At 43.1% G+C, this 69,190-nt stretch overlaps 1 long non-coding RNA gene across 1 annotated transcript; it reads right to left on the reverse strand.

Annotated features, from left to right (window-relative positions):
• Positions 1-31,238: 31,238 nt before the first annotated feature.
• On the reverse strand, positions 31,239-59,689 carry LOC143649578 (uncharacterized). The gene is made up of 3 exons (XR_013159121.1): positions 59,590-59,689; positions 37,467-37,581; positions 31,239-31,417 (listed from the first exon to the last, which is right to left on the reverse strand). It is a non-coding gene; the product is annotated as an uncharacterized LOC143649578 (long non-coding RNA).
• Positions 59,690-69,190: the final 9,501 nt, after the last annotated feature.

A 69,190-nucleotide genomic window follows, 5' to 3' on the forward strand; every position in this document is an offset into this window, starting at 1 on the left:
GCTCCTGGGGTCTGCTGCTCCCGGGGGTCTGCTGTTCCCGGGGGTCTGCTGCTCCCAGGGTCTGCTGCTCCCGGGGTCTGCTGCTCCTGGGGATCCACTGCTTCCAGGGGTCTGCTGCTCCTGGCGTCCGCTGCTCCCGGGGTCTGCTGCTCCCGGGGGTCCGCTGCTCCCGGGGGTCTGCTGCTCCTGGGGTCCGCTGCTCCCGGGGGTCTGCTGCTCCTGGGGGCCGCTGCTCCTGGGGTCCGCTGCTCCTGGGGTCTGCTGCTCCCGGGGGTCTGCTGCTCCCGGGGGTCTGCTGCTCCTGGGGTCTGCTGCTCCTGGGGTCCACTGCTCCCGGGGGTCTGCTGCTCCTGGGGGCCACTGCTCCTGGGGGTCTGCTGCTCCCGGGGGTCTGCTGCTCCCGGGGGTCTGCTGCTCCCGGGGGTCTGCTGCTCCTGGGGGCCGCTGCTCCTGGGGTCTGCTGTTCCCGGGGGTCTGCTGCTCCTGGGGTCTGCTGCTCCTGGGGGCCGCTGCTCCCGGGAACCCGCACACCCGCGGGCCTGTCCCCAGCTGGGTCTAGGACTGTGCTCTGACTTCCGTGCAGCTCGCAGGCTGCAATCCGCAGGTTAGATGCGCTACAGCAGGCCCTGGGGGCAGCAAGGTGCCCAAGGGGGCCATCTCCAAAGGCTGCCGACACGTAGAACTTCCTGGGAATTTGCATGCAAATATAATAAAGAAGCAAAAAATATAAGGCATCTTTAAACAGAAACAGGCAAAACCAAACCAAACAAGGTTCCTTTTGTCAGCTGAGGGATTGTTACCAAGGTGCGGGGGCCTAACCTCCATTTCTCCTGGGGGTGGCGTTCGGTATTCGCTGTGACCTTACAGCAGTAACTGCTGCAAGCGCAGGGGCTCCCTCCCACCTCCTGATGTGAGAGTAAGACGGAGGCTAAACACAGCAAGGCGGACCACCTAGAGGTTTTGAAGGTCAGCCAGAAATGTCCCATGACACGAGGCTGGCAGCACCCCTGGGTTGCCTGCAGCCCTAGCTGTGTGGGTGCTGGGGGGACGCAGGGACAGGGTGCACCCAGGCACAATGGCCGCAGAAGGAGGCTGGACATCCAGGCAGTCTGGACCCGCGGGTGAGTGGCCTGCAGTGAAGACCTGGAAAGCACCCACCCTTCAGAGGCTGGGAGACACCACGTGCACACCCAGAGGGGCTGAGGGGGCTGAGATGGGCTGCCGAGAGCCTGTGGGAAACCCTCCCCTCGGTTCCCACCTCAATCAGACACACCGGGAAGTGTCACAGCAGGAATCTCGTGGCCTCCACAGCTCAGGACCACATTCTCTGGTGCTTGATTAAAGGGAATTCTCTCTTGAGAGTTAAACCACACTGTATAAAACCCAAACTTGTGTGATTACCAGCTGCACACCCATTCGCTTTCTTTCAAAATGCTGGGGGCCACTTATGCTCACGCTCAGGCCACCCAGGATGGCAGAAGCTTCTGCACCTTCGCGGGGAATATTAGTTCCTGTGTGTGGGGTGAGAGTGTTTCAGCAAATTATGGGAACAGTTACAAGGAAAGTTTGTTTCTCTGCTGTTTTCCATAATTGCCCTTTCTCAGCCCATTATGAATGAAAGGGAAAAACAAACACATGCATTTTGGTTGGAGCTTTTTTTTTCTCTCCTTCTTCCTTAATATTTCTCCTTTTGTTTATAGTCAATAAAAGCAGACTACAGACTTTGGGTGGAAAGATGGGACTTTAAAGCCAGATCCAGCACACCTGGTACAGTGAGTGAGCAGGAGAGAGAAGGGGGCAACACGGGAGAGGAGCGCTCATTCAGAAATGAACCCAGAAATGGAAATTTGTGGAAAACCGTATGTATACTTAAGGTAGAAGAAAACACATGTCTAATTCTTCTTTGCTTAAAATCATATTGCAAGTATTTTCTGGTGAGCTAAGCAAAATTATTTACATCAAATATCGTTCAACTTGTTTTTAAAAAGTTAAACAAAACAGATACTGGGTCTGTGGCTCACTTTGTGTTCTTTCATTTTTCTCAGATGACCCCTTTTTCCTTAGGTTAGTGGGATTTTGGCCAGTCCGAAGCAGTGGGCAGGGCACATCCAGCATGACCTTGTGTGACAGACATTGGGGGTTAGGTCACCCAAAAGATGCCTGATTTCCAAAACTCTAAGAGAGATGAAGGCTTCTATCACTCCATTAAGACTAGGAGGTCAAAGAAGATATTATTATTATTATTATTATTATTATTATTATCATTTTGCTGAGGAAGTAAAATATTAACTAGGACTTGAAATTTTATCTTGTCATTTAACACAAGATTGGTTGGTTGTGCTGGGCACCAGAAGGATGCTGGCAGTCCCTGTGCTCCAGAACTCTCAGTCCCAGACCAGTACTACGCCATGGAATACATACCACGCGTTGGACAGGATGCTTAGGGGAGGGAGCAGCTCAACATCGCTAATGGGCCCATGGAAACTTGCAGAAGAATTACCGAAGGCTTCATCGGGAACCTCATGTATGGGTTGGGTCTTGAGGAAGTTCATGTATGGGTTGGGTCTTCGGGAAACTCGTGTATGGGTTGGGTCTTCAGGAACCTCGTGCATGGGTTGGGTCTTCAGGAAGCTCATGTATGGGCTGGGTCTTCAGGAAGCTCGTGTATGGGTTGGGTCTTCGGGAACCTCGTGCATGTGTTGCGTCTTTGGAAGCTCATGTATGGGTTGGGTCTTCAGGAAGCTCATGCATGGGTTGGGTCTTCAGGAAGCTCATGCATGGGTTGGGTCTTCAGGAAGCTCATGCATGGGTTGGGTCTTCGGGAAGCTCATGTATGGGTTGGGTCTTCGGGAACCTCGTGCATGGGTTGGGTCTTTGGGAAGCTCATGTATGGGTTGGGTCTTCAGGAAGCTCATGTATGGGTTGGGTCTTGGAGGATGAGTGAGAATTAGAAGAGGTGGGAGGAAGGTACTTAAGAGACAAGTGAGGTGTACAGCTGTGGTAGGGAACACAGGGGTTCGGGTGCTTTAGGGTGAGATGGAGGACTTAAACAGTTTGGATTTTACCTTCTAAGAAATGAAGAGCCCCCAGAGGGCTTCAGCTGGGATGTGGTGGTGCTGGGTGACCCCTCACAGGTGCATTTTGGAAGAAGAACTCTAGTGTGAAATGTGGAAAATGCTTCAAAATGGCAGTGACTGAGATAAGAGAGTGGTTATAACATTCTCATAAAAATCCAGGAGAGCGAATGGGGCAGGAGGCCAAGGGGAGAGGGAAGTATTGCAGGAATGGAATCAATAGGACATGGTAAGAGACAAGTGCTTATTGAGTCACACAGGCTTGAATGCCACTGTGTATTATTGTTTATCAATTTATAAATGTGTGGATAACTAATTCCCTGTAAGTTTGGGCTCTACTCACCCTTGCCTCCCATCACCAATAAAATGGGATACACATTTCTTCCAAGTGTGTTGTAAAGAATGTAAGTGAATTTTGCTTTGGGTTAGAAGTGGAGGGAGGTAGTAATTCCTATTATCCTATATTTTCAGAAAGGATAAAATAGTTTTTTACCCAAAGCACAAGCTGACCACTTCCTCAGTACCCAATTATTTATAGTTTAGACTTGTATACTACTGAGAGTCATAATTATGAACAGAGCTTTTCATTTATGGCCATGTCTGATGACCACAAAGCTACTCTTCATCTCTTTGGGCAGCCCTGTGCTGGCCCTGCACTCACCTGTCACACCTACTGAGAGCTGGGCACCTGTAGACTCCTGGGCCACGTGCAAGGGAGCCCTGCAAGGCCTGTTACAACACATCTTTCTTTCCACTTCCTCATCAGAAGCTCAAGAATTTGCATTTCAATAAACTCCTGAAAGATGTTGAGGCATCTTAAAATTTGAGAGTCTCTGCCTAAAATAAAATTTTTCTGAATTCAGATCTTTAACACATTGCCCAGGCCGTCCTTTAATGAAGGCGATTTTAAGGAAACGGTGCCTTGACACTATCCCATTGGAACAAAATGGAAAGTTACCGTTAAGATTGAGCTGGAGATGCAGAAGTAAAAAGGGAAGTTGGAAACAAACGATGAGATGACTAGAAACTTATTAAAAAATGAAACCTCTCCTGGAGTAGTTGTACGAGTATAATATGTAGTAGAAGATAGTTATATAGCTATTCAAACTTAGATCAACTTTGAAATAAAATACTGTAGAATATTTTGAAATAACCTCTGGAATTGGTCAGATCTAAACAGAAAATTCCACATTCATTTCAATAAAGAAAGATATATCAAATTAAATCCCTATTCCTCCAAAAAAGTGAAAGGTCAGTCATCCCACAAAGATGCAAGACCCATCATCCGCTGCCACTTTCCACTAGAACAATCAAAAGAGAACAGAATGTGGCAGATGGAGGCAAGGACATATCTGGGTCTTTCTGTTACAACATTTTTCTTCAGAAAACACACAGACCTGAGAGAAAGGAGTATAGCAGCTGTTCTTGAGAAGTGGAAATCCCCAATGCCTTCATGTTTCCTGAGAAGTTTTCCTGTCTGCAGGGTACAGGGCACACCCACAAATGGTGGCCTCTTGGCATTTGCCTTCTGGGTGTGACAGTGTTTGCTGGTGTGAGAGGGAAGTCATTGCACCATGTCCTCACACTGGACCGCCAGTGTGAGGATCAGTGTGCTTGTCCCACTTAATTTCCCAAAAGTGATGTTGTCTCACCACTTCCCCTTGGCAAATGACCTTCACCTGAAACTTGCAATGCTCTTCCAAGCCAGGCTCCATGGCTCACCAGCTCCCAGGTCACGGCAGGTTGCACCGCAGAGCTTTGCCTATAAATATAGGCCTCAGGACAACAAAGCAAAGCGTCTCACCTGGGCTGGTCAAGGCTTCACCCAACCTGAGAAAACAACTGAATTCTCAACTCTGCTTTTGCTGTGGAGGCCTGGAATTCATCTATTATTTCTGAAGACGTTAGAGGGCTTATTTTAGTTTTCCAGGCTGTTTACAACAGAAACCATGAAATGGGTGGGCCTTATAACAATGGAAGTTTACTGGCTTATACACTTGGGATTTTGAGGCTGTAGGATGTCCAGATGAAGGCATTGTCAAGGCGATGCTGTTTCCTTCCTGAGGATGGGCTGCCGCTGACCCTGGGCTCCTCTCCACACAGCCAGGCACATGGCGGCATCTGCTGGTCTCTCCTTCTCTTCAAAGTTTCCTGGTTTTCAGCTTCCAGCTTCTATGGCTTCCTCTCTCTTTGTCTGAATTTAATTCTCTTAATAAGGATTCCAAGAAGAGGATTCAGACCCTGCCTGAATGAGGTGGGCCCTACCTTAATGAGTAGCCTTATGAAAAATCCTGCTTACTGTGTGTCCACACAGGAATGGACGAGCTTTAAGAACAGGCTCCTCTGGGGTGCATAGAGCTTCAAAGCACCACGATACTTGGTGAATATTGTGAAAGAACTATACTTTCTTAAGCAAGCTTTTCAAGATGAGAAGTAGGAGAAATGTCATGGTTTCTATTTTATAGATTAAAAGAAGAGACAGAAAAGTCAACATTCGCCCAAAGTCATATCACCAATCACTGTCAGAACTGGAAAGCAAATTAGCATCCTTAGTTGGGCCCACTGCTGACATTGCCAACTAATATTTTAATAATCTTCAGCAAAATATATGAGCACTTAAAAGAGAAATCGGCTTTTTACAACTTAAAATAAATGTTAAACAATGAGAAACACTTGTTCTGATTTTAATCTTAACACTAAGGGGAAAACAATTCCTTAATAATGAAATTTGTGTGTGGACTTGAGTCTTGAGGGTGTCGGCTAATAAATCCTCACTCAGCTTCGTTAATCCCACTTGCACCTAGGGAGGGGGGTGGGAGGTGGTGGCAAAATACAGATCCCAGCAGAAAGATATTGCACATGTGGAAGAAATAAAACTCAACGAGCTCCAACACACATTTCTAATCACTTGTTAAGAACCCCTTGACCCTATGCCACACTGCACATGGCACACAGAGTTGTTATCGGAACCCACCTGGAATGTTCTTAGATAGCACACACTGCAGTCAATCAGCCAAACAAAATGCACACCTCCTTATGCACACTACAAATAAAACGATGAATCTTATATACAGTAAACAACCTGTAACTTCAGTACCCAAAAAGTACTAAATCGTTAATGTGATGACTTGGAAAATGAGGCCATGGAAATGACGTTCTGTGGGCACAGGATAAGCAAAGGTGCCTACGTTTTTATTTCCCCTCTCCCTCTGAGTCTGCTCTGTCATGTTTCTATCCCCCGAGTATTTGCTGTTTTTATTTATGCTGACAGCTCTGCTTCCACGGCAGGGCGTTAGATTACACAGGAAAAGGACCTCCTGGAGCCCTGGGTCTCACTGTAGGACTAGAGTGCAGCTCATCCCGCTGATCGATGCCAGTTGCTGGAGAACTGTTAGGGTCTTTGGTTTCTTGGTAGAAAGTGCCCAGGCCAGGTAGGTACCTTTTAGAGATTCCGCTTGTGACCAACACAGAAGTTATTGACAGCTCTAGTCTTCCCAGAGCATGAGTCAATTTCACAGACTGCCAGTATCCCCAGCCCCCAGTTTTGGGAAATTTCTAGCCACTTTCTTCTCCATGAAGGCTCTGGCTCCTTCCTGAATCTCTACCTGGTCTTTCCACCCTATCCCACGGCAAAAACAAATCCAAAGGTCTGCCTTCTTCTTGGTTTGCATCCAAATAATAAGCATGTACATCAAAAGTTAGGGGCATTATGTACATTTTTTTTTAATTGGAGAGGTTTCAGGAAGTAGTCATGTCAAGAACTTTATGCAAATCCCTGCCTTCTCTTCATTCCCTCCTATTTTCTCTCTGTCCTCTCCCTCTCTCCTTTCACTCCCCATGCCCCCCTCCCCAGCAATACATTCTCTCCCTTTTCTCATGCAATAAGTTCCACATTTTCTCAGAGTCCCTTATAACCTCACCTTCTAGCCCAAGCATTTATCAAAGTATTTGTCCATTTAAATACAATTCTCATTCAAAGAGAAATCCTGGAATTCTGGTACCATCTGCTAACAGATGAAAATTTCTGCATCTCATTTCACACAGGAAAGAAAGGACCCCATATATAGCAAAATAATTCAGCTAGTATGTTCTTTAGGGTAAAATATAGATACTTTTCTATATACAGGAAGTTTTTATTAGGAGGAATGGAAAAATTGTGTAGAATGGAGCCAAGGGTTTGAATATTAGAGTGGGTGAAAAGGGGGCGGAAAGGAAAGCTAAAACTTCAAATAGGTAAGAGAGCCTAGTGAAGAACTGTTCAAAAATTTCCAGTTCATAAACATTCCCGATGAACTGTTTATTCCAATAAAATCATATTTGTTAACCACAAATATTTTCCAGTTCAATTTATATTCCGTGGAAGACCAAAAGCAAAATTAACATGGCTAAATGAAGATGAGTAAGTTTTGGAAACAAAGAGGAAATTAAATTTCATTTTTCCATTTCTTCATTGGGTGACTAGGAATGACACAATCAAAAGTCAAAGAAAAATGGTTGTTTTCTTTGAAGACTCAAGGGCATAGCAATTGAAGGGAGATTTCAATTTTTGACAAATCACAAACACCAAAATTAACCCCTTCAAAACTGAACAAACTTCCAACGTACTTCTCAAAAACCTTCAGAAACTTCACAGCGGTTTAGATGTGTGAGAGCGAGCGACACTGTGTTAGGTGGAACAAGATCTTGTTGTTGGAAGTTGTGATAATTTGGCAAAGTGTGAACTGTGCTGGTTTTGTATTGTGTAACTTGCTTAAGCTGGAACTAAATCTCTTTTCTTGTTCCCTGTAAGAGTTGGCACTGGGGAGGTGGAAGTGGGGCCGCAGGCGTTGTTTCCCTCTGTAGTAGGGTTTAGATGCACTGGGGCAGGTGCAAATGGGCCAGGGGTTCCAGCTGCTCCCTGCGCCTGCCTGTAGCTCCTTTTCCTCTCTTCCTGCCTCCGTCTGAAGCAGAGACCATAGCCTGCCGTGGACTTCTCCGCCTGCTCCCATCTAGACCCTTTCTTGTAGCTAGATGTGGTTGGTTCCCTAGATTTCCTGCAAACTCTGGCTTTTCCTCCTGCGCAGCTACGTGGGGAGGGCTGATGAGTGACTTTTTGTGATTTTCTCCCTCCAGAGCAGGGGGCTTAGTTCCCGCCTCCTACCATCGGGTAAGGGCTTCTTGTCCAAGTTATCAGACCGCATGCTCTGGGAAGCTGACATAGCACGTTTCGTTTACAGCTGGCGCCCCAGTGCCCGGTGTCAAGAAGACATTCAGTAAGTAGTTGTTGAATTGCACATGCCTGGCTCATTGTGAGCACATAATGAATGAGACCTCTTTTAATCTGGTACCCAAATCCCAAACACGAAGGCGAGGCTCTAGAAAGAGGGCACAGAAGCAACAGGCTTTTGCTATCTGGCTTAAACCATTCACCAGGAAAATCTCTAACACCGTGCCCACCCCTGCAAAGCCTGAAATTGCCACTTCAGCCATCAGGACATATCCTGGCTTGTACCTCACTGCTCCCTACTACCCTCACTATTTTTCTCTCTGCTTCTTCTGAACTTTATATTCTGTGGTTAGCAATCTTTTCTTTTCTCTCCTTCTGTAAAATATTATGGACTTCTTTAAAAATGTTAATTATTTTATACATCTCTAAGTTTTTGATTCTTGTTTGAGAGAAGGACTGTTTTGTTGTTACTGTTTAATTTTTGACTAAGAGTATATTTTCCATGTTCCTTTTTGTTTTCTTTTTTAAAATCACACAGTTTGGTAGAATTTTCACCTGTCATGTGGGAGACCCAGGTTAGAACCGGCCTGTGCACATCCCAAAAAACAAACAAACAAAAAACGAAACAAACAAAAATTCATCAAATGGTGCTGCCATAACGGGATACTCACATGGAAAAAGGACAAAATGTGAGCCCCACCATACAGCATACAAAAAACAAAATCAGGGCAGGCAATGTTGGCTCAGTGGCAGAGTTCTCACCTGCCATGCCAGGGACCCAGGTTCAATTCCCCGTGCCTGCCCGTGCAAAAAAACTAAACAAACAAAATCACACAACTTAACCATCTATGGGTTAGTAGATCCCTTCATGGGATGGATGTGTAGTTACTGGGAAGTTATGAATTTAAAAGAATCATTAAAGACATGTTCTGAATGTTTTTCTCATGTGTATGATTTTCTGGGTATTGATTTTCAAATATCTTCAAAACTTTTTATATACTAACAAGTCCCCCATCAAAGCTGTGCCATTTTAGCAGATTATCAAGTTATTAATAAAACATGATATGTATTATGCTGTTTAACCCTTATCTCATCATACAAATTCATAATTGTACCATGTTATGTTATATTCTTCCATACTGATCATAATCTATAGCCTATTTTCTTTTGTACTTCAGTATAATTCGTTCTAGCATTTTTCAGTTTCCTCGTTTTCGGTTATTGTCATCTTGCATCATTTCTCTATTCACCTCCATCATTATAGGATTTCACGTCAACATCAGCCTACGTGCTCTCTTCCTTAACGTCCTGCAAGCATATCTTCCATGTAGCTCGTTCATTTTTGCACTTCTTAAATTAAAAAATATAATCCATAAACACTTAGAAAAATAGAAAATTCTTCAATTAAGTATGTAACTTTCAGCAACGCCTATGTTTGCTTTCATTTATTTTAAATGTCACTACTTTGGCATATGTGCTGATTCCAAAAAAGCCCAAAAGTTCTATGTCGTGTAATGCACGAGAGCACCTGTTTCAATCGCGTCCACGCCAACCCTCAGTCCCCAAAGATCGCAGCTTTCATCTCTCTCTCTCTTTTAACTGCTTCTACTACTATTTACCTCCACGTTTTTATAACATGCCTCTAACACTAGCCCTTAAGTGTTCAGTCCATTTCTTATCCATCGCCTTTCCTACTGTGGAAGGTAGGACCTGCCCACCTTATAACCTAGCACACACGACCTCCCCCAGACTCCGAGTCTTGTAAAATCATGCTTTTAACTCTGTCACTCTTCTGTGTGTATTTTGACCATGTCCCGTTGACAGCTGGACTGGTAGCCCCTTAGCCCGCTCGTCCTGTCTTAGGGACTGCGCCACGCTCCTCTGGCCGGGCGTTGTCTTGGCTTCTTGCCAACTTGGTTTTTATCCATTTATCCCTGATCCTCTGACACAAGTCTGCGTCCCTGTTCAGGCTGTGACACGATCCACTCCTCCTTTCTCCTCTCCCAGAGAGAGCGGCTGCGCTAAGGCCTGTGAAGCCCTGGCAGTGGCTCCTTCCTGGGCACCTTCCCGCCTAGGAAATGTGAGAATTATGCTCACTACTGCGCTGGGGGGAGGTGAGCACCGTCCAGGTGCTTCATTAGGATGCATTCATGGTCATTATATTCACTTTTCCTTCTGAGTTTCAAAGTGAAAATTAGGGCATTTCTGTGGGGGCCTAGAAGTGCCAGGGCCCCAGGTCCTGAACCCCTTGAGCCTGGCAGGTGGGCTCTGCCGGAGGCGCGCCCTCCCCGTGGCTTCCTCTCCCCACTCCCTGGCGCAGTTGACAGCTTCTCCATGCATTCCCGGGACTCCTTCACCTCCACCCTGACGCTTCCACTTGGTTCTCTCATGTATCAAACCCTATTTTTGGGATCCCATGTTGGCTTCTATCTGGAGTTATACCCCATTTTGATGGACTGCCACTTTCAGAAGGCTCCAGATACAGGGTAACTATTTGGGGGCCTTGCATGTCAGATGAATGCTTCACACTGCTGTCCTGCTGACTGCTTGGCTGTATACAGGATCAGAGTTCGGAAGTGATGTGCCTTATGAATTTTACTCAACTACGTAACACATATTCACTATAAATAATTCAAAACACATAAATAGAAATAGAAATAAGAAGGGTAACCGGAAAGCTGCCTTAAATGGACCACCACTATTCGGGGGGCCTATTGGGAAATGGGGGCGCAGACTTCACGTGTCCCCTCGTCTCCAGCACAGCCTCACCACGTGCAGAGCACCCCTGGATCAGCGTCTCCCCTGAGTGGACGTCTATTGCGGGCAGGGCGGGCACATGGGCTCGAAACACCGGTGTCCACGCGTCCAGTCAACTCTTCTCCCTTTCACCGCGCCAGCACAGGGCCCTGCTTTCTCAGTTCAGAGCTTCGGGTGGCTCTGCAGGACGTGTAGGCGCCGAGGCTTCAGCCACTGCCCTGGGCCTTTGGTGGCTGTGAAGCCACCACTCATCCGTCTGCACTCTTAGTTCTACTGCTCTACCCCTCGCCAAGTCCCCGTGTCCTTGTGGTTTGACCTTCACTGTCATTTTAGTGCAATGATAGGAGAGAGCAGAGGCCAATGTCCATGCTCATTTTTTGGTGATTAATGGGAAATATCTCATAAAATTCTTATAGGCATTTTTATGCACCATTTAAGTTTAATCTATTATTTTGGAATCCTTAGAGGAAATGAATTCCTGAGCATGTACACTGAAGATAAGAGGGCATGAGCACCAGGCTCTATGATTATTTGAGCCTTAATTTTATGTTATTAGTATATTTATTTAAGTACAAATTTAATCTTCCTTCCTCCTTTTCCCTCACATGTTATAAATATGTATGTCATAAGTAAGTTTGACAAACTATAATTTCTTTTGTACATTGACATTAAATCTATATGAAAACAAATTCTTTACTAGGAATGAATAAAACCTACCTTGCCTGAAACGTAAAAATATTTTTTCAAAACACCACAACATCTCATTCTTCTTTTTTGTTTTGTTTTATTTATTTATCTATTATTGATTTTAGAGAACTTGTAGTTTACAGAAAAATCATGCAGGAAATGCAAAGTTCCCTTATACGCCCCCCCCCCACCAGCAAGCACACTGTTTCCGCTCTTATCAACACTTTGCATTAGTGTGGTACCTCTGTTACAGTTGAAAAAGATTATTATAATTATGCCACTAATTACAGCCATAGTTTACATTAGGATTCACTGTATTGTACCTTCCCATTTTGTTTCTTTTCTATTTTTTTAATTTTCCTCCAGGTACTTGCCTGGAAGGTGGAATGCTCAGTGCCCGGGGAAGAGGGAGAGAAGCAGCCCAGCAGCCTCAGGGGCTCAGGGGAGCCCTTCTCCCTGCAGCCCCCAGCTCTCTCCAGCCCTGGTCAGCCCTCCTTCCACGTGGAGAGCAGTGGAGGGAGGTGATGGAACAAACTTTTGAGGAGGACTAGACCTGGTGCCCAGCTCTGGGAGGAGGCAGGGCCCAGGGTTCCGTGTGGCAGGAGATCCCAGCCCCTGGCTCTCCCCCTGCAGCCCAGAGCCGCTGCCAGCCCCTTGGGCTCAGGGCTGCGCAGGTGCAGGCTGCAAGGGGGTTGGGGGCTGGTCAGTGAGAGCACAGGGCAGTGACCCTGAAAGCATGCCCAAGCCCCCGCTGCGAGCCTGGGAGTGGTGGCCTTATTTGGAAATAAGGTCTTGGCAGCTGCTACTGAGCAGAGGCTCTTGAGCTGACTTAAGCCTGCGTCAGGGGCCCTGCTCAATGGCCCTGTCCTCAGGAGAGGCAGCGCGGGTGTGGGGGCGGGAGCACAGACTGCAGCGCTGCAGGCCAAGAGCGGGCCAAGCCTCCCTGGGGCTTCTGGAGGGACTGCGGCCCCTCAAGTTCCAGGCCCCAGCCCCGAGAGAAAAGCCCCTGCTTTAGGCCACCCCGCTCATGGCGTTTGCTGCGGCAGCCGCGGGACACGGAGACACCCTCGTCCCTGGCCAAGCAGCCGGGCGGAGTTGGGCCCGGGCTGGAGCCCAACGCCTCGCGGGCGCCTCGCCACGTTTCTCCCAAAGCTCCGCGCGCATCGGTCCTCGCTCACCTCGCTCTCTCGGGTGGTCGGGGGTCTCTCCCCACCTCCCGCGCTCTCCCCCTCCCTCTGCCCCCTCGCTCTCTGCGCCTCCCCCCCCCCCGCGTCTCTCCCCCGTCTCTCACCGCTGTCACTTCCCCGTCTCTCCCCCGTCCTCCCCCCATCTCCCCACCCCCATGTCTCCCTCCCCCCCATCTTCCTTCCACTCCCCTCCCATTGATCGGAGGCACCGCCATGGCACGGAGTGTTTCTCCCTGGCGAGGTCATAGGCTGTGCCAATGGGCTAGGGCCCCTGGGGGAAGCCACGCCCTCTGGCTTCCTTCCCATCTGCAAAGTCCAGAGACTGAAGGTCCAGTCAGGAGGGACTGGAGAAAAGTCAGGGTGTGTGCGCACACGTGTACCGTGTGTGAGTGTGTGTGTGCGTGCACGTGTGTGTGAGGCAGGGTTGTGGTCTCTGAGCATCTGAGTCCGCCTGGGTCCGCCATGCCGTGGGATGTTCACGCACGTGCTCACGCCTGCTACTTATTTGACTTTGTGAATTCTACAGAATTTCTAGAACTGGAGAGTCGTCTTGTTTCCTGAAGTGAGCTGAGCGTGTAAGCAGGTTTCTCCTGATTTCTGGGCACGCACACAGAGTGTGCCCCACTGAAGCAGCCCGTGTCCCATGGGGACCCTGGCTGCTGGCGTCTGTCCCACTGGCCTCCTGGAGGAGGGACACCGAAGGCCCCCAGGCATCGCCCGGGGCCCAGGAGGCCCAGCCCTGCTCACCAGGAGGAAGAGCCAGCATGTCCTACGCAGGCTGTCCACGAGAAGCAGGGCTTGGAGTCAAAGCGATTTTAAGTCGCCCCTATGGGTCAGAAGACATAGCTGCTTCCCCCCCCCATCCCCCCGGGCCTTTGCAGGAAATGATCTGCCTGTATGCATGGGAAAGGAAGGAGCAAAGGGCCAGGCCGGCAGCTCCTGGTGCAAAGGGCGGAGTCTCTGTGTTCTCTCCAGGCGCGTCACTGTCCCCACCCCCAGCCTGTGCCCGTCTCCAGGACTTGAGGCTGGAAGAAAGACAAGACACTAGAGCCCCTGGCAGCGTGAGCATGAGACCGCTCCCCACCCGCAGGCGAGGCCTGGGAGAGACAGGGCAGAGACGGGCCGTGACATCTGGGGACGAAGGGACGGTCAGTGTCATCACCGCTGGCAGGCTGGGGCCGCTCCCACCTTGTCACGCCTCAGTCTCCTGTCCACCTCGAGGGGAGACCCAGACCCCACGCTGGAAAGTTCGGGGTGCCCTGGACACCTGTCCACCCCGGCCTGGGCTGGGTGGGGGTGCTGGGAGAGAAGCTCTGTCTACAGGACAGGGGTGCCAGGGACATGGCGCAGCTGGAAAGCCTGCACTCTCTTTTGTTCGGCCCTGACTGAAGGTACACTCTGCCCTCACGGGCGAGGGGCGCATCTTAAAGCAGGAGATCCCCCAATCCCGACTCACAGCTGAGTTTGTATCACAGGCCTATAAGTGGGCCAGGGTGGCTGTTTATTAATTATAATTCATATTTATTTCACTAAGATTTATCTTTATCTTGAGAAGGTTCATGGAATGATGTTCATTTAAGAGTTTAATGAATTATTTAAACAAATTTAGACAGTCCATTGAAAAGGAAGGCAGTGTAGGCTGCCGATATCAGAATTAAACAGATTACTTCATGTGGGCGTTAGAGCATCTCTAAGCTTTCTATTTAATTATGCAAACACACAGAAAATGTACTTTTCATCTTCTGAGAATAGATTTTACATTCACCTGCAATAAAATAAAATAAAACATTTTTCTTCAGAAACTAAATCTAAACAAGGTAAATATTTTGTTTCCTTAAGCAAAGGACATGAATGAGCTAGTCATTATAATCAATTCTAGTTTATAAAAACAGATTCAGAGGGTGGGCCACAGTGGCTCAGAAGGGAAGAGTGCTTGCCTGCCATGCCCGAGGACCTAGGTTTGATTCCCTGTTCCTGCCCATGTTAAAAAAAAAAAACAGATTCAGAAAGGCTGCTCCACCTGATTGCTCGAGAGAGAGGACTCTAAGACAAAAGGCGCAGCCTAAACTCAGAATCACCATGGTGGGTCCCTGAAGGAGTTGGTGGGTGACAGGGGAGTCACGTACTAAGTCATGGCTTCTCTTGACAATGATGATTATTCTCAGTAACAAACTCCAAAAACATTTGTTTTATTTAGTATTTTCAGGATCGGGAGGATCTTAAAACATACCTTTCTTGATGGCAGATTTTATTGGGCAAAAAATAACTATCTACAGAATAGTCTGTCCTCATAGTTTCCACAGTTGACTATTTATGACTTTTCTGAGCAACGTTTATAAAAGAAGCAGTCACAGTGAAACTTTAAGCCTATTGTGCAAACCAAGGCCTAGATTTGTAAAACAGGAAATGAACAAAAAGATGGAAAACTACTTATTAAAAAAGTGTCCATTTTTTTCTATTTTGGTTTTAATTTATTTTCATAGAAATAACTGAATTGGTTGAAGCAATTAGTGAATTTTTTGTCATCTGGACATTGAACAAACTTGGTAGACCAAATAAACATATAACTTTATGTTCAACAAATATTTTGAATGAAATATAGAGCTGATTAAAGGCATGTGTCATTGTGAAATTAAGAATATTCTGGCTTTAAAAAAAAATCTTCAGAATCCACATCTTTGCATGTGATTTTATAGCCTCCATGTCTTTCAGATGCCAGTTCTGGGATGTATTTGGAATGAAGCAATCAAGCAAACACAGAAGACAATGATAAAACCTGATGTGGCTTCCTACCCCAAAGTAGGAAGCAGTTATGATTAGTTTTTATGTTGAGTTACACTATCATTTCAGAAAGATTTAATTTAAAAAATCTTGAGTTGGTTAAAACTAATACATTTCTAAAACTTGGACCCCAACCACTGTTTAAGCGCTCTCTGCAGTAAATCTGGGAGCATGGTACAGAGTAATCTTGCTCTTTGTACAAGCATTCTCAGATGGCTTCATCGAGGCACAATGGGAGGCTGAGAGGAAATAACCCTGCCGGGTTGAAGAGAAAAGTGTCTCATGTATGCTGATTCTGCTGGTTAGGAAAGTGACGAGCTTTAGAGTTGTCTGATAACGTGGTTAAAGTCAATACTCACTGCTACCAAGAGACAACTTGGCTCCAAAGTGCCCCACTCGCCTTGAGTTTTGGGCAGTGCCCAGATGTAGCTGTATCTGCTTCCTGATGCCCACTTTCTACTCGCTTGTGGACGCGTCTTACATCGACCCTGTCTCTTGTGTCACATACGTTTCCCCTGCCCATGTGCTTCCCACAGCTATTTCGAGTTTATTTTGTATGTGCCATGCTGCAGGGCTGAGATATTCTCCTCTCATCGCATGGGTAAGGCAGCAACAGTGAAGACACCGAGAGAAGTGCTGGTGGCACCTTGTCTGTCTGACCAGAGGAAGACACAACTTCTCCGTGTGAATAAAGACATGGGGATTTCATCCTCATCACTCCTTTCTTTCTTCTCTCTTGGCTCTGTTTTTGTGGCCATTCAAGTCCCAGGGCTCGCTCCAACAACAGTGGTGGAATTCCCTCTGTCCCTAGGAGAGAACGTTTGCTTCTGGCAGAAGACGGCTAGGAAGACAGGACCCGGTTGTCCGAAGAGGGTGGGGGATTCCCACGTATTTCCTCCCCCCTTGTCTCTGTTGAATGGCCCTGGCAGTGGCACAGGCACCTACAGCTTCCAGGAAGGCCCGCCAGGGGCTGCTGTGAGCCAGGGGGGAGGTGGGTCTCAGAGGACAGCGTGAGAAGGGTTGTCCCATTCTGCCTGTGAGCTGACACGTCACAGGCTCATGCCAGAAGAGACCAAATGCACCGGGACGTCAAGTCCTGAACCGTGACGAACCCCTGTTCAACTCACCCTCAGAGTCCAGTGCGTGGGGTATTTCCAAGAGCAAAGTCACACGTTAGTGATATTGGAACCACTTTCCATAACAGATGAGGCAGCCTCAACTTAACTGGGTTGATTGACTGTCAAAACAACCAAAATAAAAATTAACATTTTCCAGAGGATTTTAACAAGATCCAGAGTTTCATAATATAATATTAAAAATGTCCAGGATATAATTCCAAATTATTTGATATAAAAAGAAGCAGGGAACTGCAACCAACTCAAAGCAAAAGGCATCAGTCACAAGATGGCCCAGAAGCTGGAACGATGACACAAGACTAAGGTGACTGTTGGAACCAGGCTCCTTGAGGTCAAGGAAAAATCTCTTGAAATGAGTAGAAAAAGAAGCTCTCAATAGAGAATGAGAAATCATGAAAAAAAAAGGAAATTTTAGAACTGAAAAATATTCTGAAATGAGAAAATTCATTCGATGGGCTCAGTAGTAGAATGTTGATGAGAGGGAAAACTCAGTGAATTTGAAAATAAATCAATAGTAATTTTCTAATTTGAATAAAAGAAAGGAAATAGAGAACATGAACAGAACTTTATCAGCCTATGGGACAATATCAAGAGGTCTAATATTTTGCTAGAAGAGGTAGAGAAGGAGATTAATGCAGGGGGAAAAATAATTTGAAGGAATAATATTTAAAAATTTTCCCCAAATGCTATAGGACATAATTTTATAGATTCAGGGTGGGCCACGGTGGCTCAGCAGGCAAGAACGCTTGCCTGCCATGCCAGAGGACCCGGGTTCGATTACCGGTGCCTGCCCATGTAAAAAAATTTTAAAAAATAATAATAATTTTATAGATTCAAAAAGTTCAGTAAACCACTAACAGGATAAACACAATGAAAACCATGTCCAGCAATTAATACATGAAATGTAAAAAACTAAACATAAAGAAAAAAACTGAAAAGTGAGAAAAAGAAAGTTTTTCCTTAGACACAAATGAACAACAGTTTCATTTAAAAAAATGCATCTGCTACTCTTTCTTTTTGCATAAGACATTTAAATCAACAAATAAAGTAGAGGAAAGGTCATTTTGGCTCTGAAAAGGATGTGCAAAACATGAAGGAAAATAAAAATTAGTGGATAAATTATCTAAATATTTGCAACCTCAAACAAATATTTGGTTTGATTTTGAGGCAACTAAATGACTGGTTTGTTTCTTTTTTTACCCTCTCTGGATCATCATCTGAGGTGATGACCAACAAATAAAAACATTTTAAGGTGGGTGATTAAGAAATTGGTTATTATACTTCTGAAGCCAGGGAGCCTAGGAAGCTTACTTAAAATTGACCATAACTCCAACACTGCTTAATTCTTTTGCTTACTTGATAATAACCATATTATTTCTCAGTTGAGAGTCCCAATTATCATCCTGGGATGAAATTACAACTTATTAAAAAAATAATGAATCTGGAAAAATTGTGCAAAATACTTTGATTTTCAGAGCTCTACTCAACCCCATCTGCTTTTATTATAAAGGTGTTTGAGACGCAGCAGGATTTGTTCAGGTACGATTAACTTTCAAGTGATTTAGAAGTTGACTCCATACGTATTTAAAATCTGAACAAACTTCCATGTCTGTAGAATAGAGCTAGATATTAGTTTTGTAAACTGAAGTTTCCCTGTCTTGAGGGAGAGCATTGTATTAGCACATATTCTTTTTATCTTTCGTAAGCTTCAGTTTCTGAATTCCTAAAATTTACCACAAAAGGTGAAAGGATTATAAAATGAAATGTGTACAGAAAATCAAAGACAAATTAGACGAGAGCTTTTAAATGTTGACATATGAGTAAAGTGGAGTTTTATCTTCATTTATAGTGAAGACCACCTAAAGGCATGGTTTGACTTCTAACTTTTCTAAATTCAAAATAAATGAAGCAAGTTATAAGAAAGCGTTACTATCATCTGATGGGAAAAAACAAGTTAATTTATGATCAGCCAAATACAGGTTGAAAGGGAAAGAAAACACATGTCCCAATTACATCTATCTGAAAAATGATTGATTGATAGTGAGGGCATTTGATTATTTTATGACTATATTTACTACTTTTTAAATAGTATTTTAATACTATAAACAGTATATGGGAACGTTTGAGAATATTTGTACCTTTGTTATAATTTTCATTAAAGACCTTCTCCTTAGGAGGGTCTGAGTAAGGACTTAGTGACTGCCACTATTATGACAAAGAAAAGCAAAGAATTTAGTATTTCTTATATTTGAGGAGGCAAGAATTATGAGTAAACTTGGCCTTAGCTGTGGCTTCATTTCACTCTACCCTGGGGGAGAGAATGACATATACTTGGGTCAATACTTTGCATCATGCTACTAGAAATAAGCACAGTAAGTCCTATTTTGAAAATGTTTATGCATCTGTTACATTATTTTGGAAACTGTGAAACTGATGCCCATTGGTTATTAAAGAAAGCACACTGTACTTATTTCTCTCTTTTCCCACAGTCCAGATTCAATACATGCAGTTACCCACCTCCGAGTGCCACTCACGCAAAGTGGGAGGACAGGAAGCCAGGGGCGAGGGACACCCTTTATTCATAAGACGTTTTTTATACTGCATAAACACATTTTAAATATCCTGGCCAAGCTTTCCATTGTCTTATATTTTAAAACTTCTGAGATGTCATCTGGGGCTTGTAACCGTCACCCATACTGAATAAAGCCAAGCTGGATATCTTTATTTGTTAATATTTTAAGCTTCAAAACATTATAAAGATTTATGGGAAAATAAAAAGACTGTTTTTTATATACTTTGATTATGGTTTGGTAACAGTTTACTGTGAATGAAATCAGAAGATGTTTTATCTATCTATCTATATAAATCAATATATTTTGAAGTGCCCACTTTCAATTCTCCACTGTCAGCAGTTTTAAGGTAATGAAACGAGGCTCTCAATAGAGAAAACTGTGAGTAAAAATCACGGGGAATATGCTGAAGGCAAAATTGGAGGCATTCAATGCTTACTCTTGAGTTTCACCTCAAGAGTAGGTAGGGACAACAGTCTTGAAAATCAAGATTTTACTTTGCAAGAGCTTTTTATTTTAGAAGTAGAGTAGCTAATCCAGGAATAGAGCGGATCATGGTTTAGGTGACAAATGACAGGCTGCGAAGGGCACAGATGAAAAGCCAGGCAGCTGTGTCCCTGCCTGGAGCTTGCCCACACCGAGATGGAGAGAAAGGATGTGGACCGGGGGAGTCTCTCCGAAGTGGCCCAGCCTCTGCCCTGTGTCCATGCCCCACCCCACAACCCCCCCCACACTCCACAATCGAGCCCTCGTTTTGGGAGTCGATGACAGATGCTGTGCCGATTGCAGGGGGACCGGCCGTTGAGGGGCCCCTTTTCCTCCCCAAGCAAAGCCCCAGCAGGAAGCCTGGGTGCGGCAGCGACAGAAGAGAGGAGGCCTCCAGGCAGCCCCACTGCAGTGACCAGAGCGCCACCACCTTCCTGGGCCCCGAGAAAGGCACAGGAAGTACTGAGAGCCCGAGAGCCCGGCGCCCAGGCTGCCTGGCCGGCAGGAGGACCCTGTGACTGCACGGGCCGCAGGCGTCGTGGCAGCTGTGGCCGCAGGGCAAAGCGGTGGCCAAAGCCTGGGCAGGAGCTCACCTCTGCAAACACAGCCAACACCAAGGAGGGCAGGCAGACCAGACCTTCCTTCTCCGTAGATTTCTCAGAGGCTTACGGGATATGCAAGCCCCTTTAGAACTCAAACTGGGAACGAGTAGGAATTCAGTCCACTCAGAGCCAAGCAGGGCGGTAAGTGTGGCCAGGGACGGCTGGATCAGACAGGAAGTCACCTACTCAGGTCTCTGAGTGCTCTCCAGCCTTTGGCTGCACTTGCCTTGCAGCCGGCTCCCATCTCCTCCCTTTCCCTCTTGGCCTGCACACTTGGAGGCAACCACCAGGCTAAACGTGCGCAACTCGCTTTCCTCTTTCCTTTAAGTCCATCCTTCCGTCGTGTGTCAGTTTTGCATCTGCATGCTTCCTGTTCATTCATTATTCATGTACTCATTAACTTAATCATTCATTACATATTCATCATTCATTCATTCACTATGGACTTAATAGCTGCTGGGTAGTGGGGCAAAAACAAGATGCAAAACCAGGTAGAGCTCCTGACCTCATACTGCTCTTAATCTAGTTAGGAAGCTGGAAATTAATCAAATAATCACCTTATTGTGCTGGGAAGGACCGATCACCCTTGATTACTCACCTTTAATTCTGAGTCAGCCCAACGGCTTTTCAAAATACAGCGGTGGTTTATCTATTTCTCCTGTCAGAGTCACATAGGGCAGGCAGTGGAAGGAAAGCGTGATGGGAAACGTCCAATTGGACTCCTTTCCGAGCCTTTCTCCTGTTTGAGGAGATTGTTGTAGACACTGCTGGTTCCTCTGCTCTCCCCGTCTTTTTTGCTAAGAAACCTGACGTTGCTGGGAGGCCATGTCTTCCTCAGCTGGGGCTGAGCACGGGACCCAGCGTGGTGGGCCTGGTGCCTTCGAGAAGGCTCCGATGGCAGGTCCTTGCCATGTTTTGTGCATTCTCCAGCTCCCTGTGAGTCATGGAACTGCGCCCAGACCTCACCTGGCTGTCTTGTGACTATAAGACAACAGGTGTGCGCTGCTAGGCTGGTTGTCGGAAAATTTCCGTGAGAAAATGAGTGGCTTAACGCATTGGAAATTCAGTGAGATGGTGTCCCGACCTGGGCCTTTTCTCCGCCTGTGGTCAAGACGTCCGCCTCCTGCCAGCCCCGTTACCTGTGCCCTGCGGCCGCTGAGCTCCTTGAGAGAGGCAGCCCCTGGGTGAGAAGATGCTGGAAAAGTCTCGCCTGGGTCCTAGCCACCGTGGCTTGAGAATCACACAGAGGCTTGCTGAGGAGTGTTCCCGGGCCCCACCCGGGGAGACGGTGAGGGAAACCTGGTCCCGATGGGGCAGCGGCTTTTCTGTAACAACTCGTATACTACAGAAGAAGTGCATCTTGTTTTTGCCCCACTACCCAGCAGCTATTAAGTCCATAGTGAATGAATGAATGATGAATATATAATGAATGATTAAGTTAATGAATACATGAATAATGAATGAACAGGAAATATTTCAGATGCAAAACTGACACACGACGGAAAGATGGACTTAAAGGAAAGAGGAAAGCGAGTGCGCACGTTTAGCCTGGTGGTTACCTCAACACTACACTAGCAGAAACGGAGTAGCCAGTTTGTCACCTGCCACACATACTCGACCACCAAATAAAGTGCACACGCCAAGGCTCGGGATGCAAGATTCCCCATGACAGGTAGAAGCTTCCCATGAGACCTGACCAGACCCCTGGGTGCACAGCCGCGTTTCAGCCACAGACAGAAATGCCTTCCTGACGTTCCTTTTTACTGCCTGTGTTATCGCATCTGCCCCAAATCGCCATCTGCTCTATAAATAGTGCCTCAGTCACCCATGTAAAAGATTCTGCTTCAATACCATTATTTGTGGACTCAAAACAGATATTTTATATATATATATATAATTCATAGTATCTATTTTTAAACAAAATTTAAATTTTAACTGTTTGAGATAAAATAAGTATAAAGATTGTTACAGAAGATTAATAGGTAGCTCTAAAACATCTACAAACAAGCAATTGAGTATCTAAATTAGGTTTTCCCCTAGATCATAGGCATAAAATTCATTAATTCATTAATTCATTAATGTCTGAGTTGGAAACGTTAATTTAATGAAGATATCTGATTCAATATTCCTTGTCTTAGAATTTACACTATTGTAGAATTGCATCAGAGTGTGAAACCGATCTTAGTAACTTAATAACTCACAAATATTCAATGGAAAAATTAGTACCATGTACTATCATTTAAAAACTCTATTTGGAACTTGATTTTTCATGTTTATGACACTATAGGCATCTATTTTTCTAGATACTTGTCACTTCATGTGGCTTTATAACCACCACTTCAGACATTATTCTAAATAAGAGAACTCACTTCTGCCATTAATAATTTCATTTTTTATATACCCCAGGCAGCAACTGGAGGGGGTTGTGTGGCTGAGTCCCGGGCAGTTCCCACCCCCACCCCCAGGCGATACTGGGGCGGGCCTACCCGCAGCGCAGCTGCTACTGAGTTCAGCTGCCCGTAGAAAACGAGGGGGCCGCTGCCAGCACACAGCATGCCTGCCGCCAGCAGGACGCCATCGTGGTATTGCTGCAAAGGAGAAAAACAATTTCCACATTGAGTCACATCCCTCATTTCTCACCAAGACATCATCACCAGCAGTAGTGAATGCCAGATGGTTCAGAGACCCATGAGACAGCGCCCATGTAAAGAAAGTCTTCCCACTCATTCCCTTGGCAAATACTGACTGAGCACCAACTGAAGGCAATTTCGAGCTGTGAATAGTGTAGAGTACAATTCACAGTCCAGCCACAGGAATTCCATATGTATATATATATATATATGCACATATATAAAACCTGCACACCATGGGAACTCCATATGTGTGTATATATATATATATATATATACATGCACTTATATAAAACCTGCACACCACAAGAAAGGTTTAGGTCCCAGTGGGCAGGAGTAAGTCCCCGCCCTCAGGGAGCTCACCTTCTAGCTGTACAGTCACAAAATACACAATTTCCCATATACCTAACGTGACTCTGAACCATGAGTGTTGTGCTAAGGAAGCGGTGTCGGGGATCAGAGCGTGAAGGGCTGAGCTCCTTTGGGGCCACAAGGAGTGCGGTGACCGGAGTACCCACAAACCACCCCAGCCACTGCGGCTGCAGGGAGCACAGGAGGTAAAGGCTGAGGTCGGGGGCAGTGCCCCAGGAGGGATGAGAGCGCAGGCCCCAAGTGGTAAAAGAGGAGCATCGCTTTCAGACTTCAAATAAGGGAAGTAAGAGAAGAGTGGCCTAGGATGGTGGCAGTGGTAGTGTGAGAATTAGGGGATATTTACACATTTTGGAGGTTGAGCCTGTAGAAACTACTAACGAACCAGTTATGAGGAAGAGAGGTGGTTAATGGATGAAGCTTCATCTTCCGACTTGTGTAGCCCAGAGGTACCAGAGGCTGATGTGAGGAGGAGTGAGGATGAGGCAGGGTTAGGGTTGGAAATCAGGTCTTCTGTGGAAATGTTAGATTTGGAGCACTTATTGGACATCCAAATGGACAGAGGGAAGAGACAGGAGCTGGATACATCTGGATCTCCTCAGCCTTGTGGTGGTACTGCAGGCATATGGCTTGGGCAGGTCACATAGGGGTAAGTGTAAATCGAGAAGAGCAGAGAACCAAGAATTGTCCCAATTTCAAAATTTACCACAAAGCTACAATAACCAAAATAGTGTAATACTGGCCTAAGGATAGACATATAAATCACTGGAATAGAACTAAGAATCCAAAAACAAACCCAAACATCTCCGGTCAGTTGGTTTTGGCAAAGGTCTCAACCATTACATGGAGAAAAGAATTGTCTATAATAAAAGGTGCTGGGACAACCGGCTATCCACATAAAAAGAATGGAGTTGGTCCTGACCTCACTGCATATACAAAACTCAACTCGAAATTTATGAAGACATAAAAGAAATAAAACTATAATGCTGTTAAGAAAAAAATAATACATGATAGCTTCTTAGATTTGATATCAAAAGGACGAGCAACAAAAGATAAATAGATAAGCTGGACTCATCAAAATTAAAATCTTTGGGGATTCCAAGAACACTATCAGCAAAGTGAAAATACAATTCCCCAACTGGGAAAAAATATTTCCAATTCAACTATCTGATAAGGGTCTAGTATTTAGGATATATAATGAACTCTGCCCACTCAACAATAAGAAGATAAGTAACCCAATGAAAAAATAGACAAAAGCTTTGAATAGATAGTTTTCCATATACAGATAGACAAGTGGCTAACAAGCACATGAAGAGATGCTCATTAGTCATTAGAAATTCAAATAAAAACTACAGTGAGATACTATTCCATACTCATAAGAAGGCCATAACAATAAAAAAAATGAAGATGAAAATAAGTGTTGAAGGGGTGAGGAGAAATGGGAACCCTTACACATCACTGATGGGGATGTAAAATGGTATAGCATTTTTTGAAAATAATTACTAGGTTTCCAAAAAGTTAAAAATAGGGTTACCATATGACCCAACAATTCTCTTCATTATATATTCAAGAGAACCGAAAACATTTTTTTCACCCAAAAAGTTGTAACCAAATATTCATAGCAGCAATTATTCATAATAGTCAAAAGTAGGAAACAACCCACTTATTCATCAACTAATGTATGGATAAACAAAATATTATAAAAATTATAATAGAGTATAATTCAGCCTTAAAAAAATAAATGACGCACTGATATATGCCACAGCATGTAAGAACCTTGAAGATATAACGGTGAGTGTATAAAGCCAGACACCAACACCACATGAAACACTCGGAAGAGACCAGGCGTCGGAGGAGAAAGAGGAGTCACGCCTGCCGTGGGCAGAAGGAAAGCCAGTGATGCAAGCTTGGGTCTGGGGGCAGGGAGGGCACGGAAATGCAGCTGCAGGGCAAACCGGTGAGAGATTATCTTATTATTCCAAAGACGTAAAAGATGATTCACTGTTAGGGTGTAAACGCATTGTGGAGTTATTAACGTATGTATCGGGTAAATATGTGGAAACAAAAAAATCAAGGAAAGAACATAGCCACACACACTAACATCTTTATGTGATGCACGAAGTTGGATGCTCTCACCTGGCAGTGAAAAGTTAAGGATGCACCCTGCAAACCATAAAGCAACCACCGAAATATCAGAGAATGAGCATTAATGTTTCAAAAAGTCCTTAGTTTTCCAGAAGAAGGAGTAAAAAGATAAACAAGGGACAAGTAGGAAACAAATAGCAAGTATTTATAAGGATGCGGCAAAATTGGTAGGCTCATTGCTGCTGTTGGAAATGTAAGTCGATATAATTTTCTGGATGTTTATATGTATTAGGAAGCTTTAAAATTTCATTATGTTTTTGGTCCAAAAATCAAAGTGTTGTCCTAAGTTTTATGGTTGCTTTCTGTAACAGCAGCAAATTGGGGATTGGTTAAATAAATTATAGTACATTTATATTATAGAATACTGTGCATTTTATATTCTTAGTATTTTAAAAATACATGAGTACCATATTAGTTTAGATAGTAGAAAATTAAACTATGCAGTCTCTAAGCATCCATCCCTCTCTCTCTTGCTGAGTTAGTCTGTCCATCTATCCATCCGTCTGTCTGTCCGTCTGCCTATCCATCCACTCCCCCCTCATCTACCTCTATACACCAAACTGAGCATTTACCCCTGCTACGTTCTCATGTTCGGGAACAGCGCACTTAATTTCTAAAACTTGCCTGTTTTTCCATGAAGCCTTTTGCCGTGGGCAGCAGAGAGCAAGGACAACAACTACATCTAGTCCAGTTGCGGTTCCTTCCGCCCCGTCATCATTCCAAGTTCAACGTCTTGTCGGGGCTGGTCCAAAATACCAGACCCCTGTCCCCTTCCCTGTTTCAGCTTCCCTCGGGCTCACTGACCCCCCCCCCCCCCCCCCCCCCGCACCCGCAGCCAGTGCTCCAGCCCCGCCCCTGGCCCCGCCCCGGACCTCCCACCTAGCCCCGCCCCTGGCCCCCGCTCCGGACCCCCAACCCTAGCCCCGTCCCAGCACCAACCCTGGCCCCACGCCGGACTTGCCCTGGGCCCCCCTTCCGCCCCTGGCCCCACCCCGGCCCCCACCCCGGCTCCCGCCCTGGCTTTGAGGGCGAAACTGAGGGTCGCATGCCGTCGAGCTTCCTTGGGCGTCGCGGTCCTGTGGGACGTTCGGGACTGAGCCCAGTCCAGCCAAACGGAATCCCGGCCCCTTCCTCTGCCCGCACCTGTAGCCTGGGCGCACGTGGCACGAGGCTCTCCAGCTGGGAAGAGGAGGGGGCTGCACGCAGCCCCCGTCAAAGTTCTTACACCGGGCAATAGCTCTCTGATTTAACTGGAAAGACTATCTACATATATGGCATGTTCAGGAAAAATAGAAGAGAATATAACAAAAAGCGCAAAGTGTGATCATTTTCGTGAAACACAGAGTAAGACAGAATGCTCAAGTGTCACTTTTGAGAAGTTTTTGGTTTCTTCGATGTCAGCAGGCCTGGATCCATGCTCTCTGCATCTTGGTAAAGTGTTTCAAAGGATAGTTCATGGTTTAGTGTGACCCATTAGCTGAGAAAGCATTTTCCGAGACTGAGGTGGTTATTCCTGATCATCAAAACACAAAATAACTGTAGCAACAAGAAACACACTTTAGGGGAATAATTAGTAGTGAAAGAAAAAAATCTGTCTCTGTTTCTTACCACCGCCATCCTTGAGTTTGTCGGGTCTATGAGGAGTTAAATTTAAATCAATTTGAGGCCTAGGCAGCCTGGCTTGAGAACAACCCCTGTCATCCAGAAAAAAGTGAAATGAGGTTTCTGTGACCCTATTTACATTTCCATAGAATACTTAAAGGTTAAAGCTGGGAGGAAAAGCTGTGGCTTGAATTCTTCCAAGCCTGGGCAGGAGCTCTGAACGTGTAATGAAGCCCCGGAGACACGTATTGGGAAATGCATTTTGCTGGTGAGATGTGTCCTGGAGCAGTTCTCGGGAAATGGTGGGGGAAAGCTGGACGTTCCTTCTCTGGTGCCCGCAGCAGGGAGCTGCCCGGAGTGGCACCGCTCTGCCCACAGAGAAATGGCACAGCCAGTGGGAGCTGAAACGCAGAACTTCTCCTTCCAGAGTTCCTGTGGTTTGTACTATTAGTCATCAGCGTTGGGTTCCATTTTCCAAAAGATATTGAAAATCATATGCTAAAACAATCTTGAACTTGATTAGACAGTCAAAACATCCAAGCACTCAGTGCAAAAGAAGACGAGCCTGCCCTGAATATGTTTACACATTTGGCCAGCTCTTAGAAACATTTGAATGTTGGAAAGCAATTAATACCTAACAGTCATGGGTGAATTCGAAAACTAAGGTCAGTGTTGAACTAAAGAGATGTAGCAGCACTCTCTGTGTTTATATTACTCTGTGTTGATTGCTTTCTTTGGGATATGTTTTTACAAGTTCATCTGTTTTAATATCGACCAAGATAGTTCTCATATTCATTTGGTTTCTGAAAGCGTTTGATTTTTTTTGTTTATACTTTAAAAATTATTTAATACTGTTGGATATTTAGTTTGAATAAACTATCCAAAATGAAGGAGTACTTGATCAAACAAAATGCTTTAATATACAACATTCTTGCACATTTTTTCCTCATCCTTTCTGAGAGCTGGACTCACTGTTTCCAATATTAAAGGACAAGTAATTTTTTCTTTTGGATTTGAATCCACTTTAAGACCGTGTGGTTTCTAGGATTAAAATCAAACCCTGATCCTTTGTTACCCCTGTTATCGGGGAGAGGGAGGGGAATTTAAGGAAGAAAAGACTTGAAAAGACTTCTTACGTGTCAAGTAGCCCCAATAAAGCAATTTTGATGATCCAAATGTAAACGCATCTACAACACATGGATTACATTTTCTGTACAGAATGTAGGGTCTTGCTCTTAGGGGAGAAGCTTGGCCAACATCTAAGCATGAAAATTTTTGATGGGATATTTTGAAATATTAAATTAATTGTGATTGGGCCTCGGCTCACTCGCTGAAATATTAACACTCTCTGAAAGTATTTATCTAATGTAGTTGAAAGTTAAACTTACTTTAACAGTGGAAAATAAACACCTATAAGAAAAAGTTTGAGAGAATTTAGAACCTAATATGCAAGAAAATAAAGAATGACAAATTTCAGTTAAATTTGAAAACTGTCTATTCTTTTGTAGCGAAGATCTGTTTGCAGTTGAACTCTTGCTTAGTCATGTGCAATGCCTGATAAGAGGAGGCAGTGATTTATGCTATTTTAAGAAACTCTGAATTACTGAAATAAAAACAAAATTCTTAAATTGTGTAGTTCATCTATTCATTGATTTGTTGTTCAAGAATGCCTACCTTGAGCAATGCTTTGGTGACTTTTGAGAAAAAGTAGCTTTCTGGCAAAAGTCAGTGAGGCAAAATATTACCTGCAAGTTCTGTGACAGAGGGGTTAAATACACTGACCACTTTTTATAATTATAATTAATATTCATTATGTGATAAAAGCTCAGAAACTATGTGGGGGGGGGGGGCAGGGAGGTGCTGCTTTCCCATTATGCTCTTGACATTTTTAATGTAAAATAAGAAAAGAGCACTCCACAATCAAAAATGAACATATTCTGTCCTAAACGACCCCCTGAAATGGATGAAATCTTTAAAATATGTGTCAAAAATTGCACTTTAATTTTAAAGCTACTTACCTCTAGCTTCATAAATTTATTTGCGCTTTCATCCTATTCTAAAAAGGATTTTATTCAAAAAATTTCATGTATTGGATAATCATTTTCATTCTTTGTGAGATTTTGCACAGAGCTAGTTGACTCTTTGCTTTCCTTGGAAATCATTTAAGAGTCCAACTGTAAGGGAACGCTTATGTAAATTCTGATGTATATATTTCATAAAATATTATATTCGTTTAAAATGTATTATAGTCTATGTAACAGTAGGAAAAGTTCAGCAAAATGTACAATAAATGTATATTCAAATTATGTAAATTATGTTCTGAAAAATGAAATGTTAAAATGTTAGTTATAGCTGTTTTTATACAGAAGAAATCTGTGTGAATTTTTCTTATTACTTTTCTGTATTTTCAAAATTGTAAATATTTTTTGTTGATTTGATGATATTAATTCACATTGTAAAGTGAAGTATAATGGCCCAGTGTGTATCAGTGAGCACTTTGTTGTGCAAAATCCCTTCACGCATTTCTTGCACTGGATCTCTGGGCCTTTGCACGCTCCTCTCTGGGCTGGGAATACAGATGTCGGGAAACAGAATTGTCCAGATTTTCTTCATATGCACTTTTCTAGATAAGCATTTTCACTGCCATAAACATTCTAAAAAATATTAAAAACCCTGAAAAGCAGTAAAAGCAGTAAAGGTGAATGATACATGAATTATAGCCACATTGGTAGATGGTTATAAGAACTGTGGAAATAAGTTAGGCAGCGATAAATTTAATTTCGTTGGCATAAAAAGTTCTGCATTTTCCGACAGTTGGGAGACTACTAAAAGGCCATCAGGTCAGTGAATGCCTGCGTGGGGCTTCTGAACGGCTGAGTGTGCAAGCATACATCTAACCGTGTAAACACCAGCAGACATTTGCTGCTTTCGGTGGCATGTGAAAAGAGCTTGGAAGACACTCTCGAAAATATATTGTGAAAAAGGTACCTTAACTATTTTAGGGTATGGGCTAAATACTTTTTTTTAAGGCAGAATATTTAAATAGGTGTTTAAATATAATGTTTTTAAAAGCAATGAACTAAATAAACCTGGTCACATGACATTTTCATTCACCAGGTTAAAATTCCTTATATTCTATCATGTTCATTTAATGCCGAACAGACAGTGGAAATTAAGTTAATGAAATTAGCAATCACATATAAAAAAGCATTTATTAAAAGCTACATTTTATAAAAAGACAAATAAAAAACATTATACAAGTAAAGGCCTGTAAGAAAAAACACTAATATATCCTAAATGATCGTCTTTAAATACTGAGATTATTAATTACTTTTGCTCCTTCTATATTCCTATATTTCCAATTTTTCTCTATATAAGATCTATTACTTTTAACAAAATAGATTTAAGCTTTTGGAAATGTGTCCTCCAGACGCTCCCAGCGTGAGTGCATCGAGCCCGCTTGCTTACTCAGTTGCACTTCTCTGCACGCGTGTGTGCTCAATCCCCTGTGGTTTATGGACTATGCAGGAGATGCCGCAGGAGAGGACCGTGGAGGGTGGAAAGAAATGGGTCTCCAGCTTCTTACCCAAATTAATAAAATACAAAATAGAACATCATTTAGGAATTCTTTTTAGAGGAATTTGAAAATGGCAATAAAAATAACTTATTTGCAGCACAATTAACCCTTCTATATCTTTACACCAGGAAGTTGAGAAAGCAAAAGAGAGCCTGGCGGGCCGGGGAGCGGAGGGCAGCGGCTGCGGGCTCTCGGGCAGCGGCGCCGGGAGCGAGGGATGCGCTCCTGCCGGATTCCGGATGATGCTTCTGCAGCGTCCACCCCGGCGCTTCTGGCCAGCGAGTCGCTGAGGCAGGTCCAGCCCCCAGCGGCGCCGGCTCAACCGCTCTGGGCCACACTCTGGCGTTTAAGCTCCTGAGGTGATTCTCATGTGAGCCCAAGTCACAGCCGCGGTTTCGGAGAAGACTGAGGGTCTTGAAATGACCTCTGTTGACACTGGGGGGCGTCGGTGCTGCCAACGTCTGCTGGCTCCGTCGCTGGGAGCAGCAGACACACCCGCTTCATCACAGCAAGTCTGTTACGTGTTCTTTTTTTTATGAGACATTATCTGATGGTTAGTTGTCCTCATGCATGGGGCTCAAAGTGTTCTTTCTTTTGTCTTGCCGTCCCTGAGGAAGGCAAACGTGGGAAAGGGACCATCAGACATGTCCCACCAAGCTTTTAGTTCCACGGAGTCAGTGAAAACGCATCTGCTGGCTCCCGCTCACCCTCCACCGTCATCACGGTTACAGAGAATCACTTCGGGTTTTCTACCACCATAAACTCCTGAATACGCTAGATCATCTGGAAAGTTCCAGGTATCTGGCCAACATCATCTGAATGAATTTTCCTGCCTAAAGTGTTGTTCCTTAAAGATAGTGGAACCTGGGGTGACTGGCTGGGTGTCTGTCCTTTTGCAGATCTAGAACCGACCTCTCCTAGAAAATAGCCACTCGTCTAGAGCTTGCTACTTGAAGCCTGGGGGGACAGTACCATCAGTGTCACCTGGGGGCTCATCAGGGGCAGACCTGGGACCCAGCTCTGGAGACTTCACCCCAGTCTGGGTGGAGTGCGCATTTGCCAACCATGGCCTGAGAAGCACCGGCCGAGCAGCTGCTCTTCACAGGGCTGCCCGCAAATGAGGTGAAGCCGAGGCCCCACCTGAGCACGGGACGTGCAGCGCATCCCACTGCGCATTTCACGCTGGAAGATGGTTGGCTCCCATGCCCACAGGAAGAAAGCAAAACTGTTATTCAACATTCATGTTTGAGAAATATCGTCTACAGAATTTTCTTCTAATTTGGTTCTTGAAATTTCATTTCTCTAAGTTGAAAATCATAATGTCTGACCATTTATTTTTAAATGTGGGCCTATTGATAAAGTAAACATGATAATTAAATATACCATGAAGCCTAAGTATAGTTCTTAAGGAGTTAATTGGATTAGTTGTGTAAATATAAATTTTACCCTGAAGACATGATTTATATGAATATATACCTATAGTTTAAGGCATTAATATTTAATCTCAGGGATCATAAAACTAGCTTGTGCAACATTTTCACAACAAGTTTGGGAGCAGATGAACATTAAAATTATGTGTCCCAGACAAGCATTCCAAATTTTCTATGTTCATCCAAATCTTCTCTGAATTGCTTAGGCCTATGAATGTGGAAAATTTGAAATCTGGGAAATGTTTTATAAGATTTCTAGTAGTTTCTGTTTCTAGTTAAGATATGAACAGCAGGAGACCAGACTCATGAAAGTCTCATGTTTCCAGTTTCACTCGTTGATGGAGTCCAGAAGTGCAGAAACAAATAGGAATATAAGCTAATCAAATGCATTTAGAATTTTAAAAGGCAGCTTCATCCAGACCAATAGATTTTGCTTTGTTAAGGGAAACACAAGACTCATAGGGATGATCATGTTTCCAGTATGGTGTATGATTTTACTCAAAGACTCCATGTCATGTCTGTACTACATATATCATAGGGATTTTTGTCAACTATTGGCAGGGTTTCTGCCTCAGAATGGCCACTGGGACTACATACATTTTCTAGGGAATCCCCATAATCAGTGACATGCTTCGGTTGACTCCACACCCAACGGGAATGATTTGCTGTGGGACCAGAGCTGTCCAGTGGCCCAGGGACACGCGTTGGAGTGCTCAGGTCTGCGGGTGCACAGGCCAGGAAACCAAGCAGGGCCTTTCTCAGAAAGCTTAGCCGTGAGACTCCTGCAGAAGGGCAGCAGGCACAGAGGAGGTGGGGCACACAGAGGCAGTGAGCGGGAACCACCTGGGGATTGCCAGGAGTCATCAGCAACAAGCTTGGGATAGTCTGAGGGCAATACCAGAGGCAACAGAAACAAAGAGACATGGTGTTCCTATGGCTAAGCGTGGGGTGGGGCAGCAGTTTTCTGGAAGCACGTACGGAGCCATGCATTTGAGGGCAGGTTGACTTCTAAGACACAGGGTCACAGAAAAGGAGAGTCAGATGCCAAAGGGAAAACCAGAACATTTGCCGAGGCTAAGCTTGTGCCCGTGTGCAGGCACACAGCTGGCCTCCATGGGACTGGAGGAGGACCTCAGGCCCTGCCCTCCTCGCCACCTCTCAGATGATGTGGGGATCACATTTGAAAGAGCAGGCGTCCAAGGAGGGAAGGCGGTCATCAGTGGACAGGGCTGCGTCGTCGCCTCTATGAGGGGCAGGAAGGGAGCAGCTGCTCCTGAGATGGGTTCTGGGAGGGCCTCTTCCGAGGAGGCCTGGAATGGTTAGGAGACTTGACTTACGGGAACAGAGGGTCTGGACCTGAGACGAAACAGGAGTTATTCCTCCCTCTTTCCTTTCCATCTTTATTTTCTTCCAAATTATAAAAGCAATAAAGCTCAAATGAATTAGAAGGATGTGTGATGACAAAGGAAACCTCCCCACTTCACGGCCCTCCCTTCTAAGCCAGAGTCTGAGTACCCCGAAATGCATCATTGTCAATTCTCTGTGACTCCTTCCATGTAGTCCTAGCTGCAATTTTATACCTGAATAGATAACTCTGTGTGCACACATACAAGTCCATGTGCATATACCAGTGGTACTCAACTGCGACTATTAATTAGCATCATCAAAAAGTTTCCAGGAACAGTGCTGTGACTGAACCCAGCCCAGCCAAGTTGAATTGGTTGAGCCTCCAGCAGCAGACCTGGCCATCCGTATTTCTTCAGCAGTTCCCCAGGTAAAGAGATGTTCTGGAATGGTGGAGAACTCTTTTCTCACCCTCTTCTGACCGTAATATTTCTCTTTCTTGGAGTACATATACATTTATTTCATTCCTTTCAAAATTATAGGTATAGCATGATTTATTTTACTAGCTTCTGAGGAATACAGAAATTCAATTGCAGATCTTACTACTAAAACTAATACTGGATACCCTTGTACAAATATTTTTGCAACCTTGTGATTATAGGATAGACTTTGCCCAATGAAATTGTTGTTTGCTGTTTGGAATGTTTTTTTTTTTCTTTTTTTACATGGGCAGGCACTGGGAATCGAACCCAGGTCCTCTGGCATGGGAGGCAAGCGTTCTTGCCGCTGAGCCACTGTGGCCCACCCCAACCATTGTGGCCCGCCCTGGAATGTTAAGACATTGTTATTTCAAACATTTCAGAATTTATATTCCATAAAAATTGAGTACTCCTGTGTGTCCTGGCCACCTTGGGCTTTGCAGAATGTACTAAGATTTTTACTGATCTGGTAACAAAAATTGTATATCCTTGTTTGGATGTGCATTACTCCACTTTTATTTGTTTGTTTTTATTTCTTCTTCCCGTACGTGTCTATTAATGTCCTTCATCCAATTTGGGATGGCTCTGGTCATCATTTCTTCAGCATCTTTGCCCTCCCCCCACCCCCCCCATGCACTGTCAGGGCACTCAGCTGTGCCCCACTTCTCCCTGAGGGGCTGCTTATCTTTCTTGGTCTGCTTTCTCTCTGTTCTTTGGGTTGCATCATCTCCATTGATCCATCCTCAAGTTTGCTAGTTGGCATCTCCTGTGAGGGCCCTCCAGTGGTTTTTCACTGTGGTTATAGTATTTTCAATCCAGAATTTCCATTTAGGTCTTTTCTCATAATTTCTATCCCCATATTCCCCTACGATGTGACATGTTCTAATTATGCCTGCCTTTACCTCTGTACACATGGTGACTTTAGTTCCTTGAATATATTTTCAATGGCTGCTTCCACTTCTTTGTCTGAGTATTTTGACGAGCCACTTCTGTTTTCTTGCTATTTATCTGTGTATGGATTGTCCCTCCTTGTTTCTTTGCACGCCAAGTAGACAGCCTCTCCCTCACACCTGTGGGCTGGCTGCACTTGCCTGGATCCAGCCTCTGCAGGGGGGAGTGGCTGCGGGGTGGTCCCCAGGGGCCCTTGGGCCCTTGGCTGGGGGCTGGGGACAGCATGAGCTCCATCTGCCGGGATGCCCAGCTGGCTCTCATCGCGGGGGCCGGGGGACAGGTCACCGCCCCAGGCCACAGGCTCCTGCTGCTGCAGCTGGGTCTGGTCCATGCCCCAGAATAGACATTTCTTCATTCGCTGCAGGCCCCGAGGGCCATTTCCAGAGACTTTTAAACCAATCTTCACCAGTTATCGTTGCTCTGCTCCGGGGTAGGTCTGCGGTGCTCTTCACGCCGCCATCTGGAAGCAGACACTTCATTCATTCCCACTGCTTCATTCATTCTCACTGCTTCATTCATTCTCACTGCTTCATTCATTCCCATGCTGCTTCATTCATTCCCACTGCTTCATTCATTCCCATTGCTTCATTCATTTTTACACTTATTCAACACACACTTATTATGCCCCTCATATATACCTTTTACAGAGCCTGGCACAGCTCTTGCCTTTTAAACATCCCTTGAATTTGTTTCTATCTTCATTTTTGCTGCCTCTACTCCAGGTCAGGCACTTAATCCTTCTCTCTTGAATCCTTACAACAACTTCCTAAGGATTCTCTCTGATTATAGCTTTGTCCTCTAATCCATCCTTCTCATTGCTAGCAGGTTTTTTTTTTAAAGGAAAATATAAGTCTGATGTAATCAATATTCTGTAGTATTTCCAACTCCTTTCAGGATAAAATCTAAGGTGTGTAAAGTCTTGACCTATTTCTTGCACACCATTTGCATTCCTTGCACTGTCAAAGCCCCCTCCAGGGAAGTGTACGCGTGCCCTGCTTCAACACATTTCTACTTGGTTTTTCTAACTGTGACCACCTTCTCATTTCTCAATTAAAAATTTTTTTCTCTGATACTTAAGAAGCAGCTCAGGCAATGTTTTCTTTTTTTTTAATAGTTCAAGTGCATACTTTATCATAGTACTAAATCTCATTGGCTTCTATTTGCTTTTTTAAAAAATATATCTTCTCTACTAGATCATGAGCTTCCTATAGGCAGGGCTCCTGCCTCTGAGCTCTGTGTCCTTGGAGACTTTCAGGGTAGTTGACACCCAGGAGGAGGTGACTGAATATGTTCAATGACTTTAAAAATAATTGTGATAATTTATAAAAATATCACATAAAAATAAGTATGATGGAGCCTTTGTGTTGATGATGCTCGGTGAAGCAGAAGATGCAGGTACAGATACGATGGCATGATCGGCACTCCACTGGTTGCAGGAATGAATCATCTGGAAACGCAGGAAGGGAACTGGGGGCAGAGGACACATGATTAAGGCGATCTAGGTGGGCCTGGAGGCACAGGTGCTGTCAGCAGAGGGACTGGCAGGTGGGGAAGGCTCCACACTGCAGCCCAGCAAGGAGGAAAGAAAAGAGGCGTGCCCGGTCGCGGCGCATCCGGAAACATGGCCTGTTTCGTCAGGCAGCAGTGGTGAGGGATGTGCCAGAAAAGCACTTTTGGGTGATATTCTGAAGAATGTTTAACGTCATTTTAAGGAAGTAAGGGCTTGATTGTTTATTTTTGAAGTATTAGCATTTGTATAATGGAGTGTGGTGAAATTGCACCTCTGTTAGAATGGCCTTTCTGTTTGCCACATTGGGGGGGCCTGGAGGTGGGGAGATGGAGGTGGGGAGACGGAGGCGGAGACGGAGGCGGGGAGACGGAGGTGGGAGACGGAGGCGGGGAGACGGAGGCAGGGAGACGGAGGCGGGGAGACTGGAGGCAATCTTAAAGACTTCGAAGACATGAGCATGTGCTATAATTTTATAAACAAAGCTATAATCAGAGAGAATCCTTAGGAAGTTGTTGTAAGGATTCAAGAGAGAAGGATTAAGTGCCTGACCTGGAGTAGAAGCAGCAAAAATGAAGATAGAAACAAATTCAAGGGATGTTTAAAAGGCAAGAGCTGTGCCAGGCACTGTAAAAGGTATATATGAGGGGCATAATAAGTGTGTGTTGAATAAGTGTAAAAATGAATGAAGCAATGGGAATGAATGAAGCAGTGGGAATGAATGAAGCAGCATGGGAATGAATGAAGCAGTGAGAATGTGTTTTATTTAATATTGGAGACACAACTGCTCCTGAAGACCTTCAACAGAATTCACAGCATTTGATTTCTTTGAATAGTGATAGGCAAATTTTTGTCCCATTTAAAATGATCTGTGATAGAATATTAGAGAAGATGGCATCTTGCCCATGTTTGCAAAGACAAACTTAACCCAACTGCAAGTACTCACCGCAAACAGCACCGCAGCCCACGTCTTCTGTGAGGTGAAACACCTGCAGTGGGATGGCAGCCCAATGGAAATCTGAGTCCACAATACATGGAATTCCACTTCAAGATGGCTTTACCTTAAAGAATATAAAAATGCATGATAATAACATGAACTGAAACTATGAATTTTTTCAAACCCTGACTTTGGTCCCCAGAAGTCTTTTTAGGGGGATTAAGTGAATATAATAGCCCGTAACTGGATCCTTGAGTAATCTCCGAAGTCATTAGCGTGACAGTTAACACAGGATTCCGCTGTGAGAACTCATCCTGTTTGAGCCGAAGACTTTTGAGGACCATTTTCAAGTCTCTACAAGACTAGATGTTCAACAAACATAACTGAGGTGAATAAACGACGTGACTTTTCCCACGTGAAATAACCTGGTCAAGGTGAGAGCAAAGACGGAAGCCAGGCAGCTCTGCCAGGGCCAAGCTCGGTCCTCTGAAAGCGCTGCCTCCATGCAGGTGCCCAGACCTGGCCTGTGGGCAGCACGAGGAGGAAGTGCTTCCTTCCTGCTCTCCTTCCTTCCACGCTTTACATCCTGCTTCTGGGGGATGGAGCCACCTGCTCTGAGGTGGTAGCTGCCCAGGGACACAGGGGTCTTTCTCCTCACCTGGATGCCACCTCCGCGCCCTGGACCCGCGAGCCTGGGGTCCCCCCTCTCGCCTGGACACAAACCTCCATGCCCTGCCTGGACTCATGAGCCTGGGGGTAACTCAGCTCCCCTATTCCCACCTGGCCCTGCAGCCCGGCTGGCAGCGAGCCCCTCAGGGCCCAGCTGTGCCCCAGGCAGGACGTGTACAAGATGGCAATGAGGAGGTCTCATGCCGAAACCACTCTGCCCCAAGGGCCCAGCCCTTTTGGTGATGTCTCCTGCTCTCCCAGCATCCTGCAGGGAATGGTGCCAAAGTAATTATTATAGTGGGAGGAGTTTAGAGCTCAGGACTAGTTTATTGTAGATGTATTTTGGGGGAAAAAAAGAGAAACCTTGCAAAATCACCACTCTACTCATGTGCTGGACCATTGAGAGACCTCACTCACATGCACACGTGTGAGTATAAGAATGTAGGAAATGATGAGGTTTTCTTCCTCTAATCAAGTGCTGAGGAGAAAAATAAAACAAGCTAAGGGAGCTAGGGGCATGGGACTGTGGAGCTTGGCTGTGTTTTTAGAAGCACTGGCTATGGAAGTTCTTCTGCAAGGATGACTTTTGAGCAGAGACGGGAGGACAAGGCAAAGCAAACCATGAAGAACTCTGGGGAATAAGCTTTCCAAACAGAGGGGATTGTAAGTGAAAAAACCCAGAGGTAGCAAAAGGTCAGTGAAGGTTGCTGGAGGGAAGGAGGATGGAGTAGAGGGCTGGCTGGGGGGCCAGAGAGAGGGCCAGGGCTGTTGGCTTTTCATAAGCCCTTGACTTCCCCGCATTAAGTGAAATAGACCCCTGGTTCTGTTCTTCATGTACAGTAGGTCTTGATGTCTGCAACCACAGTTTATCCTCGCAAAGAAGTTTTGAAATATTACAGTAACTTCAGAGAGTTTGCTAAGTCCACAAAGCTAATGCCTGGTGCATCCCAACTTTAAATCTGGAATCTTGTGGGTCAAAGCCTGTCTCTACTCATACTGTCAGCAAAAACCAGGGGATGAAATAGGATGAACTCAGCCAGCAGCTACACTTCCAGAGCTCAGACTATGTGCGTGACATGTCCAGTACCTGCCCAGCATTCTTATAGCTTTCCTTTTGATTAATTGCTTTTAATCTTTGGATATTTTCTTTATCTGCATCTCATTCAAAGGAATACCAGATTCATTCTCTTCACCAAAGACAGAAGGATTTTCCCCATTTGCAGAAATAAAGAGAATCCAATAAAACCATCATGATGCGTATTAACTTAGATTTATTGTCAGCCACTTAATGCTGTCTATTTGAAATCTTCCATATCTTTAAAATTTAAGTCTCAGTAAATCATTTTGAACCAGGAAATATGCCTTCAAAAGCTAATGTTGTAGATTACCTGATCTAGATTATTACAACATTCATCAGTTACATAGTTTCTATTTTCTTTTTCATTTCAAACATATGTATATATATGATGCATGGAAGATTTTAAAAATAGCTAGATTTTATCCTTGTGTAAATCTATACGAGCAGAAGGAAAGTATGACAAAATTCTCTCTTATATGCAGTGTGTAAACTATGAGATGATACTGTGAGCCAGTGATTGTATACTTTAGATGGTTTGTGTAGTGTGTGAATATATCCAAATAAAATTGAAAATGTGTTTGTGTTCTGTGCCTTGATTTCCGTGGTGGTTACATAAATCAATGCAGGTGTGAAAATCATAGAACTACACCCAAGAAAAAGAGTAGAGTGTGAAGAGAATGTCTGCCAACAAATGTTAATGGTTTTGAAAATAAAATAGCTCCTTTATATGATATTGTAAACTCCAAAATTTAAAGTTAATAAATAATAAGCAAATTATGCAGAATTTATGAAGTGCTAGATAAATATCTTTATTTACTGTGTCTTGGGTTACCACTTTATAGCAGGTTTTTAAAGAATGAATTGAAATGCCAGAACACAGTTCTGAAAATCTAACAAACCTGTAGAAAAAATGGGGTTGGGAAGAAAATGAAAAGGCTTATATTATTGATCTTGTCTTCCAAATTGGGAGTTTAATCCGATTCCCTTCATCCCCTGGGTCGATTGTGAGCACACGCACAACCTGCGGTGTTTTCCGTTAGAGTTTTCCAGGCTGGGCTGCCAGAAGTCTGCAGCGCTTCCCTCGTTCCTTACCTAGTAGGTACCGCCTGGCACACGGCTTTCACAGCAGCCCCCAGCGCTTCCCGCTTCCTGGTTTTCTCCCCTCCTGTGATCTCTAATCCTAGAAAGAGCTGAACTGAATCTCTTACCTCTAATGAATAAAATATGGTGAGAGTAATGGGATGAAAACTTCTGAGATTAGGTTATAAAAGTTGTGACTTCCACCTTGCTTTTTAAAGTGCTGATGAAACCAGCTGCCTTGTTGGGAACTACCCTATGCAGAGGCCCAAAGGCAAGGAAATGGGGTGGTTCCTGGCCAACACCCTTGGAAATCAGGTGGCTTCTGGCTAACACTCCTGGAAATCAGGTGGCTTCTGGCCAACACCCCTGGAAATCAAGTGGCTTCTGGCCAACGCCCTTGAAAATCAGGTGGCTTCTGGCTAACGCTCCTGGAAATCAGGTGGCTTCTGGCAACACTCCTGGAAATCAAGTGGCTTCTTGCCAATGCCCCTGGAAATTGGGTGGCTTCTGGCCAATGCCCCTGGAAATCCTGCCAACAAACACATGTGTAAGCATGGACTCAAATTCTTCCCCAGTCTAGCCTTCAGACGAGGCCACAGCCCCAGCTGGCATTTCGATTAAAATCTTGTGGCAGCCATGCCTGGATTCATGGCTCACATATACTATGAGGTGATGTTTGCTTAAGCCATTAGTGTCTGGGGTGGTTTATAATGCAGAAATAGTTATCTAAGGCATGACATCTTAACTTTATATACCAGCTTAGGTGTGTCTTATGCAAGAGGACTTCCCCAACTTGCCAATCTGTGGTGGGTTCTTAAAACATCCTGTGCCACTTTGAAAGTATCATGTACCCCAGAAAAGTCATGTTTAACCTGATCCAATGGTGTGGGGCAGAAACTCTTGATTATTTCCATAGCGATGTGACACATCCAATTGTGGGTGTGACCTTTTGAAATAGATGGATATGTGACTCCACCCATTCCAGGTGGGCCTTGATTAGTTTACTGGAGTCTTTAAGAGGGGAAGTATTTTAGAGTAACGTCAGAAATGACAGAGCTGACAGAAACTTCAGAGCAGAACTGACAGATGCTGACTCTTGGGGAACAGACACAGATGTTTGGAGATGCTTGGAGCCCAGCAGATGTCACCATGAGATGTTAAGCAAGCCAGAACCTGGAGAGAGCCAAAGGAAGCCAAGAGATGAAAGCCAGCCCTGGAGAAGCAAAGTGAGGAATCCCCACAGGAACAGAGGCTGAAAGCAACAGAGCCCAGGAGCAAGGGACTAGCAGATGCCAGCCATGTGACTGCCCAGCTGACAGAGGTGTTCCTGACCCATCTGCCTTCCTTGAATTAAGGTATCTTTTAATGGACGCTTTAGTTTGGACATTTTTATAGGCTTAGAACTATAAATTTCTTACTTATTAAATTCTCATTTTTAAAAGCCATTTTGGTTCTGGTGTATCACATTATAGCAGCTTGCAAACTAATACCTATCCTTTTTCTCAGTCATGTATTTATTTCATTGCACTTTTTAAATTCTGTTATTTTCTAAATTTATGTATTTGTTTGCTTGTTTATTGTGTAGACCCATTTTATTCATCATTGTAATGCCAGTGCCTAGAACAGTGTTTGCCAATTGTATGTATTCAATTTATATTAACTATCCAAGTAAATGAATACAAAAGAATGGGTGAGTGGGAGACTCAACATCTCAAGTTACTCATTCATCTACACACTTAAATCTCTTTTGAGAGTATAGAAGTTCAATCAGAATGATTATTCAGAGCAGTATCTTTATTGCAGATTTTATTGAGATATATTCATTTATCACAGATACCATCCAAAGTGTACAATCACCATCACACGGTGTCATCGCATTGTTGCACAATCATCATCACACGCACTTTTAGACCATTTTCATTACTCCAAAAGCAAAATAATCAGATAAAACAAAAAAAGAAAATCCAAAACACCCCAAATCCCTTATCTCCCCCTATTATTGGCTCCTAGCATCCATGTGTACAACTGTTACTATTGATAAAGGAATTTTAAGGTCTTAAATTAGCTATCATCCACAGCCTGCAGTAGGTATTTTCCCTACATACCACTCTACTATTAACTCTGTACCAGCGTCATACATTTGTAGCAGTCCATGCAAGCACTTACATAACTGCAGTGTTAGTTGGTGACGTACATGACCCTGAACAAACCCTTGCAACCAAGATCACCTACAATGCAGCGCTATTCCTTATATTCCCACTAAAAAGCTATCCTCACCCAATATCGATTTTTAAACATTTTAAGTCCAAGCTTGTAAACAATTCTGCACATATTAGGTAACTGCTCCTTGTCCTCTAGTTTCTGTCTATTTTTAGGCCCCATGTATTCTACATTTTAAGACTCTGAGTTCACATACTCTAGCTGGTTCACACTAGTGAAGTTATACAATGTCTGTCCCTTTGCATCTAACTTGTTTCACTCAGCATTTTCCAATTTTGCAAAGTAGGTTGTTGGAATTCTGACTGGTGTAACATTGAATCTGTATATCAACTTGGGTAGAATTGTCATCTTAATGATGACATCATCATTGTAATGCCAGTGCCTAGAACAGTGTTTGCCAATTGTATGTATTCAATTTATATTAACTATCCAAGTAAATGAATACAAAAGAATGGGTGAGTGGGAGACTCAACATCTCAAGTTACTCATTCATCTACACACTTAAATCTCTCATTACTCCAAAAGCAAAATAATCAGATAAAACAAAAAAAGAAAATCCAAAACACCCCAAATCCCTTATCTCCCCCTATTATTGGCTCCTAGCATCCATATGTACAACTGTTACTATTGATAAAGGAATTTTAAGGTCTTAAATTAGCTATCATCCACAGCCTGCAGTAGGTATTTTCCCTACATACCACTCTACTATTAACTCTGTACCAGCGTCACACATTTGTAGCAGTCCATGCAAGCATCTTTAGCTTTCTTGTCCATGAACACAGAATGTCTTCAGAAGAATACTTTTTAAATTATTTTTTTCAGGCTCTAGCATAAGAAAGCTCCCTCTTGGTAGTTATGGATAGAAAATAAAGAAACGATTCTTTTACTTGTTCATTGCCAATAAATTTGTAGCCCATACCATGTTTTCATACATATTTCTAGGCAATTTTTACCTATGATTTTACTTATTGATCTCAATGATCCAGGGAGGAAAACAATTTCATCTCTTCATATTTAATTTTCAGCGTCACACGTTTATGAGATTGTGAACAATGTCCAAAGGACAGTTAGTGGAATTAGAATCCTGGAGTGTCTGACTCTAAAACTTGCATACAGTTCTGTCACAAAAACACCCTCCCACAGTTATGAAGTGAGCTGGTGGTTGTCAGTACTAGTTGAACTTAAGAACCAGCTGTGTAGACTTGAGAAATTATAGATGCCTTTCCTGACCAAAGATATTCTGCTTTAATTAATTTTATTATGCATGCCATATAGGCAGTCACATATTTATTTGCATATTATTGCATAACTCTCATAAAATTTTTAAAATTAATGGACATAATGTTTGCATACCCACTTGACAAGCACAGCGAGCCCCAAAGTGGGGCACTCCAAGGAGAAAATGCTGATGGACAATCACAGCCTGCTCTGAGGTAGGACACTCCAAGAAGCTGATGGACAATCACAGCCTGCCCTGAGGTGGGACACTCCAAGGAGAAGATGCTGATGGACAATCACAGCCTGCCCCGGGGTAGGGCACACCAAGGAGAAGATGCTGATGGACAATCAAGCTTGCCCCGAGGTAGGGCACTCTAAGGAGCTGATGGACAATCACAGCCTGCCCCGAGGTAGGACACTCCAAGGAGAAGATGCTGATGGACAATCACAGCCTGCTCTGAGGTAGGACACTCCAAGAAGCTGATGGACAATCACAGCCTGCCCTGAGGTGGGATACTCCAAGGAGAAGATGCTGATGGACAATCACAGCCTGCCCCGAGGTAGGACACTCCAAGGAGAAGATGCTGATGGACGATCAAGCCTGCCCCAAGGTAGGGCATTCTAAGGAGCTGATGGACAATCACAGCTTGCCCCGAGGTGGGACACTCCAAGGAGCTGATGGACAATCACAGCTTGCCCTGAGGTAGGGTACTCCAAGAAGCTGATGGGCAATCACAGCCTGCCCCGATTTCTGGTGGCATTGGCCTCACCTTGGGAGATTGCTTTTTGAGACTTTTAAGATATGGCACCCATGGCACCTGACAGGACTCATTAATTCTTCAACCAGTATTTACTGTTTGTAAATCCTTTATGAACTCCCTTGGATATTGAGATAGCATAGTAAAGTGAAAAACATCTTAGTATTTTGGAACCAAAGTAGCAGTAGCTCATACTTCATTTTTTTTTTCTTTTTACTTTTTGTTTTCCACTCTTTTTATATTTCACCTTTAAAAAAGAATATATTATGCCAAGATAAGATTCTTTTTTTGATAAGTAGAGGTCTGCCTCTCTGATAGACTTCTAGAAATTTCTGCCTTTAATAATTTAGGTTTTCATCAGAAAAGGTTTGTATATATTCAGCATCATTCTGCTCACGAGGGCCCATCCTGATCAAATCTTTAGCTTTAGAACAAAGCAAAATAAACAAAGACTCTCCAGAAAGTAAAATTGAAGAATTAAGATTTCTGCGTGGGTAAATTGTAATCTTAGTTTAGGAGCCTTTCCCAGAAAATTAAATGTGGTTAAAGAGCGAGAAAAATAACACCACATATACATCTCCAAGGTCTTAAATTACCTGGAGACGGACAGTTAACGTCCAAGCAAAAAGAAAAAAAAAAATAAAGCTGAAGCTGAATTGAGGGATTTAGGTAACAGTGACAACAGCTGCCAAGCCAAAGTCTGTGTAAACCAACAACCAGCCAACTCAAGTCAACGATTTCCAAACAGAGCTTTGCTTGTATTTCTCTGCTGGCAGGGACACCTGCTACAGAAGTGAGATATTGCAAATATCCATTGACCCCAGGTATTCTGGCATTGCAACTGGAACTTGCAATCAAACAGGACTGATATTCTAACCTTAATACTGTTTCTTTCTGTCAAAGACCTGTATGCAGTGACAGAGCAATGAAGTACAGATGGAAAGTTGTGCATTCATTTGGTACTGTTGATTCTCTGTGCTCCCCCGGTGCAAACAGATTGCTGTGAGAGACTTGGAATGTATCAGCCTGGGTTCCAGCCACTGTTTTCCCACCATCTTCTTGGAAGAAGCTGGGACACTTGGAAGCAATTTCTGGGCTCCTGCTGTGTTGCACATGGCAGGATAAACACTGCTCTAAAAGAGTCTATTAGGGATAATTAATCATTTTTACCCAAGATGGTTTTTGGAAGGGTCCCTATACTTTCACCACAGAGGAATTTCTAAATGCCTAGCAAAGACACCATCTTTATTTTTATAAAAACAATTTAACAAGGGCTGTTTCTTCAGAGAGCATTTTCTATCTGAATGCATTAATGGCTGGACCTCAAGACATGATTTAAGTGTTTCTCTAAAAAACAAGGCAGGTATTTTTCAACACAACTGTTTTCAGGGAGAACACACTGCAGTTTTTGTGAAATATGTCTTGATACTTACAGGTATTTTAAAAGAAAATATTTGGGCTGTGGTTTCAGAATCAAACAGTCTTAAGTATGTAAATAATGACAGGCTGGAACTCTTTCTAAAAAAAATATATGTATCAACTGTTAAAAACATGGCCAACTTCTGGAGGCCAGAGCGAACTGTACAGCAGCTACCAACAGGTTTGGTTCTTCTGGACAAACAGCTAGAGGTCCTGGCACAGGTATGGAGGGGGCACATGAATATGCAGCATGGAATACGGCTACCTGTGAGCTGCATTGAGGTATGCTGAGACGCTGCCCCCACAAGAATATTTCCTCAATGATCTCATTGAATTGATTCGGTTACCAAAGAGTCCTCTCGACTTTATATTGGGTTAAGAAAATTTATCACATTTTTTTCTTTAACACGGTGTCTTAGTTTACTAGGCTGCCATCACAAATATCGCACAATAGGTTGACTGTAAAAATGAGAATTTACTGGCTCATGGCTTTGAGGCTAGAAGTCCAAAGTCAAAACCTTGGCAAGGCTTGCTTTCTCCTGAAAATCTGCAGCAGTTTTGTGCTGGCTGCTGGCAGGGCTCCGTGGCCCCTGTTCCATGGACATGGCCTCTCCTTTCTCACTTCTGTGATTTCCAGGTTAATTTATAAAGCTTCAAGCAAGCCGGATAAGGTCCACCTTTTAGTTATAGTGTCGTTCCCTGCACCTTCATAAAAATCCCACTGACACAACACAGCCCTGTTTACAACAGGTTCACACCCACGGGGATGCAAACGAGACTAGGAAGATGGGGGCGCTGGCACAGAGAATCCAATGTAATGCACAGAGTGACAGGGAGGCATTCATTTAATGCGCTGCCACTTCCCCTGGAATGGATGCTCCTTAGGGGCAGGAACTTTCTCTCTTTGGGCTGCCTGGGACCATGACTGGTACACAAAAGACTCTATTTTACACTAGTTTCTCATTGTCCTCATTTTTGAAGATGTATTTGGCATGTGCTTCAATCTGGGTTCACACTGAGCTTCAGGGTTGCAGGGGAGGGCAGGCATGGAGAATCATAAATCCCCAATAACTTCAGTTTGATTTGCCCCTCGCTTAACGTGTGACTGGGCTCCTCTACACATAACACCTAAAAAGAAGCAGCTTGGGTGGGCCACAGTGGCTCAGCAGGCAGGAATGCTTGCCTGCGATGCCAGAGGACCCGGGTTCAATTCCCGGTGCCTGCCCATGTTAAAAAAAAAAAAGAGAAGCAGATTATATGAGAAATGGGAGATTAATGGCATTATTCCAGGGTTGAGAGTGTTAGACTAAATTTGGGTGTCTGCTCATGGTGGCATTCATATTAGAGTGTGAATGAGAGTAGTGCTTAGGAATCTCAGGTCATGAATTTGGCATGAAGGAAATTAATTATGTTTATTTCTATAATATAATTAATTTTGGCAAATACCCATGTCAATAGGATGTTGGAATTGAAGTCTTAACTCACCCAGCAAAGGTCACCTTTGCTTGCCAAGGGATATGCCTACTCTTTGGAGTTCACATTTTACCAAATTGTGGGCGTGGTTATTGGCATGGGTTATCATCTTTAGGCATGCTGACGTCACCTGGGCTGGCTTTACCCTCACATGCAGACAGTGCTGCTTTGTCCTTGTCCTTTCAATGGCATCACCTAACTCCTCTGGATGCTCACCTACCTGGCACAGCTTTGCTGCTCCCAACCACACATGGAACCTTTGCTCTGAGCTACTGCCAACTCAGTGATGCTTTAACAAGCCTGCCATTCTCACTTTTGCTTCCACTCTTGTCCATGGAAGCAGGTCGGGGAGCTTTGGGGTTCTCTGTTCCCAGATTCTTCAGTCTATCTAGGACTTGGGTTCCTCCTTCAGTAGAATATGGCTAAGCAGAAGGGTTGAACTGGATATGGGGACACACATGGACACTTAGATCTCTTAATTATTCCAGCTTTTCATCCTTCTCCCCATTCTGGGGAAACTTTATTTAATCAAGTTTGGGAAAGAAGAAACTGGTCTGACTTTCCTTTTTCTTTTAATTCCTGATGTATGCCTGTACTTCAACTTTTGAAAGTCAGAAATGAAGAAGACTTTCACAAATTTTCACTTCATGTTAATGTAATAATACTTGCTTCAAGAAATGGATGTTTGATAATGTAGCTGTCTAGTTGGAGATGGGCCATGGGAAATAAAAATTATAAGGCAAAAACACATAAAAATTAAATAATCAAAATATAGCTTCACCATTGTATATATGTTGAAATGAACCCAAAATATACAGCCCATATCTGAAATGAGCATGAGTCAAGTTGACAAAGATACAGATATCATCTATGGTAAGAGACTTAGAGGACTAAAATGAGGCAGGAAGCCCAGAAAATGAAAAACTGCATCTATATGCCAAGAACCCAGCACTGGAGACAGCACTACCAAGTTTGGAGGAATCCTGCATCACAAAGTCTTCATGCCCTTTTGGGTAGAGCCACATCTGAGATTTTAGAGAACAATTAAATCCATTGGACCACCAGGATCGAAGGGCTGAAAGGTGGTATCTTGTGGACCGTGACTAATGGAGATAACTATGCAGACAGAGATGTACTTCGCCTTGCCTTGATGCGTGAGTTGGAAGTGTTTTGCAATGTATAATTGACCAAATGACTCAATTTTCCACTTCACTTTCATTTATAGATTAATTTTAAGATAGGTTTTCAGTTTACATACCAATTTCCATGGAGAAGAGAACAAAGTGAACATATTTTATTAACAGTGTTAGTTACTAGTGACTGACTCATATATTATCACAATAGAAAATTGTTTTTGTACTGAATTTTTAAAGGAGAAAAATATTAATTCTTTGTCAACATCCAGAAATGACCAAGTTATAAAGCTACATGAAAGTTGACATTGTAAAGTTTTATTCCTATTAGTAACAGAAGACAAGGGGAACTAACTGTCACACGTTATATGCCCAAGGTTTAGCCCTTGCTGGTTCACTGTACTGAGTGCAACAAAATAAACTGAGTGAAGTCTGGTAGCCCAGTTCTATTTGTGGGGTGAGAGGCGGCTCAGAGGTGCTGAAGCAGTGGGTGCTGGCAGGGTCTGCGGTATCTGAAGGGGCTAGACAAAGGAATGTGGGTCCGTGGTGGTGGCCAACCTGGAAATCACTGGACTAGTGGTCCCTATTATCAGAATTCCCAGAACAAGATTAATAACTTCTTTTGATAAGGATATAACTAGAAAAAGTATTTTCTTCCCCACTAGCTCAATTACATAACAATGCTTCGCTTTCTTTTTCTGAATCGTAAGCTCCATATTTCTACCCTACTTCATATAGTGAATTATAAGTAAATTTCCATTTCTAAAACTAATTAGGACTCTCAGGAAAGGTGGATTCAAATGTGTTGGCAAAATGACCGTATGTTTCTTTATATCACTGAGTCTCTGATTAAACTCTTACTATGTGCAGATACCCTGCAAGGGGCCAGAAAGTTAGTTGTAAAGAGCCACCTCCCCTGGATCTCAGGCGCTTAGAGATGAGACAGGATAGCATGATCGCACAGAGAACAGAACTGCTTAGGAGGTAATGCCTAGGAGGGGAATCTGATTTACTGTGTTACTGGCGTATTTTCCTCCAAGGTTGTGGTATTCCCAGCCACCTCTATATAGGAATGAACCCCAAGCATGTAGCAACCTGCGTGACCAGGGCAAAGGCCAAGAAAGAAAACAATCTCCCTGAAGGAAGAGAGGCAATCACAGATGTACTGGGATAGGAGTTGAACACCACTGATTGTCTCTTAGTCTTAAACATTAATCTTAGTGGAACATCAGGTCCTAAGACCATTTAATGATGAAATCAGAGGTCTGGTGTCCTCATATTCTATGGAATGCCTGTTCTAAAATCATACATACATTGTCCCTTGTACTCCTGCCCGTCTGTGGCCACTACCCCTCCAGACTGCCGCCACTGGAGACTCTCTCCTGTTTGTAGGTTCTAATAAATCTATGTCTACTTCAGCACCCATCATGTTTTTCAGTCTCATGGCAGCAATGACTCATTGCTTCCCAAACTTGGTTTGGGCCCAAACAATGGTACTTACAGATCTTGAACTTCAGATGAATATATATCAACTGGCAACAATTAGAAAAATCAAAGCATTCTTTTTTTATTTTTTGCTTTTAGTGATAAAAATAATTTCCATCTCTGAAAGTGTGCAAACTATTGCTCTACATGTCTATAATGCTACAGGAAGTAGAGACTTATTGTGGTGGGAGAAAGATGTCCTGTGAGATAGATCATCTTTCTTCATAAGACTCTCAGATTTCATGACTCCTGCACCTTTATACCAACTTCATGGTAAGGAAGTATCTAATCATCTCTCCTAAAGTTATTTCCAACACAGTTGCAGCCAGGTCTTCCTGCTAATTTCAGGATTTTGTGGACTGGTATTCATTTCCAAACCAAAAGCCCTGACATAGTTCTCTGCTCCTCTGTGTCTCTTAGGTGCCTGCTCCAAACAGCCCACCCTCACACCTGTTTATGCTCCTGCTTCTACTGAGCTCTCAGAGGTATTAGATGACAATTACAACCATAAAATGCACAGCAGATAAAAGTAAATTCTCTTCTTAAAATACAACTAAAAATTTCCACATCCAGCATTCTTTCTGAACAGAATAATCACTGACATATCTACAATTTATTTAAGTTTAGTTTATCCATCATTGATTGAGCCCTTGCTTTGTTGAGGGTACTTTGTTAAGAATTGATATCCTTTATCATCAAGAAACTGTATCAGCACAGATAAATATAAAAATGCATAATAGGTTTAATATCTTAATAGAGGTGTAATCAAGGAGGTCAGTAGAAGGTTAGATTAATTATGGCTGGAAGCAAATAAATGCCTTGTTGAAATATTTATTTCAACTGATATTTTCTGATTTTTCTTTGTGACTAATCCTCCAAATGTTTCAATTCGCCAATACTTTCTCTTCAATAGCTCAAACACATCAAAGAGAACATTAATTCTCTCTTATTTATTGGGGCATCATGCCTGAAACCCACCATCTTCTTACTCCAATCTGTACAAGGTACTTTCTACGCAAGATGCATGGAAGGCATTTTTCCAGCTTTTGAATAATGTCTGAAAAATGTTTTTTTTTACTAATATCATACTTGAGTGACAGTTTAGCTGGGTATAGGATTCTAGTTGGAAATCATCTCCTACTGAAATTATGAGGGTATTTCTTCCAATTTCTCATATTTCTGATGAGAAAACTAACATTTTGACTCATTATCCTTTGTAAAGATTGTGTTTCTACCCCTACCTTCATTCTCACAGCATTGTCAAATATTCCCTTCATCTCTGGTATTTAAAAGTTTGTGGTTATGTACCTTTCTCTGGCTTTCTTTTTGTCTATTAAGCTGTGTGCTTGGTAAGCTTTTTCAAACTAGAGACTCAGTCCATAACATTTTGATAATTGTTCTTGAATTATTTATTTGATGATTTCCCCACCTCCCATTTTCTTTATTCTACTTTCTGGAAGTACTTAAGTCAAATTTTAGATCTCTCTGATTGATCCTTCTATTTTCTTCAATTTTCCATTTTTGTGTGGGTGTATTGCTTTGTTCTTTTATGTTTTTTGTTATTGTTTTTTTGTTTTTGTTTTCCTCTTTTCATGTTGAGGTTTTCCTTCAAGTAACTTATGATCTTCAGCTATCCATTTATTTTAAGAGTTAGTTACTAAGTATTTTATTGGGAACCCTCTGTGTATGGGCAAGCATTAAACATTTGGCATCAAGTAATGGCTCACCCTTTTAATTAAGACACTCTCAATGCCTGTATTTGGAGACTTTTTTTTTATTGCAGTCATTTAAGTTTTCCAGAGAAGAATCCTTCAGTTCCTTTCCTTGGCTGACATATACCTGGTGCTTGCTTTCAGCAAGTAAGACATGCAATCAGAAGCTGAGTTCCCACACTTCCATGTGAAAAACTTTTACTAATCCTCTGTTTTCAGCCCTGTTCTTATACATGTGTCATCCACTGTCATCTAGTGGCCCCACCTTAAATACTCTCAAATACAATTTTTCTAGAGAATCAGCTTTATGATATGCAGATTAATGGCCCCATGATTAGTTTCCTAGAGCTGCTATAGAAAAATGTCACAAAGTGGGTTGCTTAAAACAATGGAAATTTATTGTCTCCCAGTTCTGGAGGTTAGAAATGGGAAGCCAAGGTCATCTGAGCATGCTTCAGTTGAAATCTAGAGGAAATGATCTGTTTCATGCCTCTTCTAGTTTCTGATGGTTGCTGGAAATCCATGATATCTTCTGCCTCTGTCATATGGCCATGCTTTATAAGGTCAACAATCATATTGGCTTAGGGACCCCCCCACTCCAATTTAAGCTCAACTTAACAAATGACATCTTCCAAGATTATGTTTTTAAATAGAGTCATATTCACAGGACCGCTGGTTAGGACGTGCGCATGTATTTTTTGGAGATACACTTCAATCCACAAAACCCCCCAAATATGCCTATATTCTAATTCCCAGAAGCTGTGAGTGTACTAACTTAAAAGGGACTTTGCAGCTGTGATGGAGGTGAGGGCCAGGAGAGAGAGACTCTGCTGGACCCAAAGTCGTCACAAGGACTCTGTAAGTGAAGGAGGAAGGCAGAAAGGCCATAGTCAGAGAAGACGTTACAGGAGCCGATGTCAGACTCATGCAACTGCTGCCTGTGAAGGTGGGAGGAGGCCATGAGCCAAGGCCTGTGGGCAGCCTCCCAGAGCTGGACTAAGGAAGAAACTGATGCTTCTCTAGGGCTCTAGAAGAAATGCAGCCCTGCTGACAGCTTGAGTTTAGCCCAATGAGACTCATTTCAGACACCTGCTCTCCAGATGTGTAAGATAATAAATTTGCATCTAAATTTGTCTTGATTTATTACAGCAGCCAAAAGACATGAACACAGTACTTGTCTGTATGATGTGATGGTAGCGGACAGTGGACACACCGTCTACATGCAAAAAGGGGACCGTTTAAGGGATCTAGTACACCCTTTACAGATATGCAACCAATGTTTTCTTTATTCATCTTTGTAATTTGTCCTCTCCTTCCTATTCATTTCCTGTGGTAAAAGCATAGGGCCTCCAAGGATTCTGTGATTGAATTAGTGAGCTTATTGTTGGTATTTCTCTCAATGAGGACTTGGCTAACTCCATTCTATTAACTCATTTCTCATCCCTCCTACAGTTTCTGTCTTCTACAAGTTTGCAGAAACCAGTCAATCTCTGGTCTCCTCTGTGTTGCTTGCCAAAAGTTCTATCTCTGGACCTATTACACTCATGGCACATCCTACTTCTTAGCCCCTCATGTTTCGGTGGGCCGTGAGCTGTGAAGTCTGCCAGTTCCACAGTGCAGCATTGAATTGCAGACACTAGGACCTTCAGAGAGCCCTTTTCCTCCCCCCTGTCCCCGACCCTGGGACAAGATTTGAGTTAGAGTTTCCCACGTGGGAACAGTGGGCCAGAGCCCCCAGGCTGACATGGAGATCAGAGAGAAACAAGCGATGGCTACCATGACCACTGAGTTCTTGAGAGTTTTATTTTGCACAGCACAACTTATATTACCCCTCCTGACACAGACGTGGTCTCCAAGCGGGACACTGCCACAAGGGAGTAGCAGTGTGCGCTGTGCATTGCAAGGAGCCAGGAAAGTCAGCTCCCTGCGCCCAGAAGTGCCGGAGCTGCCAGAAGGCCACTGCGCCCTCCAGCCCCTCTCCTGGCTCCCACAAGTTGGTAACTTCTCCCTCACCTTTTGTGCTGTGTGTACTTTTTGCACGTGTTCAGGAAGGAAGAGAATACAAACGGATATTTCTCACCAGGTGTAGCTGGAAATACTTGACACTTTGTGAGAGAATCTGCGAGACTCCAAGCAGTAGCAGCGACCTCAGGGCTTACGTGACAAGAGCAGGTGAGGCTGGGGAGGTGGATTTCAAACTGTGATTTTTTTGTAGGAATAAACCCAAAACATTTCCCAGAGCTCTTACAGGTGTCCACAACCTTGCCTTTCATCCCACGAAGGAAATTCTCACCCTCAGGTGTGACTTGCCCTGCCCTTGCTTTCTGTAGCAAAGATGGCATTTCGAGGTCAGCCTTTCTAGTTGATTTCCGGTTCAGTAAGTGCAATGAAAATTCCCCAAACTCTGACTGTTCAATATTAGCCGGGAGACTATCAGGCATTTTAGGGATGTTTACCACCAAACTTGTAATATTTGAGTCAGTTCCATGGAAAAGTAGGGAAGTGCCGAAGGTGGCCTAAGGTACCAATATTGAACATAATACCAGTTGAGCTCAGACCAACGAGAAAGGATTTATCATTTCCCAAGGCCTCTCCTCTGTCCTAAATGTCAAGAATATGAGGATGGCATGATAGGGCCTTGCTCTTGGGAGCTTATGTCTTAGTGATAAGTTCAGCTGCCACGACACAGAGAAATGGATTTTGCATACGTTGGTACAGTTCATTATTTTCTAGACAGAAAAAAAAATGCCTGGGGGAGAAATGAAAACTTTGTTTATTGGCCAATTACTATTGGTCAATTACTATGTGCTAAGCATTACATATATATTACATAATTTAATCCTCTAAACAATCATATAAGAAAAGTAGCATGGTCTTCATTTTGGTTGAATACCTCAAGAATAAGAGCCAAGAATGGAAGGATGAAACTCAGAGTTGCTAGACTGCAAAACTTCTTTTCTTTCCACAAGGAAATATTTTTAAAAGACCTTGATTTTTATAAATGCCATTTCTCCCATTTGGGCCTCATGGAATAGAGATTTTAGAGAGGAGATCACAAAAGCTGGCAAATTTATACACAGAACATAGTTCTAGAGATAATGAATTAAAATAAGTTTAAAATTTTCCCCAGTTGATTTTATGTATTTCTTTTCCAAATCTTAGTTACTGTGTGTAAAACGTAGGCAAGAATAGCCCTCTTCAGTCATTTCCTCAAGTGAACCATTTCTCACCTTCCCCCAAATTTAAATGCTAGCCTAAGTGATCTGAGTGAAGATGAGCGAAATGTTAAGGATTCCTAACCTATTGCTTTTTAAATAGGTAACATGCCTGGAATGCTGCACTGTTAGCTAATACCGCTGGTATATCAACAGCCTTAATATAAAAATGGGTTAGGTAATGGGGTCACTCTGTGACCTAGGACCACATTTTTCCTTCCCAAATCAGAGGACCCATAAAAGACCGCTACAATCTTTTGATCAAGAGCTTAAACCAACTAAGCAGTGATTCCCACCTTTTAGGGCACATCTGACTCAATAACATGCTTGTTAAAAATACATGTGCTTGTTTCTTATCTCTTGGGGCTTCTGGTTCATTCTATCAGGAGTAGGAACTGAGCAGCTATATTTTTCTAAAAGGCCCCGTTACAATTTCAGTGGCTTTCAAGTTGTGGGCCGTTGATCTAAGATGGAAAATCCAGGCTCTGGCTTTTCTCTGCTGGGGAGGGCGAGAAGCTCAGTGGACACCTGAGTGGCCCTGGGCCCCGACGTTCCCTGATGGAAGGTAGGGGTTTGTGTTTAGGCTTCACGGGGCGGTGTCCCTCCTTCTCGGTGTCTTTTTAGATTCTGAAAGCGTCTTACCAGTTTACTCCTAAAATCATGTTTTCAAAAATGAAACCTGAGGGGTTACACAGCATCTGACAGGTAATACTTTTCTTAAGTCCATATTCTTAACGGAAGGAAAGTGGAGCCCAGAGTGGGTGGCCCCTGGGCCTGTGCCTGCACGTCCATGGGGCGGCTGAGAAAGGGTCCCACGGCTTCCTGCCGGCCGCCCGCGGCTAGCACGTGGCTCCCCGTCTGGCGGACGGTGCACGCATTGTCCTTGGCATGCCGCCCAGCGCGACACGTGCTGAGAGAACAAGTACTCTGCATAGTGAAGAAGAGAGTTTATGCCATGTTTTATTTCAAGGAGCCACGAATAAATCACCGTGAGTTCTATTTCATTTAAAACCTGTTTCAATTCTTAAATTGGTTCCTGCTTGATGAGTCAGCATACTCATATTTGAGCTGACATCCCTTGTGTGCTGTCGCTGTAATGAAAGCTCAGTGTAGAGTTCATTTGCTTTAAAAGACACGGCTTTCAGCAACGCGTGAGCGACCCCAACACCCGACCTCTGTCCTGTAGGGCCTCCTGGACGCACATCCTTTTTCTATCCAGGATCTCTGCACTGTACCCGGAAAAAGAAGGCGCTTTCCAGTGACTCACGGACACCTACTGCTCTTTATGACCACTCACATAGGCCACCTCCGGAGAGAATCTTCCAGAACAATATGAATTGTTTAGGGTCTGAATGTTCGTTCCCATAATGTTGTCCTAAACACTGTGACATGATATGTGGAAAGACAGTGGCGCAATCACAGCTGCCTTTGCAACCCACGCCTGGGGTTCTGTTACCAGCTATCCTAGCTCCCCTGGAGTGTTTCCTATTCGAGTTTTAGCTGCCACCTTACGCAGATCCAGGATTCTAATTTAACACACCATTCCTCAAGCTGCTCCTATGACTGATAGCTATTTGGGTTACACAGTGCTGCATCTAAGTCACCCCAAATCAATGACTGACAACAGCAATTGCAATTTATTATCTTCCATCTTTCCTGCAGGCAAGGATGTTGGCTGGCCGAGGTCCCTCCTTTAAGGTGGCTGTCCCAGGTCAGCTGAGGGTGTCCAGAGGCCAGGCAGCAGCTGGAGGACCCACTGTCAGGTCAGTTGTGGAAGGTGCTGTGGCACTGCTTGAGGGGCCTCGTGGTGTGGTGCCTCACTTCGTCCAGAGAGTGAGCCCAAAGGTCAGGGGGAAATTGTGGAGCCTGTGAACTTGGTACTAAAATGCAGCCTCCATCATTTGGGCCAGGCTCCACTGGTCACAGGCCAACCTGATTCCATGTGGGAGGGAACCCCACAAGGGAATGAATGGGAGGTGAGGTCCTAAGGCCATCTTGAATGGCAGCCACGGCACTCCCACTGGTTTCCACGCTCAGGTGAGGCAGAAGTCCCAGGTCTCACGAGGACCTTCCAGGCTTCCTGCTCATTCTCCCATCCCGTCCTCCTTCCCTCCACCCCAGCCACCCTGGCCTCCTTCGGGTTTGTGGGTTTGTTTTCTGTGGTTGTTGCGTGTGAAGCCAGCAGGCACACTCCTTTCACTGCCTTTGCACTTGGCCTTCCTCTGGGCATCCTATTCCCCCAGAAAGTGAGATGGCTTATCCTCTCACCACCCTGGGGTCTTTATTCAAACACCACACTCTCAGGTAAGTCTTACCAGATTCCATATTTAAAATTATAATGCCAATCCCCAGCCCCAGTACTTAGTTCTTCCCAATTTTAACTTCCTTTTTAATTCATATCACTGCAGGTATCTCCAGTGGTTAAATAAGTTCCCTCTTCTCTCCTCTCTTTCCTCTCCTCTCCTCCCCTTCTCCTCTCCTCTCCTCTTTTTCCTCTCCTCTCCTCCCCTTCTCCTCTCTCTCTCTTTCTCAAAAGAAAATACCAAGAGAAAGAAAAAGCCCTGACTTGTGGCATTGGCCTATTTCCTTAATGTAACCCTGACCCCATGGCCAACTTCAAGCTAATAACGTGATGCCACCAAATCGAAGCTGGGTAGACATTTCCCTGGATGCCCCTGAGCCCACAGACGCCAGTGCTGCTCGTCGCCACCTCACACTGCACACACTTCACCGACGCATTTCATTCGAGGTCTGCGGAACAAATATTGTGTGTTTGTTTGTTCACTGAAATAGTCTCAGTGTCTAACACAATGGCTTCATAAGACAGGCACCCGATAAACACTTGATGAATGAATGGGGTTGAAAGGTGTGTCACTTGCCTGGCCACTCAGCACTGATTTCATCCGTCTGCCCCTGTGTCAGAGGGTGCGCTGGCGAGGGACGAGGCCAGCTTTGCCTTCGCAGTATTGGAGGAAACAGTAGCCTACTTGTTGTGGGGCGCACTGAAAGGGAGACCACATAATTCAAAACTGCAAGCCAATTTGGAGTCTTTATTAGCTGGCTGGCGACTGCCTCAGAAACTTCTGAGAAGGAAGATTTAGAGAGCAGCCCCCAGAGGTTTCCAAGGTGTGCTTATAAAGACTAAAATCATGTTGTGGTTTTGCAGTTGCTAGCAAGCAAGTGTATTGTAGAAGCAGAAAAATGCCGTTGGCTGTTGCCAAAACACGTCCCGTTCTCTCAGTTTCCTAACACTGGTTATTGTTTAACTCTAGGGGACATTCCACCCCAGTGTTATGGGGACTTTCCCTGCGTGGGCCTGGTTGATTGCTCCTGGCCCTCCACACGACCCTCTACAGAACTCACTGCGATTAAGATGAAGAAGGATATGCAAAATAATTAAACTAATAATCAAGGAATAGCAAAGATAAATCCTATTAGATTTACGTAAGCTTAGTTCCAAGTCTCTCAGAATTCCAAAAGCGTTCGCAGATACCTATGAACATACCTATGGAGATAACTTGGAGTCACGTGTGCTCTCGGACCCCAAACAAACAGAAGACAAAACTCTCTCCATATGTACAGAGACGCGTTTCATACCCTTCACATAAAAAGGAGTGATCATTTTTCACTTGGAAGAGCCAGGAAAGTATTATTCCAGAAACCACACTGAGAAAAGAACTGGCTATCTAGACAAGCATTAAATGAAATATTTATTTAATGCCGTTCTTCGAAATAATTCCAAAACAAGATCAAAAGAAAAACGTTGTAAGAACTGTTCATACATGTAGGAGAATAATAATCTTAAATCAAGATGTAGAAGAAATTTCTAAGTGTGAACTCAAGAAATAAGAGAGAAATGAGAAAAATATTAATCAGTTTTATTTTGTAAACAAAAAGGTAATATACTTAAATATTTTAAGACAAATGAAAATGCAAACAATAACTGGAAATAATTTTCAATAATATTATTAACAAGCTGGGCTAGTTTCAAGCTGCTGTGGAACCCAGAAAAGCCACGTTCTTTCACCTTGATTCAGCATTGCTGGGTGGGACCTTTTTGATTATTTCCACGGAGATGTGACCAACTCAGTTGTGGATGGGACCATTTGATTAGATGGTTTCCATGGAGATGTGTCTCCACCCATTCAAGGTGGGGGTTGCTTACTGGAGCCCTTTAAGAGGGAAACATTTTGGAAAAAGCTTTAGAGCCCACACAGCTAGAGACCTTTGGATGCAGAAGGAAAATACCCCCAGGAAGTCTTATGAATCAAGAAGCCGGGGAAGAAAGCGAGCAGACACCTCCAAGGATCTTCCCAGCTGCCAGGGGTGTCTAGAAGCCAAAGACCCCAGCCAGACTCCATCCAGGTGCCTTCCCCGCTGACAGGGGTTCCGTTTGCATTCAGCCTTTCTCAAGCGAAGGTAAGCTGTTGTTGGTGCCTTAATTTGGACATTTTCACAGCTTTAGAACCATAACCTTGCAACTTAATAAACTTCCTTTTTAAAGGCCATTCTTTTCCTATGCATTCCAGCAGCTTTAACAAACTAAAACACAAGCAATAACCAATAAAAATAGTAAAATTGCAAAAAAATGAACTGTATTAGTTAGGGTTCTCTAGAGAAACAGAACCAACAGGGAACACTTGCAAATATAAAATTTATGAAAGTGTCTCACGTGACCGTAGGAACGCAGAGTCCAAAATCCACAGGGCAGGCTGCGAAGCCGACGACTCCAATGGATGGCCTGGATGAACTCCGCAGGAGAGGCTCACCAGCCAAAGCAGGAATGGAACCTGTCTGCTCTGAGTCCTCCTTAAAAGGCTTCCCATGATTGGATTTAGCATCACTAATTGCAGAAGACACTCCCCTTTGACTGATTACAAATGGAATCAGCTGTGGATGTAGCTGACGTGATCATGACCTAATCCTATGAAATGTCCTCATTGCAACAGACAGGCCAGCGCTTGCCCAATCAGATGAACAGGTACCACAACTTAGCCAAGTTGACACCTGTCCCTAACCATGACATGAACAAACAGCGTGGACAAAATATTCCTAAAAAGGAACATAAATAAACAACTCAAATTGGCTAGAAATATAGATCCTTGTAAAAAATGCAAGGAATAATTTGATATGTTGTTTTCACCTATTAAGTTAGCATTAAAAGTGCTGTAGACCTCATGCTGTTACACATATGCTGAGACAGGCACTTCTATAATTCTCTAGTGGAAAAATTAGTTGGTGTATACTTTCCGGAAAATAACTAGACAATTTAAACCAATTCCTTTAAAATAATCATATACTTTAGTCTACTAATCATACTTCCAGCAAGCTACACAAATGAAATAATGATAAATGAGGAAAATATATGTGTGCACTAAGATGTACATTAGAACATGATTTATAATAGAGCTAAGTTTGAAAGAATACAAATGCCTAAGATTAGGAGAATATGAAATAAATTATGCAATACTCATGTTATTTAAGAGTGTAAATATTAAAAACTACTGGCAGCAAAGAAGTTTTAATACCGTAGGAACATTTTTATGAAAACAATAATAAGTGAAAACGTAGGGTATGAACTCTGCACGCAGTATGGCTTCATTTATGAAATATGAGCAAAACAGAAGAGACTCACCAAATATTAATAGTCATTATACCAGAATGGTGGAATTTATGGGTGATCTTCATTTCCTTCTTTATTCTTGTTTGGTTTTCTATGAAAAGTCTGGGTTATGTTTTTCATCAGGACAAAACATCCACAGTTAATTACTAGAAGAGCTGGCACTAATTCTGCATGGAGGGTGTGTGCTTTGAGCTGCTCTGGCTGCGTGGACCTGCTGTGCCCCGAGCCTGCTCTCGGCCGGGCCACTTCCGGCCTCTCAGACTTGTTTCCTGGGACCACGGAGCCGGGCGAAGCTCGGACGTGTTCTCATCATGCCCTGAGTTGGTGAACGGATCACCCGAGCACACTGGATGGATGGAATTATTGTTCTAAGGGGCTAATATTTTAAATTAGTCTGTGTAAGTTGATATACAGATGCAATGCTACATTTGTAAAATATCAGTTATTAATTCTCACCATTTTTGGCTGAAGAAACAGGGGAGGATGCCAGCTGAATTTAAAAAAATACTAAAAACCACATTGGCACAGGATTTGGTGAAAAATCCAGAAGTGCGTGTGGAAAGGAAAGGCCGTCGAGGTTACGGCCAGCGTGTTCCCTGCGTTGACAAGCTCGCCCATCTCCTGCAGAGGCGGCGGGCGGGCAGCTGGGCTCTCCTGCCCACACATCTCCAGCACAGAATGATAGTCACGGTGCAGAAGCTGTCAGCCTCCCCGCAGGAATGTTCCAGAACAGGCCGGTGGAAAACCTACACTCACTGGAGGAGGGGGTACTTAATAAACAACTGCAGCCTCATCCAGTATGCACTGACAAAACACAGCTCACTTGGTTTGAAATCGAGAGCATGGATTTTACTCTGCAGCTCGCACCCTCCCTGAGCACTCTGCCTGCAGCTGTCTGGCGGTTTGCCTTGTTCCTTCTCTCCTCCTCTTCCTCGTCTCCTACCTCCCGGCTACAGCTCAACCTATTGTTACAGAAGTTGCAAACACACGCGAAATCGGAGACACTAGGATTATGGGCCTTGGCGTTCCCTTCACCCGGACGCAGCAATTAGCATCTTGTCGCGTCCGATGCCCCGCCCTCGCCCGGCCCTCCCTCCAGGCGCCTTGATTTGGGGTTTTCCTGCGGATGAAGTCTACAGGGACGCAGCCAGGATCTCCGCCGCAGCCCACCTGTGCAAGGCCAGGGGCCGCACTCGGGAACGGATAGCCTCTCTTGTCGCTAGCCCTCTGGAAGACAGGGCTGTCGTTTTGTCATGAGCTAACAAAAAGGGACTTAATGTGATTACGATTTAACCGGGGTTTAAAGGGCTTAAAGGGAATTTTCAAAATGGGGGAAGCATTCTTTTAATACTCTCATGATGTTTATGTCTGCTTATCAACTGTCATCTACCTCTATTCTATCTCTGTATATTTATCTATCAATCATTTATCATCCATCCATGTATCTATTTGCCAGTTATTTATATCTGTGTGTCATCTGTCTGTCCACGACAGAAGGGCAATCTGGGTGGATGTGTAGATAGGTTTGCACATGGACAGACAGACAGAACCAAGGACGGATGCATGTCAATCATCAGCTCTAGAGGCAGAGAAACAGCAAATGCCTCCTCAGCTCTGGTCTCCTGAGGCAGCAGAAAAACACCACTTTGTCCCTCCAAGTAATTATATGCGTATAACTTAAAAAAATAAATATCTAGTTAGTGCTTGCTCATTAGGTTTAGGATGCTGAAACAGGTGCTAACTAAAGCTGATTGGTTTTTAGTAAGTTTTAAAAGCATAACATTTAAAAATAATTGTATAGATGCATACAATTGAGTTTATGCTTTTGAAGTCACCGAAATTCCAATCACCTGGCGCCTAAGGATTGGGCGGTTATGCAGACTGCCGACCGCTCTGCCCTCCCCCGCCTCTTCCACCTCCAAGCCCTGCTCTACGTCACGCAAGGCTGGGTGACTTCTTAAAAATGTGGACTGTCACCTGCTAGCCCTGTTAGAAAACGCCCGTGGCTTCGTGCTGCCTTTGTGGAATGCAAACCCACCCACGGGGTTGCATGTAGACATACTTGGGCTCGCTGGGCGCCTGCTCTCTCCCCATTTTCCATGCATCTCCAGCGAAGTCGCACTTTCTCTAAGAAGCTTTCCCTAAATACCACTTTTCCTTTGAAATCAGACGGTCATGCTGCCTTAATTTTTTTTGTACTTCTGGAAAGTGGCTTTGCACTTACAGTACTCTTTTCTAGATTTTAGATTTTAGACCTTAGCAATTGTTTTTTACTAATATGTAGAAACACTACTGAATTTTTCATGCTGCTCTTATATCCCACAACTCTACTGAAATCCTTCATTCACTCTAGGAGCTTTGTTGTGGATTTCTCAGCATTTCCTTTATATAGGATCATGTCATCTGCAAATAGAGAAGATGATACCTTTTCTTTTCCAATTTGGATGTTTTTTATTTCTTTGTATCCTCCTTCATTTCCATTTTAGATGCCTTTTATTTTATTTTCTTGCCAAATTGCTATGACCAGGACTTACAGTACAATATTGCTTAATAATGGTGACAGTGGACATCCTTGTCTGGTTCCTGATCTTACAGGGAAAGCTTTCAGGCTTTCACCATAGATTACGATTTTAGCTATGGTTTTATACATATGTCCTTTATCATATTGAGGACCTTCCCTTCAATCCTGTTTTTCCAAGTGTTTTTCTCAAGCAGGGGTGCTGAGTTTTGTCAAAAACCTTTTTCTACATCAATTGAGATGATCATGTGTTTACTTTTTCCTTCATTCTGTCAATGTCATATATTACATTACCTGCTCTATCGATGTTGAACTATCCCTGCAGATCTGGGATAAATCCCATCAGATCATGGTGTTTAATTCTTTTAATAGTTATGTTGGATTCTTTTGCTAGTATATGTGAGGATTTTTGCATCTATATTCATGTGGGATATTTGTAAGTTTTTGTATTTGGTATCTTTGAATGGTTTTTGCATTAAGGTGATGTTAGCTTCATCGAATGAGTTAGAAAGTTTTCCATCCCATTCAATATTCTTTGGAGGAGTTTGAGCAGTATTGATGTTCATTCTTCCTGGAATGTTTGGTAAATATCATCAGTGAAGTCATATGTCACTGGCCTCTTCTTTGTTGGGAGATTTTTGATGATTGATTCAATATCCTGTTATTGGTCTGTTGAGATCTTCTATTTCTTCCTGAGTCAGTTCAGGTAGTTTGGGTGTTTCTAGGAAATTGGCCATTTCATCTAGATTATCTAATTTGTCAGCATACACTTGTTCATAGTAATCTTTATTTCTGTGAGACTGGTAGTAATCTCTCTCCTTTCATTTAGATTTTACTTATTTGTATCTTCTCTCTTTTTTTCTTTGTCCAACTAGCTAATGGTATGTCAATTTTATCGATCTTTTCAAAGAAGCAACTTCTGGTTTCATTCATTCTAAATTTTTATTTTCTCTTTTATGTATCAACACTCTAATCTTTATTTTCTTCCTCTGCTTGCTTTAGATGTAGTTTGTTTCCCTTTTTCTAGAACTTCCTGCTGTGAAGTTAGGTCTCTATTTTAAGATCTTTCTTATTTTTTTTTATGTTAGCATTCAGAGGTATTAATTTCCTTGTCAGGATTTCCTTTGCTGCATCCCATAAATTTTGATACATTGTGTTTCCATTTTCATTCCTTTGATACGTTTCCTCATTTCTCTTGTGATTTCTTCTTTGACCCATTGGTTAAGAGAGCATTGTTTACTTTCCATGTATTTGTGAAGTTTTCAGTTCTTCTGTTATTGATTTCTAGCATCATTCTATTGTGGGGTTTTGGAAGGTGCAATCTGTTAAAATTAGTGAAAGAATATTATAATTGCATTAACTAAAATCCATGGTTTACAATAGGGTGCAGTGTTTACACAGCTTGCAAAAAAAGTCCTAAGGATTTTTTGTTGTGTTTACTTTATTTATTATTATTATTTTTGTATGCTGTATTGTGGGGGTCACATTTCATCCTTTTTCCATGTGACTACCCCATTATTGTGGCACCATTTTGTTGATATGTATGTGTGTGTGTGTGTTTGTGCAGGGGGAGAAGCGCATGGACAGGGAATCAAACCTGGGTAGGTGAAAATTCTACCACTGAACCACCCTTGCACCCCTGTGTTTTATTTTTTTAAATTGTACGCTGGTCACATATACAATCTAGCATTTCACCTTTTAACCACATTCAAATATATAATTCAGAACTGATAATTGTATCCACAATTTTGTGCTACCATCACCATCATGCTTAAATTATGAGTTTCTATTTGGCATGACTGAAAAGTTTTGGTAATGGATGGTGGCTATTTCTTTTTTGACTTGTATTTTCTTGTAGTAACAACTTTGCATGTTTTTTCATTTCCTTCTGTATGTATTTTTCAGATATTTTCTTTTTGATTATATGGAGCTTAAATTTAATATCTTAAATTTCATTTGATACCAACTAAATGTGACTAGCATACATAAACTATGTTCTTATCTGTCCCCATCTTTTTGTTATCCTTGTTACAAATTATATATTTATAAATTTTATGTCCCAAACCATGAATCTATCATTCCTTTTTATACATTTGATTTTAGAAACTGTAAGATGTAAAAAATGGGATTACATTAAAAAATACATTATAGTAATACTGGCATTTATAATTAATCATATATTTACCTTTTCTCAGACCTTTGTCTCTTTATGCCACTTCGATTCACTGTCCGCTGTCCTTTCCTTTTGGTCTGAAGTGCTTTCTTTAGCATCCTAGATAGAGCAGGACATGTGGTAACAAACCTCTTCAGCTTGTTTACTGGGGAATATCCTAGTTATTCTCTCTTGCGTTATATAAAACTCTCGGTTGGCAGTTGGTTTCTTTTAGCACTTAAAAGATTTGCGCCACTGCCTTCTCACCTCCCTCATTTCTGAAGAGAAACTGGTACTTCCTCTTATCAGATCTCCCTGGTATGTAACTTGTGCTATTCTCTTCTCTTGCAGCTTTGATGACTCTCCTGGTCATTGGCATTTGACAGTTTGTACTATGTGCCTGTGTGTGATTCCTTCAAGTTCATTCTGTCTAGGGTTCATTGTCTTCTTGAATGAGCATATTCAAGTTTTTCATTAATTTGGGAGATTTCCTGCCATTATTTCTTTGAATATTCCATTTGTCTCTTTCACTCTTTCTTCTCCTTCTGGCAGTTCCGTGAATGTCTCTGTTGGTATGCTGCTCTGTGGCGTTGCACAGGTTTCTTAGGCTTTGTTCACTTTTTTCATTCTTTTTTCTTTCTGCTCCTCAGCTCGAATCACCTCAATTGTCTTGTCTCAAGGTTAACTGATTTTTTTCTTCTGCCAGTTCCAATTGCTGCTGAAACCCCAGGTAATTTTTCATTTTAGTTATTGCTGTCTTCAATTCCAGCATTTCCATTTGATCCCTTTGTATAATATCTGCCTTTTAATTGAGATTCTTACATTGCTCATTTATCATTTTCCTGCTACACTGTAGTTCTTTCTCCAAATTTTTGTTTTTGTTTTTTTACCTCCTTAGCATATTGATCATCATTTTGTCTTTGTCTATAAGTCCAATTCTGGTCTTTGTTGATGGTTATTGAATTTTTGTTCTTCCCTTTGGATGAGCCATCATTTTTCTCTTTCTTTGTTTGTCTTGTAATCATTTCTTGCACACTGTACATTTTAATATTTTCAATAGTTAGCTCAGAATTTAGATCCTGAGCTGTGTGCTCCTTAAGTTTGTATGCAGCTAGTGATACAACAGAGGTGTCCTTGAGTGCCAGGAGCTAACAAAAACAAAGCAAATCAAAAGCAAAAAGTACCTCTCCCAATCTTTAAAATTGGCTGTGTTGGCTGGCAGTCTCCTTCATAGTTTAGCTCTTCCATCAAGAAAATCAGCCCAAGACAAAAGTGCAGGGCAGTATCCTATCCATCTTTTCCGAGTCTGTATCTTTCTCTGGGCACGTGGTCACATGGTGCCTTCCCACCCTCCAGTGTGCTCTACTGTATTTCTTAAAGCTAGTCACCCCAGACCACTTTCACTAGTTGTTTCCTACACTGCTTTAGCTGCTGCTTTCTGGGCAAGTTTTGGGAGGTGAACCTGAGGTGTGTTTTCTGGTACTCTTTTATGCTGTCACCTAATAGATTGGCATGGACACATAGACACCCCAGTATATGCACAGGGGTAAACATTCTTCTTCTAGAGCTGGGCCAGGGTTCCACAGTGGGAACCCAGGTGGCTCCACACCACAAAAGGGAGGGGCTGGAGAAGGATGCCATGAGCTTCTCCTGCTGTTTTAATAGCTAGAATTTTTTGGCTTGGCACTCATCCATTGTGGTGATTGGAAGCTGTATATACCCTAGAAAAACATGTTCTCAAACTTAATCCATTCCTGTGGGTGTGAATCCATTGTATGTAGAAACTTATGATGAGGATACTTCAGTTAACATGTGTGTAGCCCAGCCCAAACAGAATGAGTCTTAATTGTATTACTGGACTCCTTTATAAGTAAAATTAATTTAGACATGAGACAGAGAAATCCACACAAAGTAAGAAGCTGAAATCAGTGAAACCTGGAAAAGAAGGGGGAGGACCAGGAGGCACCTCTGGGCATCTTGCCATGTGACAAAGGAGCCAAGGATTGCCATCAGCCAGCCCCAGAACACTGTAGTCTTTGGGGGAGAAAGCATTTTCCTTGATGATGCTTTATTTGGGATTTGCTTTAGCCTCAAAGCTATAAGTTAATAAATTTCCATTGTTTAAGCCAAGCCATTTCATGGCATTTGCCTAAATAGCTTAGAAAATGTACACACCTCATTACTGCAACCTTTAACTATTTTCCAGGGTTTTGAAGAAGATGGTTCTGCCAGATTTTATGAATTGTTTAAGTGTCTCTTGGGGGAACAGCACAGTAAGGCATCTTACCCTTTCTATCTTGGTCAATCAGAAGTCCTAAGAGAATCATTTAAAGTCATTATTCCAATATATGTCTGCAATTAAGAATATCAATTCATTTACTTCCAATTTAATTACTGATAAGGTAAAATTTTTGACTGCCATTTTGTTACTTGATCTGTGTATGTCAGTATTTTACTCCACTACTCCTCAATCCTGTCTTCTTTTGTTTTAAATAGATATTTTCTAGTGTATCCTTTTAAATAATTTTGTTTCTTTAGCCATTGTTTTTAGTTATTTTCCTAGTGGTTGCCCTGAAGATTAAAGTTAGTTTCTTAACTTAGGGCAATATAGTAAGAATTCATACTAAATTGGCTTCAATAGTGTTCACAATTTTGCTTCAGTATACCTCCATTCCTTCCCTCTCCTTTGGGCTTTTATTGCCCTACAAATTACATCCTTATACATTATGAGCTTGTCAATATAATTTTATAATTCTTGCTAAATGCTATTGTTTTTTAAATCAGTAGGAAAAAATAGTAAAATGCAAAAATATGTTTACAATGTCTTTCAGAATGCTCATTTATTTATCTTTACTTACCCTACTTATTTCATTACATGGAATTAGTTATGATCTAGCATGGTTTCATTTCACCCTGAAGGAATCCCCTTAGTATATCCTGTAGCGCTTGTCTGCTAGCCATGGATTCTTTCAGCTTTATAAGCTGAAGTTTTTGAAGGGGAGATTAGTTGGTTGTTGAATTATTAATTGTCTTTTTTCAGTGCTTTGAAGATGTCATCCTCTCTCTTTTGGTCTCAATGGCTTGTTCTAAGAAGATGACTGTTAATCACATCGAGGATCCCCTGTATGTGATGAATTGTTTTTCTATTCTGCTTCAAGAGATTGTCTTTTGTTATTTTGACTATGATGTATCTAGTTGTGGATCTATTTGCATTTCTTCTACTTGCAACATGTTCAACTCTTTCAGTGTGTAGATTTAAAATTTTATATCAAATTTGAGAAGTTTCCATCCTTATCTCTTAAAATATTTTTTCTTCTCTTTCTTTCTCATCTTTCTCTGAGACTCTTTGTATGCATATATTGGTCCATTATTTTGTTACATTCTATGACAAATAATATACAATGGTGTGACTGAACAGAAATGATTCATTGGCTCACAATTTTAGAGGCTGGAATTCCCAAATCAGGGTGTTAGAAAGGCCATGATTTCTTCCAGAGTTGGTAACCCTGGTAATAGTGATAGCTCACTGTAATCTTGGGGTTCCATGGTGGTGCATCTCTGCTTCCCTTCATCACATGGAAATTTGTCTGTTCTTGTGCCTGCTCTTCCTGTTTTTCCTGACATCTCTACTTCTGGCTCCTTTTCTAAAGGACTGCAGTGATGATTTGGTTGGGACACCCCTTAACTAAAAATAGCATCTTCAAGAGGTCTTATCACAAATGGATTTATACCCATCAGAATGTTGATTCAGTTTAAGAACATGTCTTTGTTGTGTTACATAATTCAGTTTCCCACAGTCAGTAAACTTGATTTTGTTGCATCTTAGGAACTGTTCATTTTTCTTCATTCTCTTTTCTCTCTGTGCCTTAGACTGGATAATCTTTATTAATTTATATTCAAGTTCTCCTCTCCATTCTCCTGCCAACTTAAATCTGTTGTTCCACTCCTTTCATGAATTTTTCGTTTAAATTAAAAAACTT

Source organism: Tamandua tetradactyla, chromosome 11 (assembly GCF_023851605.1).
Source record: "Tamandua tetradactyla isolate mTamTet1 chromosome 11, mTamTet1.pri, whole genome shotgun sequence".
In the NCBI taxonomy this organism is placed as follows: domain Eukaryota; kingdom Metazoa; phylum Chordata; class Mammalia; order Pilosa; family Myrmecophagidae; genus Tamandua; species Tamandua tetradactyla.